Source organism: Pseudopipra pipra, chromosome 24 (genome assembly GCF_036250125.1).
Source record: "Pseudopipra pipra isolate bDixPip1 chromosome 24, bDixPip1.hap1, whole genome shotgun sequence".
NCBI classification, from domain to species: domain Eukaryota; kingdom Metazoa; phylum Chordata; class Aves; order Passeriformes; family Pipridae; genus Pseudopipra; species Pseudopipra pipra.
This window is the reverse complement of record NC_087572.1, coordinates 1203965-1257787: the sequence shown is the minus strand read 5'-3', so window position 1 is coordinate 1257787 and position 53823 is coordinate 1203965. Positions and strand designations below refer to the sequence as shown.

The following is a 53823-nucleotide window of genomic DNA, read 5'->3' as shown; positions in this document are numbered from 1 at the left end:
GCAGAGAGATCCACAGGGAGACACCCATGGCAGGAGATCCATGGGGAGAAATACGTGGAGACAACCACAGGGCGAGACCCATGGGAAGAGTCACGGGGTGATACCCACAGGGAGACCCCTGGGGAGAGACTCAGAAAGAGAGAGACCCACTGGGAGAGAGCCATGGGGTGACCCATGCAGGCACCCACGGGGACACCCACGGGGACATCCCCAGGGAAAGAGCCATGGGAAGAGACCCATGGGGAGACTCGTGGGAGATCTCCACAGCGAGAACCACGGGGGACTGTAAGCACTCCACGGGAGATCTGCTCCTGCCCCAGCCAGAGCCCCTCTCCCATTCCATGGACACCCATTTCCCACCCCTCAGACACCTCTCCCACCCCTCAGACAACCCCTGTCCCTCCCCACGGACTCAACGGGACGGGAGACGGGTGAAAGGCGAGCCCGGCGCCGGCCGTGTCCCCGCGGGGAGGCGGCTGCTGGCCCGGAGTAACCAAAGTCATCTTTATTAATTGCGGCGGTTCGTTACAATAAAAAGGGAGCCACGTGTCACGGTCACTGCACGGTGCTGGCCGGGCCGGGGGGCCGGGGGGGCCCTTCCCAGGCACATCCCTAAATCCGAGGTGCAGGGGGAGCAGGGTGGGGAAGGGCTTTGGGTGGCTGAGTGGGCGCTGCCGTCACGGAGGTGTTTAGCACCGAGGGACCCCAGCGAGGCGTCCTCCTGCTTGGCCCCGGCCCCCCCAGCTGCCTCCGGCCCCACCGCCCTGCCCGAGGGCCTGGCGAGGTTTGGCCCCGGATTTCGGGAGCTGCCTGGAACCCACCGGCCCTGCCTTGGGGGTGGCTGGTGATGCCGCGTGGGGCTGCTGGCGTGGCGAGGGACAGGGGTGGGGTCCTTCCCCCTTCTGCCACCAAAAGGGACAGCGGGGGCCACAGGATGCTTGGAGAAGGACTGGAAATGGGGATAAGGACAGGGATGGGGCAGATGCAGCTTCCTGCCCCACCACACTGCTCTGCCCTGCAGGGGACCACTGGGGCACCCCCCACCCTGTTCCAGGCTCTGTGCACAGCGATGGAGGAGCTGGGAGCAGCCACATCCAGGGGTGTTCCTTGGCCCCAGGGGGCACCAGGTACATGACAGCCCCATCTTGGGTTGTCCCATCCTGCAGGGCACCAGGAGCTCGGGGAGAAGGAGTGACCCGCCAGGGGGATCTCTAGCAGCCCCACACTCAAGGGGTGGCTGCTGGCCATGTCCACGCTCCCGTCCCAGCCAGTGGTGCCAAACCCAGCTGTGGTCCCTGGCACCGCAGGTAGGAAGGGGCTGCGGGCAGGTCTTCCACTGCTGCCGCCTCGCTCACACACCGGGGAAGGGTCTCCCACCTGCAGCGAGGCACAGGGGGTCTGTGTTCCCTGTCCCTGGCTAGTGCCACACTGCAGAGGTGCTCCCAGACTCCAGGATGGCAGGAGGGAAGGACGGACAGATGAGGGGTGGGCTGAGGGGAAGGAGGGCTGAGCGGGAAGGGGAGAAGCGCGTGGCGATGCTCCGTGCGAGGGAAGCGGGGCGGCTCGCCGTGACCGGGGGCCTCTGCTGCGCTGGTCCGTCCCACCAGGCAGGACACAGCGCTGGTCACGTGTAGTTTCTGGTTTATTCCTTGGGTTATATTTATATATGTATATAGGGGAGGGAGCCCTGTGTCCCCGCCGCACCTGAGCCGCGGGCGGGGGAAGCAGCGAGGGGACCCCTTTGTCCCTGCTGAGTCCCAGCGGGGCTGAGAGCAGGGCTGGGGGGCTCTGGCCGAGCAGGGACTGGGGGTCCATCCCTGCCGCACACCGGGGGATTGCACTGAGTACAGAGAGGCGGGGGGGGCCTGCCTGCAGCCCCCTCCCCTCCAGCCCGGCGGGGTCGGGCACTGAGGGTCACCTCTCTTTGGGTTGGGATGAAGGGGGGGTGTGCAGAAGGGCTGGGAAGTGGGAAAGGGACAGAGAGCTGGGACACAGCCCCAGGGAGGGCAGAGGGAGAGAGAGCCCCGGACCCCAGGAGAGGCTGGTAGGGGCATGCGGGCGGGGGGGGGGGCAAGGGACGGGGCAGAACCGGGCTTGCGTTCACCCGCCGTCGGATCACGAAAGGTCTAAGATAGAAAAGAGAGAAGCTGTGAGTGGGGCCAAGAGCTGCCCCAGGGTGTCCCCGCGGCCCCCATCACAGTGAGCTACGGCCACGCCGTGCAGTCCGGGTAGAAAAGCGGAGGCCGCGGTCACAGCCGGGTCTGTGCCTCGGGGATGTAGATCTCGATGCTGTCCGCGCTCTCGGTGGCCGAGCTCTGGCGGAAGGACGCGGCTCTCTTGGCCGCCAGGAGCCGCTTGCGGGCCTCCTGCCGCTGCCGGTCCACCGAGTCCAGGGAGCGCTCCTTCACCGGGTGCACCTTGGAGCGCGGCGGCTTCTTTGGTATCGGGGGAGGCACCTTCTTCTCCTCCTGCACAGACAACAGGGGCTTCAGGCTGGGACCTGCCGGGACTGGGCATCCCAGCCAGTGCCGGTGAACAGGAGTGCCGTGGGTGCCAAAGCCACGGTGAGGGGCTCCACAGACCCTCCCACATGTGCCCAAGCTGAAAGGCAGGACTGCTCATCCCTTCATCCATCCCGTGCCAGGAGCCTGCCCAGCCCCTTGCAGGCAGCTGGGATACCTCAGTGGGAGGACAGCCCTTCTTTTGCCTCAGTTTTTCCCAGGTCTGTTTTTCCACCGTTTGCTAAAAGCAGTTGCCAGAGGCAGTCCAGCAGTGGTTTGGGTGCAGATGTGTTTGGGAAGGAGGAGGGAGGGAGAAGTGACAGGGACAAGTACCAGTGGCACTGCCCTTACCTTGGGCTCCACAATCTTCCACCCATTGGCCTTGAGCTGCTGGAGCTCTGCAAACTTCATGCTGACGTCCTCAATGGAGAGTTGCAGGAGGTCCCAGAAGCCAGCCAGGTCTTGGAAGGTGGGCACAGGGAAAGCATTGGGATCCTGTGGGGACAGAGGGACACAGTGTCATCCGTGTCAACCCATGGGACATCCCATCCCCCAGTGCAGGGTGGGGCTCTATGTCCAGCTCTCCTCCATGGTGGTACAAAATCTATTTTCTACTGGCTGAGGGAATGAGACCCCCGACCCACCACAGCTGACCCCCAGCACCACTGCCCACACTCACCATGTTCTGCTGGCAGAGGCGGTAGAACTGCTGCACCTTCTGGGACATGAGGAGCTGGGCACTGCCCACTGCACTCCGGATCTTCTCCAGGACTGGGGGGGGGAGAGCAGACACTCAGCAATCCTGGGGGGCACAGAGACTCTCCCCTGTGCACTGGGGACCTGCACCCCCAGGGCAGTGGGACAGCACGAGCAGCTCAGACCCCTCCAACACATGCCACGTCTCCTCCCTCCTCCAGACCCCTCTAGCCCCAGAGGGTTTCCCCACGTGTCTTGCCCCCACCCAACCTCTTCAGCCGTGGCAGAGGAGACGTTTTAAGGGAGGACTGTGACTGTGCCCCCCAGCTCTACAGGACCCTACAGCCCCCTGACTCACTCTCCTCGGGCAGGTCATAGTCCTCAGCCTCCCTCTCCATCTGCTGGCACCAGCCCTCCATCTTCTCCACCTCTGCCTGCAGCAGTTTGATGAACCACTCCCCGTCTCGGTGGCAGGGGGAGGCGCGGCCGGAGTCGGGGAGGCTGCGGGAGCCCCGCTCGATCCAGGCGTCCCGCCGGGGCACCTCCACCGTGTCGTACTGCAGCTGGTAATCCTCCCGGTACGCCCACTGCCCCTGCGTGTGCACCGTCTTGTACACGGCGTACTGCCGGCCCGACTCGGGCTCCGAGGAGTGCCGCTGGAACGGCCGCCCGAACTGCAGGGCCTTGTCCTCGGTGGCCACGGCCAGGCCGGTGAAGCCCTCCAGCTCCAGGTCGGCCTGCACGCCCGCTGTCACGCTGTTGGAGCGCTTGAAGCGCGCCCGCCTGTGGAGAGCGAGAGTGGGTGGGGACCCTCACAGTCACAGGAGACCCTCATGGACACAGGGGACCCTCACGGCCACAGGGGACCCTCACAACCACAGGAGACCCTCACGGCCACGGGGAACCCTTCACGGCCACGGGGGACCCTCACAGCCACAGGGGACATCCCCACTGTCCCATTCCCCTCTGGGTACTGTGGTGGGCAGGAGCAGGGTGAGTGATGCCCACACGCAGGATGGGGCTGGGGATGCCGGTCTGGATCCCGGAGTGCTCAAGGCCCCTGGGGACAACCTGGAGCAGCTGCAACCCGCCAGTCCCTCATCTCCCCTGCTCTTAGCCCGTTTCCATGGCTACCAGCACTGGACCGAGGATGGAGAGGAGCCTGCACTGCACGGGCTGCGTGGGCACGATGCCTGAGCTCCGCTCCCGCAGGCCGTGCAGGTCCTGGCACACCTGGCATTCCCACCCCGGCCAAAATGTCAGGGTTAGCTGAAGAATCACCCACAGGTTCATCTGCACCTGGCCCGGGCTCAAAACCCAGGGCTGAGCCCAACGGAGGAGACCCAGCACAGGGTGGGAACAAGGCAGACCCTTCCCTGGGCAGCAGCAAGGACAAAGGGGAAGTCAGATTCTGCCCCAGGTGGGGGCAGCTGGTGTGGGATGGGGACAGTGCTGAGGTCTGGGGGTCTCACCCAGAGGAGAGAGGGAAAAGATGCTGCGGGGCACTGGTGGTACGTGGAGCTCAGGAAGCCCCTGGGGACCCAATGCCCCTGTGCAGTGAGTGTGGCAGGTCTCAGCCCAGTCCAGCCATGCGGTACCTTTTGTCCTCCTCCACCTGCACCCCGATGGAGTGGAACTCCCTCTGGCTCCGGCTCTCTGTGTCCGAGTCGGAGGCGGCCTCAACCTGGCAAGGGGCAGAGGGAGAGCGCTGGAGGGCAGCCCCGGGTGCAGCCCCGAGGCTCAGCATCGCCCACACCAGCTCGGGCAGCCCACGGGGACGAGCGGAGCCCACCTGGACGCCGATGGACGGGCGCCACTTGCGCTGCCTTGCCAAGCTCCGCAGCTCCTCCCGGCCGGGGATGGCCTTGATGATGAGGGTGGAGGGCTTGGGAGCGGCGCGGGGCTGCACCGGGGGCAGGTCCAGGGCCACGGCCGTCACCTTGGAGCTCTCCAGGCTCTCGGCAGAGTTGCAGCGGGCCTTGGCGTCTTTGGACCAGGCGGAGCTGCGGGAAACTTCGCTGGGCAGGTAACTCTCGTGGGTGGACTCGGTGCTGCTCTGCGCCGTGACAGAGATGAGGGGTTTGGCTTTGGTTCCTGGAGGGATGGGAGGTGGAGCTTTTCTGTAACTGAAGGCTGTTGTGGGAGAGGCGCAGGATGAAAAGGCACGTGAAAACACAGACACTTGCTCATTTTCCGCCACGAACAGGGGCCCTGGGGAATGGTGCCCACCTCCTCCCACAGCATAGGGCTCTCAGCCCCACAGGGTTTGCCCCTCAGCCAGCTGAGGCGGGAGCTCAGAGGGGCTGTTTGGCCAGTTTTTGGGATCAGAAACCACCCCAGACCCACACTAGCCACACTGCTGCAGCACCCAGCAAGGGGCAGAGGTGGGGACAGAAATGGAGGGAAGGAGGGGATGGTAAATGGGAGCTGGGGACACTGAGCAGCCCCCTGACTGGGACCGAGCCACAGGCAGGATGCTCATGCCCTGTGTCTTGGGCCGGAGGGGACCAGGGAGGGGAGGGCAGCAGCAGCCCTTGGCAGGTGCCCAGGCAAGCAGGCGGGGAGATGTGGGAGTCCCTCACGCAGCCGACCCCACACCACCCCTGGGACTCACAAGTGCTGGGCTTCAGGATGCTGCTGGTGATGGGCGGCCCCGGCGGGGCCGACATGGAGAAGAGCGAGAGGCAGTCGTCGTCCTGGGAGCATCCCGCCTGGATGGCCCGCAGGTAGCTGTGGCTCCGCATGCGGAAGCAGCCGGGCAGGTCCAGCGCCTCCACGGCCTGCGACTCCACCTCGCCGAAAACCGACTCGCACACGGCCTCAAACTGGTGGTTGAGCTCGTCGTTGATCTGGGGAGAGCGGCGGGTCAGGCTGGGGGTGGCGAGCCGGGGCAGGAGGTGCTCAGAGGGACATCCACCACCCTCCTACCCCATCCTGCCCCGCAGCACCCGTGCCACAGGACCTACCTGGCCCGTGGTGAAGGAGCGCCCGTAGCTCTGTCCCCGCGGGAGCATTCGCGGTGGCGTGCAGCAGCTGGGACAGTTACAGATATATGAATCAGAATAGTGCCTACTTGCAAACCTAATGAGAGACAGTGGGAATAGAAGGGATCGCACCAAAAGCAACACATTCCAGCAGAGCACTTGGAAACGCAGCTGCAGAGATGCTCCCGCCGGCCACCGCTGCCGTCCCTGCTCCTACCTGCCCCAAAAGCTGTCGCCCACTGAGACCGGAGCACATCCCAGTCATCCCCCTTTGAACATGCCTCTTCTCCCCACTCTCTGCACGTGGCTGCAGCAGCAGGTCCCCCCCGAAGCCCAGCACAGCCACGTCCCCCGCAGTGCCCTGACACAGCGCAGACAGGGCTCGGTGTTGCCGCACTGGGGAGTGTGGCCGTGAGCGGGGACGGTGCCGTGAGCAGGGACGATGCCACTCATCCTCCCAGGGAGCCCCAGCCTGTGGCCCCGCTGCTGCCCGCAGTGCTGGGACGGGGCCGGGAGGTGACAGCCCTTACTTGGTCCTGGCCTGGTCGGCGCTGGAGGAGCGGCGGTAGCTGTCTCGCCGCGTGGCCGCCCTGGGCAGCACTTTGGCGCTGATGTCCGAGTCAGCGCTGTCCTCGTCGCCCATGGCCTTGATGTAGCTGCCGCTGCGCATCCGCCGGCACGGGATCTCCCCGTCCTTGCCCGCTGGGTACCCGCTCCACTCGTCCTGCGGCACCTGGAGCAGGAGGCGGGCGTGGGAGGACGCCGTGGCCGGGGTCCCGCAGGCGGGACACAGAGCCAAGCCACGTGCCAGCCCACGCCCATCCCAAATCCAGGATGTGTGCCCAGCTCCCCCGCCCTCCCCACATACCCCAGAGCTGCAGGGACAGACCCTGGGGGCTCTGACCACCTGGTAAGGCCCCTAAATCCAGGAGAGGTGATCCCTCCTAACAGCCACAGCTCCCCGTTCCCAAAACACGGGGCAGTGCAGCAGCTCCCACCTCACGGCCCCTCTGGCAGGAGCGCCTGGGCCAAATCCCACCCATGCCAGTGCAGTGCCCGCCTGACGTAGCAGGCACCAGTCCCGCCACGTGCCGCTGACGCCAGCACCACCAGCACCACGGGGTCCTTACCAGGCTGTGACAGGGGGATGGTGTCCCCCGGGGCCCACGGGGAGGGCAGTGGGGCCGGCACCCTGCCCCGATGCCCCCGCTGCCAGCAGAGACAGGCCCCGGCCACCCCCACCCCCAGCCCGCACGGCATTGCTGCTCCCTGTCTCCTTCCCCCAGGAAAGGGAGAGAAGAGTTAATTAGTTTTTAATTGGAAGGGGGGTGACCTAGAAGGGTGACAAGGCAGGCGGTGGCACCCAGCCAGGCTCATAGGCAAGATAAAAGCCACGAGGAGCGAGCGGGCACAGGGTTGCTGGTGGCCCCGAGCTGACAGAGCTGGTCTGACCCCAAATCCAGCCTGCACAGGGCAGGAGGCAGCAGATGGGCTTCGAGGGGACAGCGGGGACCGGCGCGGGACACTGGGGGATGAGACACAGGCGCCAGGGACGTGGAGCAGAGCTGGAGCATCCCCACAGCACCCTGAGCTGTCCCAGCTCGCCCCAAGGCACCATCAGCCACAGTCCCCTCGCCCTGCCTGGCCCCTCACCTGCAGGTACTGGTATGCTCGGTCTTTGGCCTTTGCTTCCTGAAGCATCAAGGTCTTCTCGGTGCCACCAGCACTGGGATAGGCTTCCCGGGCCTGGCTGACGGTCATGGTGTGCCAGGCACTCCTCTTGAGCGTCTGGCCGTCCAGAGACATGGACATGCCGGCACAGGCCAGGCATTTTCCTTCCCCGCCGCCCTTTAGACTCTTCAAGGTCAAGTCTCTGAAGGCACTTTCGGGAGCGTCCACGCAGTACTGGGTGCCCTGGTCGGCGGCGTGCCGGCCCGACACCATGTAGCTGCTGTCGCTGTCCAGGTTGTCGTCGGAGCTCCACCAGCCCAACATCTTGGACCGGTGCCGGGAGTCCACCTTACGGTCCTTGCTCTTGCTGCGCTTGCCGTGGCGGGACTGGTGGTGGTGGTGGTGGTGGTGATGGTGGTGGTGGTGGTGGTAGCCGTCCCCGCGGCCGTCCATCTTGGCGCCGTTGTAGTCCCGCTTGGCCGGCGCCTCCAGGGAGTGGGACTTGGCGAAGAGCTTCTGGACGGAGTGGACGAGGTGGCGGATGCGGCTGGGGCTCTCGCTGCGGGGCTCGGCGCCGCCGGCCCGCGGGTACTGCAGCGTGTGGAAGCCGTCGTGGTGCAGCGGCAGCTGCTTCTCGAACTGGTCCAGCAGCGTGGGGGGCAGGCGGTTGATCTTGCTGGAGGGGTGGGCGGTCGCCATGCATTCGTCGCAGGAGTCGTAGGGCTGCTGCGCGTGGTGCATCCTCGGGAAGGTGCTGCTGGCGCTGGTGGAGGGCGGCTCGCTCAGGGGCCCGCCCGGGCACTCGCTGGCCGCGCCGGGGCTCCGCGCCGGGCAGTGGGGATGCTCCAGGGAACACGGCTCGCTGGGGCTGAGCGGGTAGGGCGGCCGGCCCTCGGGGCCGTGCGGGATGTAGTCGGCGGGATGCTGGCAGTCCTCTGGGATGCAGCGGCAGCGGTGGCCGGAGGAGGGCTGTGTCTGGCTACGCTCCCCATGGTAGCCCTTCATGGTGTCAGCATCCTCCCCGTAGCCTCGGCATCCTGCAGGGATGCCCCTGCGGGCTCACCTGTGGGGACAGGGACGGGCACAGTGTGAAGCTCCCCTCTGCGCCCCACCACAAGCAAAACATTGGGGCTGGCCCAAAGGAACCAACTGAGGTGACTGGGAAGGTCACAGGGTGGGATTCGGCCCTGGCTGAGCCCCTGTGAAGTGCCAGAATCATGGGGCGAGGCGAGCACGGTGCTGGGGGTCAGCACTCAGGGTTACCCCCAGCTCAGCTGCTCGGAGGGGGCAGAGGGAAGGAGAAGGCACTGCCGGCAGCGATGCAGGCAGCAGGGCCTGCAGACGGTGAGGAAGGACACGCTGCCATCAGCAGATCCTTGTTTTCTTCTCCAACACCAAATATTGTGAAGTGTTTCTCCGTTAGGAAAACGGTTCTGGCTGAGCTTTTCAGCCGCCGCGATTCACAGCCCCGCTAATGAGCTGCCGCGGGGCGCGGGGGGGCCGAGCTCCGATGGCTCCACCCGGCCCGTCCTCCCCGCACGGAGCACCTACAGCAGGTGGAGACCCACAGCCCTGACACCCCTACCTGCCAGTGCCCCCGGACGGGGGGCCAGGAGCAGAGGTGGCTGTGCTGTGTGTGGGGCAGCCCCACACTGAGGCAGGAGGAGGGGTGGCACCGAGCCAGGCTGAGCCCGTGCCAGCCGCCGGAGCCGCCTGCACCCATGGAGGTTTGTGTTCCTTACGGTCCCTCAAAGGCTCTGCCTTTGGTTTGACTGTAAATGAGGAAATTACTTATTCTCCAGAGCATCTCGGCTAATTAACAGGCATCGTTAGTGCTCTTGTTATCATATTTGGGCAGGGTGCTGTGGGCAGCACGTCTCCGAGACTGGCTGCAGGGCAAGGTGACTGTGGGATGTTCCCTGTGGCACGTGGGGTGTGTTGGACCACGGGGACGGGAAACGAGGGACACTGGGAGGGTCAGGGCAGTGAGGGAGGGGGTTGTGTTCCCGGAGGAGCCCCAGAAGACAGAGCAGCTGGGGGTCCCCAGGGAATGTGGGGATGAGCAGTGATGGCACATTGGCCGTGAGGAGCAGACAGGGCCCTACTAAGCCACTGCCACCACCTTCCTTCCCGGCTTTGGGGCTGGATGGCTCCATCCTGCACCACTCCCCACCCTCACCCCCGTGCTCCTGCTCTAACGAGGCTCCCTAATTGCTGTGTCTGAAGGGAAGGATGTGCAGCTGGTACAGAAGATGCCTCTCCCCTCCCGGGAGAGCTGCTGCGAGGAGCGGGAGCAGCAGGGTGGGATGGAGCTGCCTCCCTGCCTGGGGATGGAGCAGCAGGATGGATGGATGGACGGACAGACAGACAGGCTCCCAGCCCAGCTCTGCCTGCGCGGGCTGAGCTATCATCTCCTGCTCGGGGAGGGAACTCTCAGCTGATCCAAATATTGTTGCTGCAGCGGGAAGAAGGAGTCAAAATAGCTGCGGAGCCCGTCACCACGAGCCTGCCGGGCTTTTGTGCTCGGCAGGTGCAGGAATTCAGCAGCGCCGGAACCCGCCGGCGAGGCAGCGCCGCGGCTCCCCCGCAGCTGCCGAGCGATGGCAGCAGATGGGGCCGTGCCATGGCGAGGGATGTACTTCCCAGCTCACCATGGCAGAGCCGTGCCGGCACCTGTGTCCCGCCCAGGGACCAGCCGGTCCCCCCGTGGGCACTCTGGGGGTGGGGAAGGGCTCAGGAGAGATCCTGTGGGGCTCAGCACAGGCAGCACAGCCGGGGATCCCCGTCCCTATGTCCCAGTGGGGATGGTCACACACAGAGGGTGGGAGAAGCTGCCGAGCCTGCTCCTCTGCTCTGTCCCAGGTGGGCACTGTGGGCAGGAGGCTGGCACATGGAGCTGGGGGAGCCGGACAGAGCGTGGCTCATGGGCTGGTGGCTGAGAGCTGGAGCTGTGTCTCACCAAAGGCTGTTCCACTGCTCAGCCCTCGGGATGGAAGGATTTGTGCCACCAAACCACAGACTCAAATCAGGGGGGAAATACCCAGCCCGGCTGAATTTTGTGCCATTTAACACCAGGGTAATTACCACCAGTGGGAACCTACCGCCCACACGATTATGTGCTAGGATAAACTGGAAGAGCATAATTACCATTACAAATAACTCACTCCTTGCCTTTATTGCTTCCAGAGCCTCGAGGAACTCCCACCGGCCACTCCTCATTGCCACCCTCCCTCTGAGATCTCTTCCTGCCCAAGGGTCAGCACAGGGAGAACAGGGGCTTGTAGTCCCCTGTGTTCTGAGCCACCCCAAAATTCAGCCTCCTGCTTAATTTCCCATAGGAGCACTTGGCAGAGGCGGTTCCACTTCCCAGCATCTGCCCCATGAGATCCCTGCCTTGGAGGCAGCTCTGTGCCAAGGCCCAGGGCTTGTGGGGATTCAGGGCAGCCCCAGCAGGAGCTGGAGCTTCCCTTGGACCCTGTGGCACCCAGGCTCCCTCCAGCTCTGGGACCACCAGTGGGGAGGTGACAGGACAGCAAATCCCCACCGCGGTGTCTGGGCCTGGGGAACTGCCCTGGCGCAGGGTAAGACTGGGTTTTCCAAGATCTCCGGGTCCAACCCCGAGAGCTGGGGTTGATGGCCCCGCACTCGGGGGGTCCTGGCCCCCCACCCTTCCCAAGCAGCCCCTGGCAGGGGCAGCAGGTGCAGGTCCTGGCACGGCACTCACCGCCCGGCGCTCAGGGGGATGCTGTCCTCATGGCCCCGGCTGGAGCGGCTCCTCCACGCTGGCTCTCCCGGGGGCAGCAGGCTCTGGGGGAGGAACACGAGGGGGGTGAAGCCCAGGGAGGAAGAGCCAGGATATCCCTCCCCAAAACCTCCCCTGACCCACCTCCCTGTGTGTTTTTTATCAGCCCAGCCTTCCCTCCTCCCCTGAGGCCGCCCCACACCAGTGCTGCCTGTACCAGCAGTGACAGGGACAGCTCTGCACGGCCACGGCCACGTGTTTCACCCAGTTTAGCCCAAAAACCATCCCCGGCCCCATCCTGTTATGCAATTCCCTGCCAGCGGGTGCCCGAGCCGGCCCAGCGGCCACCTCGCCATCGACTTTGATTTGCTCCAGATCCGGCCTCACACTCCACAAAACCTCCTCCCGCCACCCCTTTGCCTTCCAGCGTCAGCAAAGGGAGTTTTTTTCCCAGCCTCCAGCCCAGGAGAGGCGTGAGCTCGGCCCGTTCCGCTCAGCAAATTAACGCCAGGTTCTGCCAGCGTGGGTCCTGCTGGGGACCGGTGTGGCTTTGGGATGAAAGCAGGAGAGAACAAACACGCAGCGTGAGCGCCCGGCACCACGAGCTGGAGCCTGGGAAAAAAAAAATAAAATAAAGTGCTTTTCCCACTCAGGGGCTGAACAAATTTGATCTACGGTAGTCGGAAGAAAATAAATATATGGAATACTGCCAGGTCGCTTTCCACCACGCTTTTAATCTATTTGCTCTTTCCCAATTCATTGTAAGTGAGCAGGATTGTGGAAAGCAAACATTTTATTTTATTACTAATTGCTCTGTTATTTTATGAGGCTGAATTAGTGAAATTTGCTCAGCCTGGAGGAAAAGAAAAGAGGGGCTTAGTAAGAGATCAGCTAATTTAGCACAGAAAGGGGAAAGGAAAGGGGAAGGGGAAAGGAAAGGGGAAAGGAAAGGGGAAGGGAAAGGGGAAAGGGAAAAAGAGAAAGGGGAAGAAGAAAGTGGAAAGGGGAAGAGGAAAAGTGAAAGAGGAAAGGAGTGTGAGCAAGATGCAAATATCAGAGTGAATGTGCTCAATGCAATCAGGAAATCAAACCCAGTCACTGTTAATAAAAGAAAACAGAGTGGCTGCAGGGAGGCACTGCCCAAAGAGGGCTGTGAAGGGCAGGATCCAACTGGGCACTGCTGGAAAAAAGGGATGAGGCAAGATTTTTAAAAAGTCATGAGGGACAAAGAGCAGCTGAAGAATTGCAAATGTGAGCGGAGGAAGAAATGTTTATGAGGCCACTGAGAAGGGCCAGCAGCGCTGTGCTGCCCTACACAGCTGCCCTACACCCCGACAGAGCTGGGGGCTCTGGCACCCCGAGCCAGGGGCATCTCCCCTGGCTCAGCCCTGCCCTGGCACATCCCTCCTCACTGAGCACAGGTGCTTCCCAGCACCAAACCCAACCCCACGGTGTCCCAGGGCTCCCACTGGCAGGCTGAGGACAGGCTGTTCAACGGGCTGGGCACGTTATTAAGCACATGATTAATTTTGGCACCAGCCCCAGCTGCCTGACAGCTCCTTCTCAGGGCTGGGAGAGCGAGCGTGAGAGGTGCTGCCTCTGCTGATGCAGCGGTTGGTGGGATGAGAAATCCTGCAATGCAGCACTGCTTCTTAATGAGCCATTTGTCTTTGAGTCTTCTTCACTCATTACCATGCCGGGAGAGGGATGGGAGTCGCCCCAAGTCCCCATCTGAGCAATTACTCGTGGAGCAGAGCGAGGAAATACGGCCACGGCGCTCCCAGCTGCCAGGGATCCCGGCCTGGAGCCAGCACTGGGACTCCCCAGCACAACACCAGTGCCTCTGGCTGCTGCCACCACGGGGGGAGCAGGACCCCCTGCCCAGCACACACGGTCCAGAGTGACCCCCCGGGACACCCTGGTCCCCAGAGCTGATTCCCTGGGACAGGAGCCACGCTGCTCCAACAGGCTGTGTGAGGGAGCTGGAGCATCCTGGGAGCTGGCAAGGCAAAGCCAGCAGAAGTTGGCTGAGAAGGAAAGAGGTGGCACAGGGAATGGGCCATGGCAGCATCCCCACGTGGGTGCAGGCAGGGGTGAGATGCCCTATGGCACAGGCACCTCCAGCCCCCTTGGCCCCACAGTGATGCTCATCCTGCCCACGGGAGCCAGGGCATGGCACACAGGGAGCCAGAGGTGGGACCCCACGGCCAGAGCAGCAGAGCAGCTGACTGAGTCAGGAAACCACACTGGAGGGACCCCCAGGCCAGCTGGGGCCCTGGGGACCCCCGCCCATGCCAACTGGCACAGGGTTCGTGGGCGCTGCGCCGCACGGATGAGCACCATCACCGGTGATGCCCACAGACAGCTTCCCTCCCATGGACACCCTCGACAGCTGCCTGCACTGCCTGGGGCCAGCAGCAGCCAGCACAGTGCTCTGGTGCCCTCCAGGGCTGGGTGGAAAGGGGGGACGTACAGGTGACACCGGGGAGCCCAGCAGGATGGAGAGAAACAGCCTGATGTTCACCTGCAGCAAAGGGGAGGGACAAACAGGGACATCCCTCTGTGCCACATTCGCCCTGGGGGCTCTGCCCAGGCCCTCACTGGGCACCTCACTCCTGCATCCCCAAAGAGTCAGGCCTGCCTGAGTGTCCTGGTTTCAGCGACACTGAGTCAGAGGAACTTTTCAGGCTGTGGGTGCCGTGGCAGCCCCCGAGGCAGTGCAGGATGAACCCCATTTCCCCATCACCCCCTTTTTCCCCTCCCATCCACATGGAGCCACAGGATGGGCCACATTGCCAGGGCTTAAAAAGCCACTTACCTCCCTGGTGGTGCCGTGCAATGCCTTAAGCCAGGGATCACTCCAAAGCCTCTTTGGAGAGCTGGGGGCAGCACGGCCTTAGCACTGAGTGTGGCAGTGGTGACAATCTCTGGCTGTCCCCTGCCCATCCCTGCCAAGCTCCCAAGGTGGGCTGGCCCTTCCATCCCCAGTCTGCTCCCCCCAGGCCGTGCCAGGGCTCTCACCTGCCACCAGCATTGCTCCTCATCCCACTTTCCCCAGCACATGGCACCTTCCACTCCAACCTCAAATAACACCCATCCCAACCAGTTCCCTTTGCAACACCATCCTGCCCCACGGCTCTTCCCACGGCGAGGCCGCAGGGGCCGGGGTTTCCAGGAACAGCAAGGAAGCAGAGCCCTTGGTCCCTGTGGCAGCCAGGGTGCTCTGGGCCATCGTGTCCCGTTCCCAGGCTGAATCCCCCGGGGCCAGGGCTGGGATGAGCACAGCGAGCCCGAGGCATGGCACAGCCCAGCTCACCAGTGGAGGACCCAAAACTGCCGCCGTAATGGATGGGCTTAATTTGCAAAGCTGATGAAAACCTAAATATTTAAATACATAATTCTGCACAAATGCTCTTAGCGCGGGGACGGAGCGAGGGGGGGGCACAGCTGGCGGGTGAGGACGTGGCAGGGATGGGGACACTCTGGCAGGACCACGTGGATCACCTGGACATTGGCATCCCCATCACACACAGCGTGGGGACCATGCACAGCCCCGACCCTGCAGGGTGCAGCACCCACAGAGTGAGTGCCATGGGGTGCCCTGTGACGGGTGCTCTGCCACTGGCATCCTTCTCCACCACCAGAATTGTCCCACAGGGAGCTGTGGGGAAAAGGGAGCGTGGTCCAGAGCTGGGAGCTGTGAAGGGCAGCAGGATGGGCCCCCGTGGAGATTACACCACCGATATTCCTGCTACAACAGCTTAGAGATAAAAGAGATTTGCAGGATTTATCAGCAATACAAATGGAATATTTAATTTTAGCTGCCGGGGAGGAGTGGGGGCTCGACCTGGGGGTGTGTGGAGGTGGGCCCAGGGCTGTCCTGCCTTTGGGGAGGCATTTCCAGCCCTTGGGAGAAAACCGATTCCAGGGCTGTCCCTGGGGGCTGGGGGGGCCAGGCCACGCCGTGGCAGTGGGATTGGGGTGCCCAACCTGCCCCTAATCCCATCAGCCCCTCTCCTGCCTGGCATGGCCTGTGCCAGCACATGGGAGCTCCTGTGGGATCATCCTTGGATGAGCCACGTGTGTGGCCCCAGTGCCAGGGATGCTTGGGGGGGCTCAGGAGGGGCCCTGGCCCCGCACACCACCCATGGGCCATCCCTGAGCTGACGTGTGGCTTCCTCACCGTGCTCTCCTCTGCCCTGATGAGTGAGTCCTCAGCAAGGCTGTTCCTGGGCAAGGATGTGCCTGGCTGAGGCCATTTGCCAGCCAGGGCATGGACTGTGCAGGGAATGGGGCTGGAGGCAGCAGGGGCCAGCCAGCCCCGAGCCCAGCACGGGGGTCCCCACGGTGCCACGGAGCCAGGTGCCCGTCCTGCCTCCCCTCTCCGTGGCCACGCTGGCACAGGTGCCGTTGCGGGGCGGGCTGGGGGAGGATGGCAGAAGATGAATGAGGGAGTCGGGAGGCTAATGGCATTGTCTGGAAAGTAGGTCGTGTGCTGAGCAAAAAGATATTTATATCAGAGCTCGTTCCCCCGCAGAAGCTCCCGAACCGGGTGCAGGCAGCACCACGAGCCCGTGGCCACAGCCCCGGCACCCCATGACACCCCACACCCCCACGGCACCCCCTGCCCAGCCCCACACCCAGCTCTGCCACCCTGGGCACTCGCTGGCCCCAGAGCTGCCCCACTCAAGGGCTAGCAATGCCAGAGGTAAAGTTACCCCAGCGGAATGGGAGCCACAGCAGCTCTTTGCCTTTCGCTGACCTGGCTGCAGGCACCGGCCAGCACTGGGTTATTTTTATTTTAATGCAACCCTTGCCAAGGTGTGATATTGCCCTGGACGCTCCCGAGATGGGCACAGGGTGCCCACGGCAGGTCGTGCTCAGCCCAGCCCAGTGCTGGCTGTGGCACCACGGCCCCTCTCCCTGCAACCAGCCCTGGCCAAGTTCCTCACATCCTGCGTCACTCCTGTCCTGAGCTCCAGCCACATGTCAGCCTTGTTGCAAAGCTCAGCCACCTCCTTTCCTGCTGGGAGGAGACCTGTGCTCCAGGTCCCCTCCCTCACACCTCCAACCTTCCCAGAAAAGCCAAGAAATCATCCCAGTCAGCCCAGCTGGAGCCAGTGTCTGCCAAGAGGTTTTGCCCCCTCTGGCCGTGCTGCCCCAGTGGCTGCAGACACCATCCAGCCAGTGGCCCTGGGGCCACCCAGCCCTGCTCTCCTGTCCCCATCCCCGTCCCCATCCCCATCCCACACCTGGCAGCCTCTGATCCGGCACGGGAGCAGGTTCATTTCCCGTCATAGCTGTGTCGGCTGAATTTACAGCCTCGCTCCGAGTTATTAATAATAATGGCCTCACTCTTAAGTAGGGCTTTTCATCTGCCTCGCAGCCCTTTCCAGAGGACGTCTGCAGCATTATCACCATCTTATTCTCGTTTCAGTGGGCACAAGAGTGAGATGGAGAAGGGGCAGCCGTGCCAGGCAGCTGAGCGGGGGGTGTGTGGAGTGCTTGGTCCCACGGGGAGCATGGCCACGACCCCCCCAGGGAGGCTGGAATGCCGAGGCCCTGGAATGCCGAGGCCCGGCGGATGTGGCTCCTGCCGGCTGTGCCGTGGTGATTTACCCCGGCAGCGAGCCCAGGCCCTGCCGCACGGATAAATCCACTCCAGGCAGCAATAAACCAGCGTCACGGCTTCGGTAATCCCAGCGCTCCCACCGCTGGGAGACATCCAGGGGCGACGCGCCTGTGCCGATAAATCCCAGTTCCGTGTCAGCAGGGAGGTCCCTGGGGAGGGGGGGGGGAAATTCCCAGCAGAGCCGTGGCCGGAGGGGTGGGTGCCGCTAGAAACCCGAGGGAGACCCAGGCACAGCACAGCAGCCTGGGGATGGATCCAGCACACGGGATTGCAGCAGCCACGTGGGACTGGGGACATCCCCGAAACGCCCCCCACGTGTCCCCCCGTGGTGCCCACCCGCCCCGGGCACCTCCGGTGTCTCCCTGCCGTGTGCCGCAGCGGGGCTCGATGGGCAGATTTATTCCCCTGTAAAAGAGCTTTGATCCCAAGTTATTTTTTGTTTACTAGCAACAAGGTATTGTAAATACATCTTTGCCGATAATTATAGAGTCTGGGCGCACACCTTAATCTCCATAAAATATCAGATGCTACAATTTGCCTGATTTAATGAGATCGGAGGCTGATAAGCCGCTGAGGTAAGCTGTAAACCTGGGGGGGAGGAGGGAAATGATTGCAAATGTGCTAAACCACCCTCGCCCTCCTCCTCCTCCTCCTCCTCCTCCTCCTGCTGCCACGTGCCCAGCCCGGGAGCGTGTGCCCAGAGCCGTAGCCCCCTGCCCAGCTCCCGGGGTGGGCCCGGGCTGTGCCGCAGCAGCTTCACGCAGGGATGGGCATTTAGGGCAAACGGAGCTTTTTATACAATTTACCTCATTAAAACTCCAAGAGCTGAGCGCGGCACCGGGCCGTGGCCGGGGGGCTGTGCCTCGGCACACTCTGCACCCCGTGGGCCCCGTGCCGTGCCGGGGGGGGTCAGCACAGCCCCGGTGCCAGGCCGTGGCACAGGCAGGTCCATGTGCTGGCTGTGGGCACAGCCATGTGCCAGTGGAGGTGCGAGAACGGGGTCCCGGGGGGTGTGGGGGCACGGCTGGGCTGCCCGGGCAGGTGTGCACACCAAAGGATGCACACGTATCCACGCGTGTCCACGCGTGTCCGTGCACGCACAGCCCTGCCTGGCATCACCCACCGTGCCAAGGATAAGCTGGGGTGGGGGGCTCGTGCTGGAGGGGGCACGAAGGGGGCTACACACCCAAAGCCACCCACCTGTGTGCACACAGCAATGCTCTCGCCGTGTCCCTCCCCGCACACAGGGCTCTGTGGGGTCCCAGGTGCCCGGGGTGGGGGTCCCCCTCCTGCAGGGATGGGGGGCCCTGCCTGGAAAGCAGGAGGCTCCTCCCGGTAACGAGAGCACTGTTTCCACAGCAACCTTAAAGGCCCACAGCTGATGCCTCACTGACGGACCTGGCTGGTGCCATTCCTGGGGGACACGGAGCCCATCCCCCTGCCCATCACCCCGACCTTGGGCCACAGCACCCTGTCCCCCCACCCACCAGCCCTCAATCCATCTCCCCCAGCTGGTGCCTGGGCTCACCCACAGCCCTCTTCCTGCACTGAGATTCCCAAAAAACAGCAGACCCTTTGCACCAAGAGTGACAGGACCCCCCCAAACCACCCCTGTTCCCACCTGGACAGTGCAAGGAGCTGGCAGTGACCTACAAATGTCAGGCTGACGGGTTAATTAATTTCTCTCTTCCTCGAGCCGCTATCAGATGGAATCAGACGTCACCTGAGACTGTTAATTGGGCTAATTATTCCAGTTTCAGATTTTAAATAATTAGTTACTGTTGACTCCAGTCTGACTTCCGCAATTTTCTAAAAAGGTCAGATGGTTCCCGGCTCCCAAAACCCAAGAGATGGGGTGGAGGAGCTGTGGCAGGGGCCAAGTGCACTGTGCCTGCTGGGGACACTGGGGACAGCACAGTCCCCACCAGTGCCGTGGTGGGAACATGCCTCATGCTCACACGGAGCTGGAAGGAGAGGGACATCCTCTGCCTCCTTGGCAATGGAGGGAAACCAGGAGAGAGAAGGGCAGAGGGAAGTGCAGGGTGAAGGGGGGGGGAAGGAGCCCCTTCCTCCCTCCCTACCCCAACATGGTGACACCTGTCTCAGGCTGAGCTCCCTGGACAGAGCCACAGCAACCCCCAGCAGCACCCGGGTCCCCCGGGGTACCTCATCCCTCCTGGTTTGACTCCCGGGGGGAAATCTCAGCCTGGTGTTTCCAGCACCTGTGATTTTCCCACAGGGTTTCCCAGATGTTCGGCACCGAGACACAGTCCTGGACACGGGGCAGGAGCGTGGGCACATGGGCAGCACCCGCCCTGCAAAGCCTGATGGTGGCCAAAGGGAGACCTGGTGCCCGTGGGCTCCCCACACAGACCACCCACCACCCGCCCGGGGCATCACAGAGGGGACACACCGGGCAGAGGGACAAGCAGAACCAGTTCATCCCCAGGCTCATCCCCCCAGGAACGCCACACTTCCTCCCAGCCTCATCCCCGCTATTAATAGCCTTCACTAGCCTCCTCGGGAGCCATTTGCATATTTGATTGCAACTCCGGGGCGGGGCAGGGCCCTTCAATCAGCCGCTCCCGCAGTCTCATTTGCATGGGTTGACATTTTGTTCTGGGAGCAGTGACACCGGCACCGCGGCTGGGGACACGGCTCCGGGGGGCCGAGGTGGGCACAATGTCCCCAAGCCAGCAGTGACGCCCGGAGCACTTCACATCAGCCACCCTGTGCCCGCCCAGGAGCACCAAGCGGGGCCGACAGCCCCTCTTTGGCTGTCCCAAACCCGGCAGGGCCGGATGGAGCCTCGGGGGCCGGTGTCCCCCGGCGCTTTGGTGGCCCGTGTCCCCAGGTGCCCCGCTCTGCCCTGCCCCTCTCTCCAACCCGACTCCCGTCCAACCCGCCCGTCGGGACGATCAGCAGCGCCCGGCGGCGGGCAGGGTGTGCCCAGCCCGACAGGCAGGGCGTGGGGTGTCGGGCACGCCTGGGGGGTGGCAGGGCGTGGGGGACAGGGCGTGGGGTGACGGGCACAGCCGAGGGTGGCTGCCCGTCCGCCAGCCCTGTCTGGAGCTGCCGCACATCAAAGGCCGAGGGCAGGGCGGGACGTGCCCGAGGAGCGGGGACACCCCGAGCCCCAGCGCGCCCGAGGGCACCCCGGGGGGACGGGGGTCGGGACACGCCGCGATGCCCCTTGGGCCGTTCGGTCTCAGCGCGGGGCCGGGGGGGACATCGGCGGGGGATCAGCACCGCGGACAGCGCCCGCCGCCAGCGCCACCATGGCCAGCGCCGGCACGGCCGCCGAGGCCACCGCCATGGCCACCATTGTCACTACGGCCACCACCAGTACCATGGCTACCACTACCAGGGCCACCACTGTCACTGCGGCCACCACTGCCGCCACCGTGGCCACCACTATAAACTGCCACCACGACTGTCACAGCCACCACTGCCACCATGGCCACCGTGGCTACCACTGCCCCACACAGCCTGGAAACATGTCCCTCAGATGGCCACCCTGCGGCCCCAGCACCGGCCCCACTGGCAGCCCCAGGCCAAGGATGCCCCAGACCCAGCAGGAGGAGCAGGGCGGCTCCAGGGCCCCGGGCAGGCACAGTCAGGAGCTGAGTCCCAGGACACCATCGCTTCCCCCCAGCTCTTGGCATCACTTGGCAGGAAAAAACAACCCAGGGCGAGGCGTGGGTTGGACCCTGAGGATGACAGGGATGGGGAGAGGGCTCTGCTGCTTCCCTCCCTCCTGCCTCAGTTTCCCCTCCAAGAAAACACACGGGAGAACACAGGCCTGTGTCATGGAGAGGCAGGGTGGTGGGGGAAACCACGGGGAGGTACAGAGGGACCCAACTGCCACTGTGACTGTGCCAAGGAGCAAACTGAAGACAGGCAGGGCTCAAAGCACAGATGTCGGCACCGGCTGTGCCGCTCCTCGGCAGCGGGGCCGTCTGGCAGGCGGAGCCGGGGCTCCCCGGCTCCCTCCATGGGCCGGCACGGACACCGCGGGGGGGCCCCGTCCCTCACACACGCAGAGGTGCAGCACTGCCCTGCTCCCCACCCCCCCAGATGTGCAGCCCCCACCCTCAGCACACGCCCCCCAGTGCACACAGCCTCCAGTTCACCTCCCAGCTCCTGCACACAGCTCCCGGTCCCCAACCCCAGTACGCCCCCACCCAACGCACACAGCCCCCGGCCCAGCAGACACAGCCCCCCAGGCCAGCTCCGCAGGGAACGGGAGCAGAGACCTCGGGGCTGGGAGCTCCCCGTCCCGGCTGGGTGAGCTCCCCGGCTGTCGAGGCTTGCCTGGGCGAGGGCTGCCCGGGAGCCACGAGCTGCACTCCCTGCACACCAGGGAGGGGGACTCGGCCAGGAAAGGGTTAGAGCTGAGGGCTGCCCGGGGGCTCCCGCTCTGCCCGGGCTGGGGGGCTCTCCGAACCGGCACCTCTGGGCACAAAGGGGGGCTCTCCGAGACTGGGGCTCTGCAAGGCACGGCCCCCCCCGCACGGGGCCGGGCCCGCTCCCCTCCCACCCACCGCCCCACTCACCCGGCCGCCGCTGCTAAGCCATGAAGTTGCCGGCCTGGGCTGGGCGGGAGCCGGGGGACGGAGGCGGCACAGCGGCTGGATTCCCTCTGCTCCTGCGAAATCCCTGCGGGCTGCCCATGCCGCGGCCAGGCCGCTCGGCGAGGCCGGAGGCGTTCCCCGGGGTCACGGCCACCCACGGCCGCGGCGGCGGCGGCGGCGGCGGCCACGCTCCCGGTGCCGACACCGGCACCTTCCAGCCGGCGAGAGGCGGTGGCGGAGCCGTCGCCCCCGCGCGCTGGGGACACACCCACGCGCGCTCCCCGGCGCGCTCGGCCACCCCCGCGCACCGACAGCACCCCCGGGAAGGGGCTGCCCACGCCGGCAGCGCCGCACGCCCACGCACCGCCCCGCACGCACCGCCCCGCTGCATCACCCGTGCCGGCGGACGGGCACGCAGCCCCGCGCGGCCGGACGGACACACAGACACGCGCGGCCAGGCGGACACACAGACAAGCAGCCCCACACCTGGATGGCACACGGACACGCAGCCCTGCACAGCCAGACGGTCACACAGCCCAGCACACCCGGACGGACATGCAACCCCACGTGACTGGATGGACACACGGACACAGAGTTCTGCACACCCAGATGGTCACATGGCCCCATGTGCCTGGATGGACACATGGACACAGACTACTGAACACCCAGACGGACACGCAGCCCCACATGCCTGGATGGACACACGGACACACAGCCCTGCACACCCAGGTGGACACGCAGCTGAGGGATGGACGGACACACGGCCCCGCATGCCTGGATGGACACACGGCCACTCGGCACCGCTGCACCCCCGTGCACCCACACGGCCACACAGCCACGTGCTCCCGGCTGCTCCGGCACCGTGGCTGTGCTGTGCACCCACCCTGCTGCTCCCACCCACGGCGTCCCACTCACCCCCACCCACACACTCCTCTGCACCCACGGGCACCCACGTGCAGCCCTCGCCCCCATCAGCTCCCCACACACTCACACCCACAGGCACCCACTGCGGTTCCCCCGCCCTGGGACTGTCCCCAACGTCCCCTGACCTAGAGAAGGCCAAGGGAGCCCAAGGCAAACGTGTGTTGTGGCACAAAACATGAAACACGGAGACCATCCCTCAGCTCAGCTGCACCGGTGGCACTGATGGCACCACCCTGGGGTGCATCAACCACCACAGGGTCTCACCTCGACCCCCCAGCTGGGGACACCAACCACAGCAGGGACAGCCACCTCCAAGACACACAGCATCTCCCCAGTAACAACCAGGTCACTATTCCCAAAACAAGTGTCCCAGGACCCCCAGTGCCATCATAGCCCCTCCAGCCCCTTGGGGAGACAAGGGGTGCCTGGGGCCGAGGCCACGGTGCCAGAGATGGGACACTGGCAGGTCCCATCACGCCAGGGGTACCTTCAGTTTTTGTAGTCCTCTTGCTCCGACATGGCACCCACACACGCCCACAGACAGGCTGTTCTCCCCCTCTGCTCTGCCCACCAAAAACTTCAGCTAATTCCCAGCCCAAATGGCTCCCGGTCCTGCAGCAGGAGAGGCCGGGCAGGCAGCGAGGCCCCATCACTGCTCACTGCCCGGAGCTGCCAGTTTAAGGCCAACTAGACTCCCGGTGAAACGCTGAGCTCTGGCAACCACGCCGCAAACATCTGCTCTTCCAACGGCATCGTGATTCACAGGCTATTAATTGGGGCTTGGCAGCGCTGGGAACTGTTTGCATCCCCTGGCTTCGCTCAGAGCCACAACTCGCTGCCGCCGAGGTCTGGGTGCCGGGGACGGAGCCAAACCCGGCAGTGCACCGGCCGCAGTGGAGCCGCACCGGGACCGGCCGTGGGCACAGTGCCCAGCTCCCACACCAGCCACACAGACACCCGGCAGCGATGCAGGGCCAGCCCCAGGAACACAGCAGCAGCAGTGCCTGGTGCTTGGCAGGAGCTGCCGGAGCAGCCCCGGCGCCCACCGGACCCGGGTGCTTTGGCACAGTGGGTTGGTGGGCGCTGGTGGTGCCCTGCAAGTCCCTGTGTCCAAACACCACTGTGTTTCCATAGGGTCTCCCAGCTGCCTCCACAGGTGGCACGAGGGAGTCACTCCTCGAGGCATCAGCTTTGAGGGGAGATGTGGAGCAGACCCTGCTCAGGAAGCAGCAGACAAAGACTGAGAGGAGCCTCCAACAACAGCCAAGAGGAATCTGAATTCAGAAGCTGATTAGAAACCATGTCATGGCTCCTTCCCGCTCCAGCATTTGGGGAGGAGTGAGCTGGGGCCGACATGAAAAATCTAATTAGGATTTTGGGCAGGTTGCAGAGGTGCTGACACGGGCACTGTGGGGGCACAGCCGCTCATGGGAGGGGGACACGGGGTGCTGCAGAACCCCCAGCCACGTGGAAACGGGGAAAGTACAAATTAATTCTCCTTAATCTGATGGACACTCGCTCCACTGCCACGTGCCATGGCAGCGGGCAGAGAGCAGCCCGGCCTCCCCACAGCTCAGCTCGTGGGCAGTGCTGGCCCAGCCCTCTCTGTCCCCCTGTGGGTGACGCCCTGGGGATGAGCTGCTGGGTAGGGCAGGGGGAGCAGAAGGGGCTCAATCCTGCTCGGTTTGGACAAGGTGAGTGTGGAGCACTGAGCTCAGCCTGCCCCCTCCACTGCTCTCGGGGTGCCCCCCTGTGCTGCTGCTCGTAGAGGGGCTGGGCATCACAGGGCCATTGAGACGGCCATGGCGTGGAGGCCACTTTGTCAGCACAGGCTTTACACCCAGTTCTCAGGGATGGCAAAGCCCCGAGGCCGCCCTGAAGGGCCCTGCACGGGGTCCACAGCGCTGGGCACGGCTCTGCACATCCCCCTCCCCTCGCCTTCCCCCAGCACCTGCCGTGCCCTGTGCCACCCACACCACAGGGACGTCCTGCCCTCTGCGAGGAGGGGAGCTGTGCCCTCCACTCGGCCCCCCACCGGGGTGTCCCCCAGGGCACGTCTGGCCGTGCCCCCCGCCCGCCCCACGAGCCCCTCGCTGCTGGCACGTCTCGCCTGCTATTCTTGGCTCTCCAGCGCTGCGCTCTCCCGGCAGTGCCACCGTATATTACTATTATTGCTGGCTGCCAACGTCTTGGAGCAGGCAGCCAGGCCTGTGATGGGGCTTCCACACCCCTGGTGACCTGTGATTCGGTCTCTGCTGGGCTCTGGTCTTCAACAGGCTATTTTGGGAAATCCAATTTGATGGGCAGAAGGAGCACAAGCCACACTGTTCAGCCCCTGCGCTGGATCCAGGCTCCTCACGTCACCACTCAGATCCAGATTTTAGCTTTGCCTGTGATGGCAATAAGGGCCAAGAGTCACCTTTGGCTCCAGATCCAAATTTCGGCTGGGTAGGATCCAGGATTTTGGATCAGCTTGTTGGAGAGATGCGAGCGGCTGCAAAACCTGGATCTGGAGCTCCAGCCCCCACAGCAGCACCACCTGGGCACGAGGCCTGATCCTGCCCCCGTGAGTGGGCAGAGCTGTGGGGAGGCACACACCAGCACAGCCACCAGCCACCTGCACGGGCTCTGTGTCCCACAGGTCCTGGCATGGCTCTGCCTTCAAGCTGGTGATGGGGAGGCTGAAGGAAGGGCCCCCACCAGGGACCCCCAGCCTGGGCTGCCCAACACCCTCTGTTCCTCCCATGCCTTGCCCAGGCTGCTGAGAGCCAGGCCCAGAAAGAGGGCTTGGAGGGCCGGGGGTTTCTCCTCCAGCCCACATGGCACAAGCCTTGGCACTCAAGGAGGGAGATTTGGACACCGAGAGCTCAGCACCAACTCGCCCAGGCTGGATGGGGACACCACAGTTGTGTCACCCTGTTCCCTGCAGCAGGAATGCCCAGAGCTGGTCCTGGTGCCCCGGCTCGGTGGCACAACAGTGCCCAAGGCAGCCCCAAACATGGCTCATGCCTGTGCCCCCTGTCACCACTGCTCTCACCACCCCCACAGCCAAGAGGGGCCCCTCTGGCTCAGATGCTCCACGGTCACTTTGATGGCTATTTTTGCATTCCCAGCCCTGCCGGCGCTGCAATAACGCTTCAAAAGGGCTGACATGCTCCTTCCAGACGTGCCCATCTCCCCGTGGCCTTCCCCGTGCTCCATCCCCCTGCAGAGGGGGCCCTGGAGGGCCGGGAGCCATGGATGCACACGTGGGGACAGAGGGAGCACGGGGGTGAGGAACTGAGAGAGACAAAGACCGACATCCATTTCCTGGAGGAGAATCTGCGCTGCCGGCTGGATCCTGCCCCGATTTACGCCGAGGGAGGCCGCCTGCTCCCACGGGGACAGCCAGCACCCACCAGCCCGGCTCCGTCCCCTCCTGTCGGGGGTCCCGCCGTGGGCAGCACAGCCCTGCACGCCTCGAGGGAGGTGACGTGCGGGGCTGGATGTCACGGGATGGAGAGAGACCAGCGGTCCCAGAGCCAACTTGCTCTGCAGGTTTGGCGCAGGATGGAGGGACCAGACCGGCTCCTCCAACAAAACCCAGCCGTCCGGGGGAAGGAAGGCGTCGGGAGGAGGGAGAGCCCAGAGCCTGGCCCCCGGAGCTCTCCTTGCCTGCCAGGCGGGGTTGGACCGTGGCGGTGATGGCACCGCTCGGCTCGTGCCCCGCGCCAGCTCCCAGCACCCGGCCGGGCATGGCCCTCGCACCCAGCGCCACCCCCGGCAGGATGGGAGGGGGAGCCCCCCGGGCTGGGGAGGGGTCCTGGGCCTGCCCCGAGCCCTCCGCTGCGGGAGAGCGCAGGATGGCTGCTGTCGCCTTCCAGGGAGAAGCTGGAGGGGCTGCGGGCTGCGGCCCCCTCCCCAAAGCCTCGGGCAGCAGGAGATGGGGATACCCGCACCCCTTCTCCCGCACCCACCGGGGGATCCTGGCCGAGCTCAGCACCGCGGTACCGGCAAAACCTTCCCTGCCATCTGCCGCCTCCATCCCCCCCGGCTCCATCCCGGGCCATCCCCCCGGTTCTCCCCGGACACCCTCTCGGCGGGGCTGGATGGGTCCCCAGGCGACACGTCCCGTCCCTACGGGGCCGGTCCCTCACGGCCCCGGTGCCCCGCAGGCGAGAGCCCCCCTCCCGCGCCGGGCACCGCATCCCCCCGGGACCGGGGCCGCCCCGCCGCTCTTACCCCGCTCCCGCCGCCTACATCCTCCGGCGGCTCCCGGGCGGCTCCCCGACGGCCCGGCTCGGCCGCCCCCGGCCCGGCTGGTCCCGGCCCGGCTCGGTTGGGCTCGGCTGGTCCCGGCTCGGCCCGGGCCGGCGCCCCGCGGGCGGCAGCATGCGAGTGGCGGCGGCCCCGCAGTGCAGCGCGGGCGGGCGCGGAGCGGCGGGAGCGGAGCGGGGCCGCCGCGGCAGCGCCAAGACACGGCGGTGGATTTTCCCCGGGAGCCAGAGCGGGCGGCGGCGGCGCAAAATGGCTCCGGTGCGGCTCTGCCGCCGCCTCCCGGCGCCCCCGGGACCCCTCGGGGGTGGGGGGGAACGGGGGGAGCCGCGCGTGGGGCCGGGGAGCTGCCGGCGGAGGGGTGTGCGGGGTGGGCTCTGCCCCGCCGAGCCGGGCTGGCACTGGCACAGGGGGGATCCAGCCGTGGGCATCCCCTGGGGCACCCCGGGACGGCGGGAGCACCCGGGGACTGTCACCCACCCCTGCCCGTGGCCACGAAACCTGCCTGGGAGGGGATGGGGTGCTGGGACAGCCCTGGGGTGTCAGGATATCCCTGGGGTGCTGCGATAGCCTCGAGGTGCCAGGATAGCCCCAGGGTTCCAGGATAGCCCTGAGGCGCCAGGATAACCCTGGGGTACAAGGACAATTTCGGGGTGCCAGCAGAGCCCCAGGGTGCTGGGCCAGCCCTGGGCAGGGTAGAACCCCGGGGGCCCAGCCTTCCCCCAGCAGACCGGGGGCCGCCTGCCCGCCGAGCCCCTGGCACCACACCCTGTAATTTGATAATAATTATAATAATAATAATTACGGCGTGCGTGGGCTGGAAGTGCAGGAACAATAACCTGGGTAACGCCTTGCTGCGTGGTGGCAGGAGCAGCGCGGTGGCACATGCCCTGTCCTGGTGCCGTGCTGGCCCTGGAACCCCCTGGCACCCCATGTGGGAGCCCCTGCCCGGCGTGTGGGAGGACACAGCCCGGGCATGTGCCCTGCATGGATTTTTAGGCAGTTGTGTCCATGCCCCAGCACTGTGCTCTTTGGCCAGGCTGGCCATGTCCCCAGGCCTTCCCCCTGAACAGGACACCCTGCCAGAGCCAGAGCTTGGGCAGCCCCCATTCCTGGCACGCAGAGAGCCCCCCAGAAGTCCTGCTGCCCCCCCAGTCGCAGACACCCCCAGGCCCTGCAGCACCCTGCACTGCTGACACGGCTGCTCCTGCTGCACACGGGGAGCAGAGCTCTGCCCCCTCCCTCAGCAGTTATATAAAAGGATTAAAATTTAATATGAACTTCAAAAGGGGAAGAACAGGGTGGTCGAAGGCGGCTGGCCCGGGGCCGGGTGCAGAGCAGAGGCACCCTGGGACGTGTCCCAGCTCTGCTGAGAAGCAGCACTGCAGCACATGGAGACCTGCTCCATCCAGCCCTGATCATGGGGCCAGAGCAAAGTGCCCGGGCACCACGGGCACCACAGACACCCCGTGGGCCCACGCTGGGTTAACTGGGCTGGGGTCTGCCTGGGTCGTGACAATGCATGATCCTCGTGGGGGTCTGGCCTTGCCCCACATCTTCACCTCCCACTGGCAACTAGGTGGCCCTTAATGACCCACCACCCAAAGGCACAGCATCACCCACCCGTCCCACTGCCCGCTGCCACCCTGCCTGTCCCGTGCCAGCAGTGCCCAGGCAGCCCATCTCCTCCTGCCCAGTGCCTCACGCTTCCTTCCCTGCACCGGTGGGTGGGAGCGTGCTGGAGAGGAGCCCTGTGCTGGGGGAGCGAGACCCCCCGGTTCGGGGCAGCCGATGCACCCCGGCCCCCCACCACGCCCAGACCCCGCGTGGCTGCGCAGCACCGCGCTCCCGTCGGTGCAGCAGCGGGAGCGGGGCCGTGCTGGCAGCAGAACGAGCCAGGGCTGGGAAAACACCATCTCCCGCCCCCGCAGCCGCCCACGGCCCCGCAGCCGCTCCTCCGCCTCCGCAGCGCCGGGGCTCGCAGGGAGGGGGCGGCGGGCGCGGGGCTGGGGCTAAGATGCGCCCACCAGGGTCGCCCACCCGCGGGCAGGGCAGGGGATGGGGCAGGGGGGCGCGGGGCTCAGCCCCCGGTGCAAGAGCCGCCCTGGCACAGCGTCCTGCCGCAGGAGCGGGGCTCGGGTGGGGGGCCGGGGGCTGCCCCGCACCCAGCCCTCCCCGGGCCCCAGGAGCTGCTCGATGCATGGAACGGGCACCCGCAGCAGAGAGACCAGGGAAGCCTTTGGCTTATTCGTTTTTAATCCTAGTCGAGAGCAGGAGGGACACGGGCACGAGGCTCGGGAACGCTGCAGGATGGGACCGGCTGCGGGACCCCAAACAGCCCTGCCCAGGAAGCTCCCGGACAGCCCAGCTCATGTCACAGGGCTCTTTGGTCATGCTTGTCCCTGCGGGATGGAGATCCCCGGGAAAGGACAGCAACCCCTGGGCATCCCTCCCAGTCCTGTCTCCTCACATCCCACCATGGCACAGCCCCCCTCGCTGGGCGAGCCCCTCTCCCAGAGCCAGAGCCCCCCCTCCCAGTGCCTGTGGCGCAGAGGCAGGATCTGTGCATGAGCAGAAACTGTGGGCACGTGGAGATGTGCAGAGAACAGAGCAGGGTGGGAGGAGGAAGAGGGTGCCTGAAGTCAGAGCTCCCCCCACGCTGCTCCCCATCCCTGGCCTGGTCCCAGGGATCCCATCCCACCGGGACTGTGGCACCAGGGCAGCCAGGGGCAGGTCCCCGGTGCCCACCTCGCTACGAGGAGGTGAAGGAGGACACACGGGTGCCAGGCACAGGCCCGGGGGGGCCCGGCGGGGGCAGCGGGAGGCACCGGCCGATCTTGCGCAGGGTCCGGCCCAGGTCGGCGCGGAAGCGCCGGATGGAGAAGCAGTAGACGAGGGGGTCCAGGCAGCTGTTGAGGCTGAGCAGGGCCACGCTCAGCGCGTGCAGCACATCCAGGGTGTCGGGGGGCCCGCAGGGCGGCGCGGGGGGCCGGCTGCCCACCCAGGGGGCCAGCGTCAGGTGGTAGGGGGCCACGCAGACCACGAAGACCAGCAGCATGCCCAGCACCATGGCGCGCGCCTGCTGCCGGTGGGAGCCCGGCGAGGCGGCGGCGGCGGGCGCCGAGAGCGCCCGGGCGATGGAGGCGTAGGTGCCCAGCACCACCAGGAAGGCGGCGCCGAAGAAGCCCACCATGGCGTAGGCGTAGGCGCGGTGCCGCCCGTGCTGCTCGAAGCAGGCGGTGGCCCCGGCGCGGGCGGGGAAGGTCTGGCGGGCGGCCAGGGTGGGCACGGCGCAGCCCAGCCCCAGCAGCCAGGCCAGGGCGCAGGCCAGCGCGGCGCCGCGGGGCCCCGTGAGCGGCAGCGCCCGCCGCGCCGCCCGCACCGCGCAGAACCGGTTGAAGCTGATGAGCGCCATGAAGGTGACGGCGCTGTAGGTCGCCAGGTAATAGGCGGCCCCCGCCAGGCGACAGGCGGCCTCCGACAGCAGCCAGTCCCCCCCGGACAGGTAGTAGTGGATCCAGAGGGGCAGCGTGAGGTTGAAGAGGATGTCGGCCAGCGTGAGGTTGATGAGGTAGATGCGGATGGCCTTCCTCACCTTGCCGCTCTGCAGGAAGACCAGCAAGGCCACCAGGTTGCCCGGCAGCCCCACGCACAGCACCAGGCAGTAGACGACGGGCACCAGCACGAACAGCACCGGGTCACTGGGCAGGCACTCGCCGGTGTGTCCTGTTGGCAGCAGCCCCGGTGCCGAGCTGTTCATCCTGGGCTCCTGCAAAGGCAGGGAACAATCAGTGGCACAGCCCTCGGGGACAGGGAAGGGGTGTTGACACCTCTGTGGCTGGCACCCGCAGTACTGCACACTGGGATGCCACTGTGTGCTGGAGGGGCTCAGACCTCACAGGAGATGAGGAGACCCCAGCTATGTCCCCCCACGCCACGAGGGAGCCCAGAGGTTGCCATCAGCCGCCCAGCCAGGGCTCCCCAGGGAGCGGCAGGCGCAGCTGCACCGTGTCTGAGGGACAGAGCCGCGGCCAGAGGCACCCGGGGGTGCTGTGCTGGCTCCAGCCGGCAGCTGCGGGGCTTAACACCTCCCACACAGCACGTGCCTGTAGGGCCACCCACCCCAGCCCTCTCCCAGCACCCCAAACCCCCCCAGGAAGTCACCCACTGGCTCAGGGTGCACCAGAGTGGAGAGACCCAGGCACGGACAGGAGGTAGGAGCACGGGGCCGGCAGCCCCCCAGCCCTGCATGGGTAGGTTTGCCTCCGGTTCTAGCCACGGGAAACCACGTTGTGCCGCAGTGGCTGTATCCAGGGCTCAGCTATTTCACCTCCCATCACCGCCTGCCCACACCTCGCCGACAGCACTGAGTCACCAGCCGGTGTTTTCCAGCATGGCAGGGCCGGATTCGGCACACGCAGCACCCGGCACCGGGCCGAGGCACGGAGGGCGTGAGCTGCCGAGCCTGGGGGGGGATTTGGGGCTTCGGTTGGACCCCTGAGGGCCCCGGGATCCCTCAGTTGTCCCCTTTTCCTTCTCCTTCCCCCACCGTTAGCACCGGGGATGCTCCATGTCACCCACCCCACGATGGTTACTCACCCCACCAGGCTGGAGAGGCTGCGTCCCCTCCGGCTGCTCCTCACTGTCTGATCCAGCCAGGCTGGGGAAGTCTTTAAGCACTGGGGGAGGCAGGGGCTGCCTGACCTCCCCCCCACCACTCCAAGCCCCCCTGTGGAACAGCAGCTGGAGTGGGAGAGCACCTGTGTGTGTATGTAATGGGGGATTCCCTGCTGGAGCCACGCTAAGACCCCCCGCGCCGGCTGCCGGGGCTGGGGGCATGTGGGGGTGGCCAGGACTGCTGACCCCCTGCGTGCCCCCAGCCACAGCCAATACCATTTCCCAGGGCCCTGCTCCCACCCACGCCCGGATGAAGGCAGTGGAGGGTCAAGTTTCTGCACCCGGCAGCTGGGGGAAGAGGGGATGCCCTGAAGGGATCAAAGCAGGAATCTGCCTCCTCCCAGCTCTTGGTGCTTTTGTTGGCTTCAAAGCTGGATTTAGGGGGAGCAGCGTCCCAGGCCCCCCAAGCTCTGTGAGCACCCAATTCACTGCTTTGTGTGGCCCTGCAATTTGTGGGTGTTCCTTTGGGACACCAAAGGTGGTTCAGGTCCTGCTGGGGGTGCAGGGGTGTTGTACCCCCTGTGCTCATCCCAGTCTCCCCCCCCAGCCATCCCAGCCCATGTGCCAGGAGATGTGCTGGGTTCAGATGCGATCTTGGGGTTCATGCCCATCTGCGATGGCAGAGTCATCTTGTAGGAGCAAGATCCCCAAAACCATGTGGCTGCCCAGGCACACTGGGGGTTGTGGTGCTGCTGTCACACCCTGGATGTGCAGCAAGTGGCCTGGCACATTGCTGGGTGGCTCCAGGCAGCTGGGGGGGTCCCACCCCCACACAGGCTCTCCCCGCTGTCCCTCTGTCTCCACACCAGCTGCCACCAGCTCCCACATGTCCCCAGGCCTTCTCTGCAGGCACTGCTCCTGGGGACTGAGGCCTCCAGCCCCAGGAGGTCCCTTCAGCCACCACAGCTCATCACGGGGGGGGGGGGGAGGCAGAAATAAACAGGAAGGCAAAACATGAAAAACAAGAGGGTTTATTCCAAAATACGAAAGCCCCCAGGAGAGCAGAGCCAGCCCCTGCTCGGCGTGGCCAAACGCCGGGAAGAGCCAGACACCTTGTGCAAGTTTAGCAACGGAGCTGCCGGAGCGGCGGCGGCGCCACGGCAGTGTCACAGTGGTGCCACGGCCACCAGCCCACAGCACCAGCCCACAGCGTGGGGACAACCAGCACCAGGGTCCCTGGCAGAGGCAGGAGAGGACACACTGGGCCTCAGCAGCAAGTTACCTTGCAGGAAGCGATGCCATCCCTGAACATATCACACAGGCATCGCTTCCCGCCGTCCGAGCAGTCCGTCCTTCCCGCCTCCGGTCACTCGAACTTGGGCCGGGGGGCGGCCGGGTACCCGCGGATGTTGAGCAGCAGGAGGAGGCCGAGGCAGAGGGTGGCCGGGGCACACATGGCCAGCGGCTCCCGCAGCGCCAGCAGTGTGTAGATGGCACCTGGGTGAGGAGCAGAGCGTGGGAATGGGGGTCCCCGGCCGAGGATCCCCCGAGACCCCGTGCGGGGTGGCGGGTGCCCGCTGGCTCTCACCGATCATGACGACACTGAGGACGAAGTTGCTGATCTCCTGCAGCAGTTGGGGCCCGAGTGCCAGCAGCAGCCCGGCCGTCGCCTCCACCCAGCCCACGGCCGCCAGGTACCCGCCCGGCTCCGGCACGAACCCCAACTCCTTCAGGGGAAACACCTTGGCAAAGCGCACGAACTCTGACGCCTGGGAAGGGTGGGAGGGGAGCGGGGCAGCCCTGAGCCTGGGGCTGGGGGGTACAGCCCCTCCAGGGGGTTTGCTTTGCTCTGCTCTGCCCTGCACCCCAAGGGGATGAACCCTGCACCCCAAGGGGATGAACCCTGCACCCTGAACGAGTCAGCCCTGCACCACAAGTGACTCAACCCCGCACCCTGAGGGGATCAGTCCCACGCTCCACGGGGCTCAGCCCTGCACCCCAACCTGCTCATTCTCGCCCAAGGCTCAGCTCCACACCCCAGTTTACTCACTCCCCCCAAGGGCTCGGTCCTGCACCCCAAGGGGCTCAACCCTCCACCCCAACCTGCTCATTCCCCCCGGGGCCGGCCCTGCGCCCCCCTCGCCCCCTCGCTCACCATGTGCCGGTGCAGGTCGGCCGAGAGCCGGTCCGAGAGCTTCAGGACGCCGGTCAGGAGGAAGAAGAGCCCGAGCAGGACGCGGAGGGCGGTGAAGGCCGCCGCCATGGCGGGACGGGCGGGCCCGGGGGCGGAGCGGGGCGGAGCGGCCCGGCCCCGGGGATGGACCGGCCCCGGGGATGGACCGGCCCCGGGGAAGGACCGGCTCCGGCCCCGGCCCCGGCCCCGCACAGACACGGCCCCCCCAGCCCCGGGGTGCTGCCGGGGAAGGAGATGCTCAGATCTGCAGCTTCACCCCCCGCCAGCAGCACCATTTTCCCACCAAAACAGAACGGGGGAGGGACAAAAAAAAATGGGAAAGAGAAGAAAAAAACCCCACCCGAAATCCTACAGCTTGGTGGGCTCCACGTGGTGATCCACGGCAGCACCCGCCGGCCGGGGATGCGAGGGGACAGGCAGGGCAGGGACAGTGCTGCCTGTGGCTCTGGGGGTCACACAGGGCACGGACAGCGCTGCCCGTGGCTCTGGGGGTCACACAGGGCACGGACAGCGCTGCCCGTGGCTCCGGGGCCAGGCAGCAGCCGGGTGAGGAGGCAGCAGCACCAGCGAGGCCGGTTTGGGGTGACGGGGGCGGCCCCCGCGCTCCCCGGTCCTGCGTCACCGCCTGCGCCAGCACCGAGCTCCCGGGAAAGGCAGCCCGGCCTTGGCGAGGGGCCCGGGGGAGCCGCGGGCACTGACGTGTGTGCAAGTCAAGTGGAAATATTTTTTTAATGCCAGTAAGTCATGAGAGCGGGAAGCGTTTTCCAGGCCCCAGGAAGCAGCGAGGGGGGACAGGGAGCACGGCCGGGCTGGACCCGCAGCGACCCCGCTCAGCCAGCGCCGGGCAGGGGCTGCCACAGGCACCGCTTCGACAGCGAGCAGGGGCAGCGACTATTTTTACTGCTGGCAGCACACGATTCCCCAGCTCGGCTGGGAGAGCCGCGGCCAAGGAGCTGCGTGCCATGGTTTGGAGCTCTCCCTGCTCCAGCTGGCACGTGTGGAATGACAGACAGTGACAGGCCAGGGCAGGCTCCAGCCCGTGGTGGCTTGGAAAGCTCCTTGGGAGAAAAGGAATTTAAAAAAAAAAACACAACAAAATCAAGACCAAACCCTGAACAAAGGATTGCAGCAGCTCAGCAGACCCACAGGGCTGGGGCATCAGGGCATCTGTCACTGCTCCCAGGATATTGTTCAAGTGTACCTGCTCTCAGCCTCTGATTTTGTATTAATTACAGGAGCTACTTAATTTGGTAGAAGCAGGTGATTGGCTTCACAAGCCGAAGGACAATAACCCAAGGGGTAGTAACAGCCACCACCAGCACCGGGGAAAAGCCAGCCCCTGTCCCTACAGGACAGTCTGTGGTTTGCTCATAAAGGGAGTTGAGGTGAAGTTCGCACATGGAATGCTGGAACAGTCTCACACAGGAAGCAGCCAGTGCTGCAACAGTGGAAATGAGGACAAGTTACTGGAAAATAACAGAATTTGAAGGAAAAAAAGGCTGCACAAGCTGCAGTAGCTGTGGAAACAAAGACACCAAAGCCCAGCCCCTGCAGCACAGCTACTGAGGAGCCACAAACCTCACCGAGGCCTTTTCAGGACCCAGACAATCCTAAAGTCACAGTGGAACACCTCGGTTTGCCCTTCCCCAGCACCTGTTTGCCTGAGAACAGCAGCAGCTCCTAAAGCACTCCCAGGCACCCAGACACCTCAAGTGTCTCACACCACTCTGCCGCATGAAATTCAATTTATTTTGCTCTAAACTGGCAAAGCAGGTCCCAGCCAAGCGTCCACGACTCCTCATGCCACTGCAGGAGGAGACCCAGCTACAATGAGCACAACTACCACTGGTGTATTTTAGCACATTAACAGATTTAAACAAAGGATGATATTTAATGAGTGACAGCATGAACCTCGTATGTGCACAGTACAGCTGTCAAAGCATCAGGTGAAGCAACACGAACCAGGGCAATTTGTGCTGCAAGAGCTAAACCCAGCACTTAAATCTTAACTTTGGCATCTCAGCCTTAATTACTAGAGTCATCACCAAGAAAGCTATTAAAAACCAATCAGGCACAGGTTAACATTTGGAATTCTATCACACAGAACTACACAAGACTCAAAGTGGGGATGAGGAATGGGTGAAACATCCAGAAATTCGTGTTTCTCAGACCCAGCCACACCACACTGGACAGACAGCTTACTCACTGAATACACTGGAATAAAACAGAAGCCATTTATAAAAATAGTAAAATGTTTTATTTTTAAGATTTGTATCTTCCTGGCTCCTCTTCACTGCAATCAGACTTCTCCTTCTGCAAGTACAAAGCATATTATCAGAAAGACTGAAAACACCAGCAGAAATTACATGTCATGACACGGAATCAGCATCACAACAGGCCACGTGCCTGCCAAACATTATCTAGAATTTTCTCACATCAGATCTGAGATTAAAGGAATAGAATTCACGTTTCTAAGATCTGAAAGGGCTTTGTGTGTTTTCCTATGCCAGGGCCAAGAGCAGCAGTGACAAACCACACAGGATTCTACAGGAGTGCACCCACTGAATCCCACTGGCTTCACCTCTTACAGGTTCAGTTGTGCATCTGAGCTGTTACTTACCTGTGACTTCTGAGGGAAGGTACTCAGCATGTTGCTCCTCACACAGCATTTTAAATATCTGAAGTTCCCCCTTGTAGTTTAGTGGCAAATTTGAGGGAAAATGTCATAAATTCCAGCTCTGCAAGTCGGTTTATTTCCCTGAATTGCTATTTGCTTGTGCTCCTGTACATGCTGATTTATACTCCAGGTTATTTTTAAAGTTCAGTGTTAAAGTATTTCAGCCAAGTAGCTTTTTACACAAGGTTTAGTTGGGTTAACATCTGAGAAGCAGCTGCTCTGTTCTCCTTTTTCCATGCTGACAATCACCCACCCCATTCTCTGTAGCCTGAGTGCAGGAATGGTCATTTCTTGTTTGAGCACCTGCAGCTCTCAAGAGGACAGAGTTTATTTGCTGCTGCAGGGCTGAAAGGCCTCAGACAATGGTGATATTTTGGCACTACAGAAGCAAGATTCCGAAACTTTATATAAAATTGAGATTAATCACAATTTTCAGGCAGGAACTACATAACCCACCACAGGGTGATGGGATATCAAACTCTCACAGCAGTGTAAGGACAACAACCACTTACTTGTCCACCTGTTCCCTTGGTCCCTCCACACACCACTGGGCACCGTGCTGGATGTGCTCATGCTCGGCTCCTCGACTGGAAAAACATTCCCAAGTTATTATACCCACAGTGATTTTGAAATCTTTTGTACAAACCCACGTCTAGAGAGGTATTTTTAACCGCTGCTGTCAAGATATGAAACCCAGATGGAGTCAGGGTGCTCAAGCCCACGGCATGACAGCAGGCACTAAGTTCTACCTTACACATTTAATTTATTCACTCTTTCCAACTTCTCAGTATTCCCCAATTCAAAGGTACTCAGTGACTGAACATCAAGTGTCCAGAAACCTTTATTATTTTATCCATGCAGAACAAAAGTGGTACTTACTTCCCATGGATGAGCACTCCGGTGTCACTCAGCTTTCATCTTCACCTAAAGGATAACAACTGAAGTTACTGGAGTCATACACAGCAAATCTGGACCATTTCAAAACTAACTTAAAAATAAGGGTTTAAGATACATGGACTGATTAGTTATGAGGGGTAATTTATCAGTTATTCCAAACCATTAAGTGGAAGAATAAGGGGCAGAAATAGGCTGGCCTTAACACTCATCAAGAGCTGAAGGAATATGCAGGTAGTTGCCTGAAGAACTGCACCTTGTGTGAGCACAAACCATAACCCCCCATCTGAGCACAGTGAGGTTTGATTGCAGCCAGAGGTATATTATCCCTTATGTGAAGGCATTAATTTTGTCAGCTACTTCAACTATTTGACCCTATTTGTGTCCTGCAGCAATGCCCTCTATTCCCCTTCATGAGGGAGTGCAGTGGCCCTGGACTGTAGGAGCCCTTGGGTTCAACAGTCCTACAAGTGCTTCAGAAGCCAAAGGCAGACACTAAGATTGGCACTGTCACTGCTTTTATCCTCAGCAAGGTTCTTCCCTTCTCGAGACCCCCCTTTGCTACAGCTGAGGGCAGCCTGCAATGGTGAGAGCTGGGGATGTGGTCCAAGGCTCTGTACAGCTCCAGCTGGGAAGCAGATCACACCTCGGGCACGGCGTGATCTGACCAGGCAGGGACAAGTTCAGGATTAGTGTCCAACCCACCACCTGGGTTTTCTCATGGCCCTCAGGAGCAGGAGAGTTATGCACATATTGTTTTCTCTGCCATAGCAACAAACCCCATGCATAAGGGATACTATATCTTTGTGCATCCTTTAAACACTGCAGATGCCCTACTGGCCACGCTCCTCCCAGCCCTCCCCAGTTAGCTCTTCAGTACTGGTGTTCAGAAGCAACATGTATAGAGATGGGGTATTCACAGACCACTGCGGGATTGCACAGCCAAGTCCTAACGTGTCAATCATTACCTAGCAGCAATGACACAGCGGGGAGAAGGCCAATCCTCCCGTTTTTTCCTTTGCCAGGCAGCAGCTATTTAACAGCCCCACTAGCTGGTATGGAGAGAGAAAAAAATCTGAAGCTAATTAGCTGATTCCAAAGTTGCTAGTAGTGGAAGAAGCCAAGTGATTCCCCAGAGCACTATACTTGGATGCATCCTTCCCAACATGCTCAGCCTCACTGAACATAATGGAACAGAACACTGGCCTTCCTGATCATGTCACTGCAGCTGGCAATGATTAACAGAGACATGCAACCCCATTACTGCTCGAGTCCTAAACTACTCACAGGCCTCAGTGTTTAGCTATGGGGAGAACTGCAAGCAAATCAACACTTTGTATGCTTAATGTTACAGTAAAGCCCCATCCACGCTGTGCTGTGCTCTCCTGCCAGCACCAGGTCTGCTCGGAGGGCCTAGCAGTACAATGTATTCTGACACCACACTTCTGAGCTTCAGGTAAGCTTTTGAGAAAAAGTGTTTTTCACACACAGATAAAACCAAGATGAAACACAATGCAAGCACTTGAATGGCATTCCTTGTACCCACTTGTTACAGACTGACTTAGAGCAGACATGACTATTTAAAGTTTGCTACCACACCAAGTTTCATTACTGCAGCCAGAGCTGGTCTGAGCCCACGGTTCAGTCACAAATTGCTCGCTCCAAGAGTGTCAAAAACGTGCTAAGTTCAAGTACATAGAACGAGGCAGATGTGCCAGTAACCCCTCCATGACATTCCTGAAAGTCAAGTATCCAGAACTGGATAACTAGAAAAACTGAAGTCAGATCTGAGCACTGGTTTAAGATCACTAATTCAGTTTTGCTACAGGACAGCACGCTGGCTGCCAGCAGGTTTTCTACTGGATCCCAGTTCCAAGTAAGGGTGAGCAATCATGGAGTGGATCCCAGTCACAGGTAAAGGTAAGCCATCACAGAAAGTTAGACTGACTTTGTGACAAGGTGTCACTGTGTGACCAGCTGGTGTTGGCTACACTCACTGGGGTGTAACCAAAGACCTGTTGTCATGATCTCAAGGTGCAGCTGCTACTTCAAGTGTCCAGTGGAACATGGAAAGGTGGCTACAGCAGAGGGCAAGGCTGTCCAGCAGATCCCTGTTCACCAGCAAGAGTCCTGCCTGGAAGGTAACACAGAAGGGTCCAAAAGTGACAATAATACCAGAAACAAGTATGCAAAGCAAAACTTTGCAGAACAAGTGGGAAAACACATTACAACACCTGTGAAATAAACTGAGTATCAGACAAGAGCCAGACTACATGCAGGAACAAGGGACCTTGAAATTCAGGTTCAAGAATAATGCAAAAGAGCTGGAGATCAGCATGTCTGGATGTCTGGCAAGGTAAGCATGTTAATCCTGGAACACTGCAGTCAGTAGTTGTAGTAATGAAGAGTTTAGAATTACATCCCCAAGACTGATGAAAAATGAAATTGAGCATTACACTACTGGGATGACTCTACCAGGCAGAAGTAACAGAATCTCATCGCTGTCAATTAAAGCACAGGAATGTATCAGGCTTGTCAATCAAAGGCTAAAATAAAGACAACTGCAAAGTCCAATATAAGCTTTATGAAACTATTCATGGGATATTAATTCAAGCACTCATTTATGTTCTCAAAAATACTGCAGATCAGTGTCAGAGCTGCCTGTACCAGGAGTTTGAGGTGACTCACACAGCACACACGAGGCAAGAGCAGCGGTTATTAACGCATTCCTACCGAGCCAAGACTCTACACAGGGATGAGCTGCAGATGGGCCACTTGGTCACTACAGAAGGTTTAAACAAGTTCTTTTCTAGGCACTGAGAGCACCTAGTCGACTAGTCGAGTGAGTCCAAGATCACAGTCCCTCTTCCCCACAGTGCTCAGCTAAGAGTATCTTCGTTACATCGGAACTAAGAAAAATCCACCCAAGCCGAGTCGTATGCACAGAGGAATCGGGTCTGGAAATCCTCAGCTAAGAACCACAGCAAGTTGCTCGTTGTCTCTGAACGAGACAAAGCTTCAAAACCGAAAACCACACAGCTTTGATGCAAGCTCAACATACAGGTATGGAGTGCTGCACTGTAATTCCACAGTCAGAAGTGTGATGTCAGAATACCCACAGTATAAGATTACATAGAAAGTCACCAAGTTATATTATATTGCTTGTTACCTACCTGGACGCAGTCGGCAATGAGAATCTCGGAGCAAGCAGGAATACTACATCCGGGTCCTAATGTCCATTGCCATTTGTGGTACTACGTTCCTCACAGTTATGAACTGCAGAAATGCTGGCTAAGTGCAGTTATGTAGCAGGCCACTAGTTTTTAAAGTGTAAATTGCAGTCTCAAAACTCCAGCAAAGAACTTGCTGCCACAGTAAATGGTTGCCAAGGAGAAGCCAAGAATTTGTCTACCACAAAAATACCACAAAATCTCAAAAGCAGTTTCAGTTTCTCATCAGCTGTATAAATGATTCGTGTAATGTGTCTACACCAGAAAGTTAAGATTATTCTGTATTCATTTCTGAGAAAGTGCAAAGACATATGTATAACGATACCAGTTTCTACTTGCTGCAGTTTTTAGAGCTCTAAATGTCAAAATGGGCTCAATTTTGATAAAACAAACTAAATTGCAACAGCCAATGTCCTCCAAGTCCAGTACAAAAATGTGTTATGTGATCCAGACCATCCAAAAACAGGTCTGTCCAGCAAACCACTTTTCTGAATGGTTTTAAAGATTCCATTATATAAATCTGAGTTTATGAAAAAAGTCCAAAACCTCATAGGAACAGATCAAAGGAACATCACTTTCTCGCCTCCCACATTTAGTAACTTTACCAGATTTGAAAGTTGACATGTTTGCCAGCTTTTAAGACACCACTTTTAAAAGGTCTTTAAATGAAGTTGGCTAATTCATCATATGCCTGTTTAGTACATGCAACTCAAAGCAGAACTTGTTTTAGAAATTCTGCTTATGCAGCTACAACAAAGTCAGATTTAACCAAACTTTCAGATGTTTTGAAAACCGCCAAATCTTTCAAAATATTTACTAATCATGGTTTTGCAACTCAGCTATTTTAATACCTAACAACAGTAGCTTACGTACAAAACAGGGGTACCCAAAGACAAGCTCTGTAAGGTACAAGGACAGCAGCATCCTTCACTCTTCCAAGTTACAGAACTACAAAAGAACATACTTTAGGATATGCACCGGCATCTCTTTTAATAAAGAATGACATGTAATCTGAAAAATAAACTGAAAAAATTAATTTAATGTTCAAGTTCAGAATTCCCCACCTCGGACACCTTCAGCTTCTGTGGGTGTCCCACGAACACCCTCCAGCAAACACATTGTTTCAAACTGCTTCAATAGCTCAAATTGCATCCATACTGCTCCTCTGTGAACTATCCAATACAAGGACTCCCAAGTAATTGGTCTGCAGTTTAGGAACTGGCAATTTGGAATTTCCTGAAGAGCAATTCATTGTTGTAGCATGTTATCAACCCCCAAACTTTTCTGGGTGACTAAGAAGTGTTCACCAAACAAGCTCAGTCAGTCTTTAGTGAGCTTCATGTTCCCAGTCAGCGTTACCTGTATCAGTATTTCCCAACTTGCTACTTGTCATTTAAGGGGTAACAGTACTTCAAGAGGGATCAGCCATCTTCACTCTAAAATACTGCAATCTGACACTAAAGTTTTAACCACAGAGAAAATTTAGCATAGAATTTAGAATTAGCCAATGCTTAGCACAAGGAATGGAAAGATATTGGCAAGATTAAAGCTACTCACAGAACACTGGTGGCTGGGGATGGTGTGAAGGTACAGCCAAGCTAAGTTTACAGACTCTGTGCCAAGCAGGTTGATGTGTCCTGCATTAACACTCAGGTATTTGACACTGGGAAGTCACGTTCCCAGCTCACCTGGTACAGTGTAATAATAAGCAAAGCAACTACCTTACCAATGAGTCCAGAATGCTCTGAAATTCTTCTGGGGCTTAATACAATGAACAGCGAGCTAACGAATTCATCAGATCTTCTACAAAGAGAACCTTAAAGGGAGTTTATTTGCACTGTGTAGTATTAACTCTTGAACTCCAGATTCAGATACTACTTTTGAAGCATTATCTCCAAACATCAATAATAAAAGAGCGATAACCATCATGCAAGCAAGCTGATTGCTGTGTTTTACATACAGGATTTTAGGATTTGCCCACCAGCTACACGATTTAGGAATAGTTCCTGCAGTCCCCATAATACAAATGATTGTACTCTGAACTAGGCAAATTAGTCCACTGTTAGCATGAGGACATAAGCAAGTTAACCTTAATCACTCGAGTAACACTTCTGGTCTTTTTGCCAAGCAATTTCAGGCAGGTTTACAACACTGAGCAAAGGCCAGATCCTGTGATCTCAAGACAGCTTAAGAGCATATAAATATCACATTAACAATCCTTTAGTTAGGAAGTCAGCCAATGCAAGGCATTCTATGAATTTATTTTAAAATAACCATTGCTAGTCTTCTGCTTTAAGTTTTTAAAAGATTCCAAGCAGTGACTACCAGGGTGGCAAGTGCTACCATCCCACCACCCGTCAGCCGTAGCTAAAACATGGAATTTGTTACTATGCTGCTTGCAGTGGAGCTTTAAATATTGTATCTTACAGCACTTGCAAGGTTTCCATTTGCTTCCTTATTTGCAGCACAATGACTGCTCAAAAAAATCTGCATCTACTGCAAAGTTCGGCTACAATTTAACCCAATCTTTAGCTAGAGAGGCATTGTGGGAAGAGATCTCACTCTTCGCTGCAGTTCCACACCCTGGTCTAGTCCAACCTCGACTCAAGGCTCTCGGGTTACTGCAGCAGGTGTGGGATTCAGCCTCAATTGTTTAACCACGACTGGCAAGAAGAGTTACTACATTTAGTTTTCTATTTATTTGAAGCACAGTAAAAAAAAGGTTGGTACACTTTGGGAATTCAGTGGCACAAGGTACACTGCCATCAAGTTAGGGACGTTATACATCAAAAAAACAGCTAAATTTGATTTTGAAACACTGCATTACATAATTAAATTGTACTCGCCCAAACAGACCACTTACAAATATTAGGTCAGTAAGTTTCTAACATCCATAAAAACGTAGCTTTCTTACTAAAATGCAAGAATTAAGAAGTTGGTGTCTAAACAAGACAGACAAAAAACAAACTGGAATGAAACTACAGGTCACATCTAAAATCGGGGCTTTTTGTTTGGGGCTTCATATTCTTCTCTCCCTCTACCATATCCTGCTGGTGTTCCAGGCCCCATTCCTCTGGGACCCTGGCCACCCACGGGCCCCGCACCTCCCTGCCCAAAGCGTTCGGGACGCTATTGGAACAGAATTAACAGTTCATTATAGGTAGTTGATGTCCATGTGTGTTAAGTATATATTTTTAGAAGGTTCCGTAGTCAAGGTTCGTCGATACAATCACCATTGAGTCGATCCACAGGTACCGGGAACATAGAAAGGAAAAAAGGGTAATTTAAAAATTAGTTTATTGTAATACATGCCTTGAGGTATGTTCCCACTTGATGCATTCTCATACATCTGTTACAAAGAACAGATCCTCCCTGCAGTGCTAGAAATGTAAGCATTAGTGCAGATGTGAATTAACAACTTTTCCAAATGAGCTCTAGCAAAATTTTTCAACCAAGTTAATGCAAATAGCTTGCAAACTTCTCACCTTTAGTGCAGTAAAAGCTCAGATTACATCACTGTTTCCAAATAAGCCTAATCAGAGAAGGCAGCTCCGGTTGGCTGAAGCAGGAGCTGACATTCATCAAATGTAACAGAATGCCTACTCACCAGGACTGGCATGTGCTGTCTAGAGACCATGAGCTTTTCAAGATGGGGTTAAGACTACGGTCTGCTGACTAAACTGCAGAGGCCTTAGGCAGTACCAGAACTCATTGTGAGCACTACTGCATTGCAAGAAGGGAAAAAAAAAAAAAGTGAAAAAAGCTACTGACCAGTGCTTTTCCTAAACCATCACAACTGCTCGAGCAGAGACTGGCACTTGTTCAAACCCCACATACTCCAGAGCTGCTGCTGCATCAGATGCAAAAAGTGTTCCAAGCGCTCAGTGTGTCCAGTTAGAGCTATGCACAGAGGGGGTGTGCATCCAGGCAGTACCTCCCTTCCCACCCCGCCTTCACCACAAGCTCTTGGGAAAGTCACAACTTCACAGCACTGAAAGGTTTCACACCAAGGTGTAACAGCTGCAATAAAGCAGACACTTCAGGTATATTTTTACTAGTTCCTCTAGTTGCATGTACTTTGTTCAGTTACTGTATTAGTAGGTGTGATCAGCATTCAACCTACAGAACTTACACATTATGAGGTCAAAGAGAGCTTTAAACTTTCATTTCAACCAGGTTTCCCACTACTGAGTCACAGAACAATGGTAGGTGGTTTGTTACAAAAAGTATCTGCAACTGACAATCCACACTTCGAATTCCTGACTTCTGAAAGTCAGTGTCAATCCTTACGAGAAAGGAATTTCAAACATTATTTAGGTTATTTCTGCCTAATTCATGGCAGCTTCAAGCTCATCTCCAATTCTGTTTAAAGGTATCAGCACAGGAACTGTGACAGCACTCTGTGGCAGAGATCCCCAGCCTAAGAAACTCCAGGCAGTTAATCCACCTCACTGTCACCCCTTTTGACCAGATCACGTTTCAGGTATTACACAAGTTCAACATGCACCTGTACCATGGTTTTGAGGAGAAAAATGTACACAGCATCCACCACACACTGCCTGACTGCTCACAGGAAGCTTAGGAACTGCTTAAATATCAGTAGATTATCGAGATACCTTAAGGCCAACGGCACTGTCTACTGAATCAATGATGCTCTGAGAAGTTACAATTCCAAAGATATGGTTCCCCAAAAAAGTAAAATGGAAGCTACTGTGGTAGCTCAGCATGTTAAGCCCAAGGCCTAAACCCACCCAAAAATCATTTAGTTCAGCTTGTGCTGCAGGTGTCACCCCTTCAGGAGGGTGAGAGCACACTGGTATTGCCACCTAAGCCAACAGATTCCCATCCTGCCCATTAAGCATTTCTTTAATCTACATCCATGGTGCTTCAGGGTGGGAACACCAAGCAGCCTCCAAGCCCAGGCACACATGTAGTGTGCTAAAAATAGTACAGTTTGGAAACATACCTCAGAACAGGAGATATGATGTAGCTTTAACAGGCTCTATCTTTGTGTCATACCCAACATGGGAGAACACACCGGGCTATCATTCCTTTGGGACACAGGAACCACAAATGGCTACAGTCCAGGATGGCTGGAATATGCCTGAAGCTAAACCCCAGCATTTCTGCTCTTCTACAGCAACATCAGCACAGACTAAGGGATATGCTGTTTACCACTGATCACTTAAGTCAATCTGCTGCTGAAGGAGACCTGAGAGCAGATTCTGGACTCAACAGCATACCCAGACCAACATGCATCCAGCCTACCTAGGCTTGGAAGGGCCAAAGAAACAGTGTTACACGTTGGGAAGGAGAACAAAAATATCTCTTGTCCATCAGTACAGAACATCAAATTACTGAAAAGCTACTGCATTATGTACTTTAACGAAATTTGTCAGATTCTCTAGAGTTTACAAAAAAATCCTTCCAAGCCTAACAGTGACGCAGAATTTCCAAAGTCCAATGAAGTCTGAGTTAATTGCAAATATGCTTAACAGCACATTTGAATTCACTTCCAATCAACTTCCAAGTGTGTAAGCTACCATAAAGGTTAACAACTACTCTAGTGCTACACACTGCCACAGTCTGTGTTAAACATCTGACCAGAGTCAGCAGTTAACAGTGACATTTCCACATCCATCCGAACACTGGAGAGAACTCATTCCCAACCACAATTCCCTTGTGCTAAGCTAAAGCCACCAGAGGATACGTTACCATGTCACTTCCCATCATAGAACCACTCATGGCTGCTTGGCCAACTCCTGGATTAGCTTCATAACCTATGCCGCCACCACCTCCCAGAGGTGGGAATTTCTGGGCTGCTGAAGCATAAGGATCTAAGAAAGAGAAATATATAATCATATTCTGACAATTTCTGGGTTAACCACATGAACTAATTACTGAAGAGATTCTTTACCTCCCATGTTCATTGTGGCAGCACCACCCATTCTCATGTCTCGCTCCCTCTGCATAGAAGAAACAACTTTTAGCAAGGCTAATAAAGCACCAAAATCCAGACTTTTCAGGAGATAAAGCACATGTACAGCCAGCTACTGCCACTGCCCCTACACAAACATGGTGCAGTAGCAAACCCAAAGGAAGCAAAACACAGCAACCTTGAAAATACATCAGCAGAATTCCTCAGCATGGTAAGACACCCAAAACCCGCCACGATTTCACTTACTGGATCCATGTAACCCATTCTACTATAATTCTCTTCCCTCTGCCTTCTCATCTGCTCTTCCATCTCCCGCTGACGGATCATCATCTCCTCTTCCCGCCGGCGACGCTCCTCCTCCTGCCTGCTCACCCCAAAGCACACTGTTAAACCCCAGCAGTGGAACAACACCCCTAACATTTCCCAACATCATTTGTATCAGCAATTTCAAAGGCACTGAACGATTACACTGAAGCACAAAACCAAACTCTCTAATGCCCAAATATCCGAGGAGACACTTATACTGCAGTTCAATTCACACAAACTGAAGCAGCGAGGGTGTTCTTGGAAAACAGAAACTGTCATACGTAAGTAATGGAAAAAAACCCCCAAACCGACCCATAAATGTAACTGAAATCCCATGAAAGCTGAACCAACCTCAGCTGAATTTCCTTGCGCTTCTGCATTTCCTGATTATGGAGCTCCTCCATCCGCCTCAGCTCCTCCTGGCGCCTCATGAGGTCTGCGGGAACGAAGCCTGTGAGCAGCTTTTTCACAACATCACACCAGACTCTAATCAGATTTGAATTAGATCCACCTCAGCTGCACTGTGGCAGACAGGTACCTTCCAATGTCACTCTTCTTAACAATACCCCACTGAAATAAAAAAACCTACCAGTTGCTCTTTTTTTTAACTCTGAAATTCTCAAGTTCACAGTAGGAAGCATAAATTTACTCACTAACCCACTAAACAGATATGCATCTAAACCCAGCATTAAAAGCAAAAATACAGAATTCAGAATCAATTACCTTGACGAAGGAGGTTTGCCTGGTGCTCGTGATAAGCATCTTCCATCTCACTTTCAAGTTTGTCCTTGGCATCTTTCATGTTTTTTGCCACTTGCTCTCTCTGCTGTTTTTCCATTTCATCTAAAGATTTCCATCTCTGGGAATATTCAAATTCAAAACTGCCAGGCTGAGCAAAACGGGGAGGAGTCTCTCTTTCCCTGCAGAAAGGAAAATGCTCGGAGTGGGCAAACCTGGAAACTCAAGGTCAGTACAAGATCACGAGCAGAATAACTGAATTATCAGGGAGCATCAAGGGAGCCCTGAAAATACCTGACAATTATGGGACAGAGAACTCGCTGTGATGGGAGTGCAGCACTTTACACACTTAAACAGCAGCATTTCCCACGAATAATTATCACAGCAGACACAGAGAATCCTGCACTATCACATCCAGGCAAATCTTTAGAGTGCTATCACTTGTTTATCTCTTTCTTAACTGTCTTTAGACTCTCCACTGCTGGCAATTCCAGGTGCAAAATCCTCAAACAAGACAGGCCTTTGCCCCAACAGGCACAGCCACTCAGAGCAGCAGCACAGAGAAGTGGATTTTTCCAGTGCCAAAGCACTGTGTGTCAAAGGCAAATAACAGCCTTCACTTTCACTTAAATAGTTCTCAAAATCCCTGAGGGCCAACAGTTTATTCTGTCATATAAAGACACAGGAGTCTAACATTCAGTAATTAATGACACAAAATCATGAAAGTTCAAAGCTTCCCATACATTAACAATATATAAGTACTTCAACATTTTAGGAACGCTGCATTAATCCACATTCTTTTCAAAGCTGCCTCTAAACCACTTACAGTTTTTGATCAAAGCAAGAATTTTGAGAACTTTCTCTGCCAAACAAGACTGACTGGATCTCCCTCCCTGCTCTCCCTTCTGTGATCTGGGAAAATACAACAATCCTACAACAAACAGGTTTAATATACAGATTCTAACCTAAAACTGCTACTTTGGAAAAGACTCCTCTAGACTCTTTAACATTCCTTGATGCCAATGGTCAGCACATAAGGCAAAGCCACAGGCAGCAAGTTTCTATTAATCATGGAATGAGTTAAAATTTTACTTCATTTCTCATTTCAAAGCATGAAAACCAATTTCCAAGTTCCCCATGGGATCATCAACACAAGACACGCCTTGAGGGAGATGACAGTTCTCAACAATAGGATAAAACAGTTCAAGTCTGGTTTTCAAGAGTTTCTCCACACACCAAAACCATCTGTTACTGGGCTTCTATTTCTTCATGACACAATGTAGAAAACTGCTTGTGTAACGAGCATACTAAATGAATCAGTATGTTACTTTATACAAAAATGCGAACAAAAAAAAGAGAACTGGCAATACATCTCAAAATTCAAAGCCTGTTTCTCAAAAATTACTCCATCCCCCTCAGAGCCTGGGACAATACTACATAAAACATCACCTATATCCTGTTTATAACAAAAGACAGTGCCTACTTTTGATACATCGGATTCTTCTGAGCAAGCTTTTCTGGGAGACCATCTTCATCATCCAATTGTTCCAATGGTTCCACAATAACTGGCCTGGGAGTGCTGAACAGAAAACACTCATTTTACTTCTCTGTAGGAACTTCCACTCTGAAAAACTAGAAGCCTACAATCTCTACTCAACTTAAAACGATAATCCTGGGGAAGTACTTACGTTGTCAACAAAAACACCCCCTCAGTACACCGTTCAAAGGCTTTCCTGGCAGCTGGCTTTGATGCGAACTCAACAATGCCTTTTCCTGTTGATCTACCTCGATCATCTACAATCACAACAGCTCTTTCCACCGGACCGAACTGGGAAAAAGCTTCCTCCAGCAACTCGTTGGACACGTAGGGCGAGAGGTTCCGCACCGACAGGGCAGCGGCGTGTGTGGCAAAGCGAACGCGGAGCTGCCGGCCCCGCATCGGGGTATCGTCCAACTCCGCCTTCGCGATTTCTGCAAGAGCCCGAGATTCCTGGGGGAAGTTTAAAACCCGGGTTTAGAGGACTAAGTTCTACATCGCTAATTCGCGAGAATTAAACGGACGGACACACAGCATGAGCGCCTACCAATTTAATGAATCCAAAGCCTTTTCCCTTGTTGATAAAAACCTCTCCTGGCTCCCCATATTTGGCGAACAGTCTTTTAAAGTCTTCGTCTGTGATATCAGCGGGCAAATTCCCAACAAACAACCTGCAGCGCTGTGTGTAAGTCTTCTCCCCAGGCCGCCTCAGGAGGGAGAGGTTCGCTTTAAACCCCTACAAAGAAGCAGAGCGTTCGAGCCATCACTACGCGCTGCACCACCTAGCTGCGGGGAGCGCCGGGGACCCCGGAGAACCGCGAGGGGACACGAACCACAGCCCTGGGACCGCCCGGGAGAATCGTGAGGGAACACAAACCATAGCCCTGGGACCGCCCGGGAGAACTGCGAGCGGACACAAACCACAGCTCCGGGACCTCCCGGGCACCCAGGGGACACAAACCACAGCTCCGGGACCTCCCGGGCACCCAGGGGACACAAACCACAGCGCCGGGACCTCCCGGGCACCCAGGGGACACAAACCACAGCGCCGGGACACAAACCAGAGCCCCGGGCCCGCCCGGGACCCGCCACCGCCCCCCGCCTGCTCCTCCCCTCAAGATGGCGGCGCGGGCGCGCGGAGCCGCCGCCATCTTGTGCCTGAGGGAGGCGCGTGTGGGGGGGCCGCGACTCACCTCGTCCGAGAGCTTTTCGCTCCTCTCCGCCGAGCCCTGCTGCGCCCCGAGGCTCTGCTGGCCCTGGTGCTGCTGCCCGCGGCCCCGCGGCTCCCCACCAGGCCCGCCGCGGTGCCCTGGTCCGCCCTTGTGAGGCCCCTGCTGCGGGCCGCCCGGCCCCTTGGGGCCGCCGCCGGGAGACTGTCCTTGTCCTTTCTTAGGGCCGCCGGCCGGCGTGGGGCTCGGGCTGGGCTTGGACTGCGGCTGCGGGCCGGAGGGAGTCGAGGAGGGCGCCGACACCGGCGGCTGCTGCTGCTGCTGCTGTCCTGCGGGCAGTGCAGAGGATGGAGGCGCTCCCGCCTGGCTGCCGGTGGGTCCTGCCGTGGTGGAGGCGGCTGAAGAGGACGAAGAAGGCGGAGCAGAGGTGGACGTGGGCGGCTTCGGCGGTTCGGGCTTCGGGCCACCGCCCGGCGGGCCGCCCGGGCCTTGCGGGCCGCCCGCCATGGGGCCGCGGTTCTGCCCCATGCCCATGCCGGGCGGCGGCGAGCGGAAATCGTGGTTGGGGCCGCCGCGGCCGCCGCCACCGCCGCGCCGGTGGAAGCCGCCGCCACCGCCGCCACGGCTACGGAAGCGATCCCGCGACATGATGGAGCGGAGGGAGGAGGAAAAGAGCAGAGAGCGCGCCCCGGCCGCTGCCGCTCAGCACCCGCTACGCAAAATGGCGGCGAGCTGAACGGCCTCGCCGCCGCCTTTGTCCGTCCTTAATATAGTGTCCCCGCCCCCGGAAACCTCCCCCTGCTCCCCAGGAGCCAACCGCCGACCCCGGCGGCGATGACCGACAGGCGGATTCGCCAATAGCGTGTCGCTGCTCCACTAACTCTTTGATCTCATTGGTAACGAACCTGCCCTGTGCCCATTGGCGCGTTTGACCGCCGACGTTGGCACGGGCCGGGCCGTTAACCTCCCGCGCGCTGATTGGGCGGTTTGAGCAGAGAGAGGCGGAGTCACGGTGCAAAGCGCGGGCTGTGATTGGCTGGCTCGGCTGTCAGTCAGGCGGGGCCCGCGGCCCGGCACCGCCCCCCGGGCCCTCAGGGCTCTTTCAGCCACGGCTGAAAAAAGGCTGGAAAAGCGTCAAAAAACCGCGTTTTCAGTTATAGTTCGCTGCTTCGGCGCGGCCAGAGCCTTCGCTCCGCTTTGAGAGCCAATCTGAGATAAAAAATATCCGATTTATGCATTCAAGGGTGGTAATGAAACCCCAGCACAAATGAAGAGGGCTACACTCACACTGTTTTGTGTGAAAAGGCGGGCAAGGGAGCACCAAAATTGAACCAAAATTGAGCTGTGAAAAGCAATCCACGGCTTCTGGACACCCTGGGAATGCAGGGCATGTCTTGGTGCTGATAAAAAGTGAGTGCCAATTCCCTCAAAACCTACACGGCGCACTCAGTTGAAAAATAAAGCAGCTGTACAATTCCATAGTCGTTACAGTCCAAATATTCCATGCTCTAACATAGAAAACCGGCCAAAAGTCCATTCCATCTCTTTAGTGTCCCTGGTTTCAGTGGTGCCATGCTGGATACCCAAGAAGACCCCAACACGATGTTTTTATGGCGTTTTCACTCCATGGAACTCTTGACCTCTGAGGTCAAGAGTTTCACATTCACTTTCGGCTGTGGAGAACCAAAACCAAACCCCACCTGTGAAACCCAAACCAAAGTCATACGTTATTTGCCACAGACACCATAACTGGTGCAATGCTGTGATATAACATTGTTGGTCTCATAAAAGTCAAAGGCTGGCTTTGTTCTTCGTAGGATCGTGGAACCATGGAATGGTTTGGGATGGAAGGGAACGCTTCCAGGGATGCGGCAGCCAACCTGTGCCAGGGGCTGTCACAGGGAAGGATTTCTTCCCAGTATCCATCTAACTCTGGCAATTTGAAGCCATTCCCCCTTGTCCTGTTGCTCCAGGCCCTTGGAAATAGTCTCTCTCCGTCTCTCCTGGAGCCCTTTCAGGTCCTGGAAGGCCACAATCAGGTCACCCCGAAGCTTCTCTTCTCCAGGCTGAGCAATCCCAATTCTCTCAGCCTTTCCTCACAGGACAGGAAGAAAATTAATTTCCCCCGGCTTTACATTGTTTAAATAAAAATGAGCCATAGATCGATTCCGTCCCCGAGTCGGTGTTGTACTGGCTGCAGGACTTTGGCCACTTCCAAGTGCTGCAGAATGGAAGCCCCAAGCCATTGTAAAATGGATTCTCGGCCATGTGGAACCACTGCCAGCAGTGAGTGTTTCCACCACGAGGTGTCTCAGAGGTTAAAACACTGGAAGAACAAATTTGGGACTGGCTCTTATCACACACAAACAACGCGGCGTCACCTCGCTGTCACACCTGGTTCTGTCTGCTCAGGAAACAAAAAATATTGAGTGGAAAAGGGTTGGGTTTGCCTTTGTTGTGTCCTAAGAGAACTGGATTTTATGGAGCTACTAATTTTTAGCATCACACAAAAGAAATAAAGAGTATATATCTGCTCCTAATCCTGCAAAAATCTGTACAACAAAAATCAGTACAACAAAAAAAAGGGAGGGGCAGGCAGTGATCTCTGCTCTCTGGTGACCAGCGATAGGACCTGAGGGAACAGCTGGAGCTGTGTCAGGGGAGGTTTAGGATCTCAGGGAAAGGTTCTTCCCCCAGAGGGTGGTTGGGCACTGAACAGGCTCCTCAGGGCAGTGGGCACAGTCCCAAAGCTGCCAGAGCTCCAGGAGCGTTTGGACAACGCTCTGAAAAATCCGTAGAACAGAAATCTGTAGAACTTATCTGAAGTTCACAAAGTGGCTTTGAATTTCCACGGATCGAACAGAGGTCAGGATAAGATCCTGTGTTTTGCAGCTGCAGTATGTGTATTTATTGTGGGCTTCAAATCAAAGAAACATTGATATCTGAGGAGGACTTGAAATAAAAACGACCTCTGGTGACAATCACCTATTTTGTAAATATTCGCACCTGGCAACTTGCTGGTTTCATACAAAAACAAACAAAGCTTGGGATGTTCTCCCCAGTATGTTCCACTGTAAATAAACATATCTGAGAGAGGAAATTCTCTCTGACAACTGGGATAATACTTGAAGTATTTCTCCATCCTTCACACTGATCTGGTTATTGGGATGTTCAGTGCAAACACACATTAGTTTAATAGGGGCTGCTGGGAGAAGCAAAACAGCAAGGAGAACTCAAGACCCTTCTCTTCCCCAAAATATTAATCTATTTTAACAATAACACCAGTGTCGCTACTTCTGAAGGTTTTTCACACTGTACAACTGATCTACAAATTGAATTAAGCTCTGGTAAGAAGCAGTCCATGACTAATGAGAAAAAGACCTGTAGCAGCTTTAGAGGAATATGACAGAAGGAATCAGGCTGACACTAAGGTGCCTGAAGTTCTGGATGTCTGAGCTGCCACAAACACAGGGCAATCCTCAGGTAATCCCTGCATGGAGCTCAGCAGGTTGTTGATTTAAATTTTTTTTTCCCTAAATTGTTTC

General features: G+C 58.6%; 4 protein-coding genes across 9 annotated transcripts; all 4 read right to left on the bottom strand.

Moving 5' to 3' along the window:
* Nucleotides 1-432: 432 nt before the first annotated feature.
* DLGAP3 (DLG associated protein 3) lies at nt 433-27180 on the bottom strand. Of its 3 annotated transcripts, none has more exons than XM_064635160.1 (12): nt 26946-27180; nt 11577-11659; nt 7835-8915; nt 6712-6914; nt 6164-6278; nt 5812-6046; nt 4990-5330; nt 4796-4881; nt 3556-3980; nt 3181-3272; nt 2853-2996; nt 433-2468 (listed from the first exon to the last, which is right to left on the bottom strand). In XM_064635160.1, the coding sequence occupies exons 3-12, from the start codon at nt 8855-8857 to the stop codon at nt 2250-2252; spliced, it is 2883 nt and encodes a 960-aa protein (XP_064491230.1). In that variant the 5' UTR covers nt 8858-8915; nt 11577-11659; nt 26946-27180; the 3' UTR covers nt 433-2249. The 3 variants fall into 3 exon arrangements, with proteins under 3 accessions (XP_064491230.1, XP_064491232.1, XP_064491231.1); XM_064635162.1 differs by having other exon boundaries at nt 6164-6230; XM_064635161.1 differs by lacking the exon at nt 26946-27180 and adding an exon at nt 21783-22041.
* A 2045-nt stretch (nt 27181-29225) lies between these two features.
* On the bottom strand, nt 29226-30738 carry LOC135402090 (platelet-activating factor receptor-like). Its single transcript, XM_064634863.1, has one exon. The coding sequence runs from the start codon at nt 30736-30738 to the stop codon at nt 29731-29733; it is 1008 nt and encodes a 335-aa protein (XP_064490933.1). The 3' UTR covers nt 29226-29730.
* A 1872-nt stretch (nt 30739-32610) lies between these two features.
* On the bottom strand, nt 32611-34286 carry TMEM35B (transmembrane protein 35B). The gene is made up of 3 exons (XM_064635190.1): nt 33751-34286; nt 33184-33364; nt 32611-33092 (listed from the first exon to the last, which is right to left on the bottom strand). The coding sequence occupies exons 1-3, from the start codon at nt 33856-33858 to the stop codon at nt 32962-32964; spliced, it is 420 nt and encodes a 139-aa protein (XP_064491260.1). The 5' UTR covers nt 33859-34286; the 3' UTR covers nt 32611-32961.
* A 1737-nt stretch (nt 34287-36023) lies between these two features.
* SFPQ (splicing factor proline and glutamine rich) lies at nt 36024-51044 on the bottom strand. 4 transcript variants are annotated; one of them, XM_064635166.1, is made up of 12 exons: nt 50303-51044; nt 49657-49845; nt 49261-49562; nt 49056-49151; nt 47558-47754; nt 47186-47270; nt 46775-46892; nt 46508-46556; nt 46306-46427; nt 37346-37390; nt 36979-37053; nt 36024-36102 (listed from the first exon to the last, which is right to left on the bottom strand). In XM_064635166.1, exons 1-10 carry the CDS (start codon nt 50924-50926, stop codon nt 37370-37372), a joined length of 1803 nt encoding a protein of 600 aa, XP_064491236.1. In that variant the 5' UTR covers nt 50927-51044; the 3' UTR covers nt 36024-36102; nt 36979-37053; nt 37346-37369. The 4 variants fall into 4 exon arrangements, with proteins under 4 accessions (XP_064491236.1, XP_064491234.1, XP_064491237.1 ...); XM_064635164.1 differs by having other exon boundaries at nt 37346-43719; nt 50303-51042; XM_064635167.1 differs by lacking the exons at nt 36024-36102; nt 36979-37053; nt 37346-37390 and adding an exon at nt 43871-44313.
* Nucleotides 51045-53823: the final 2779 nt, after the last annotated feature.

Excerpts from the sequence above, each read along its gene's own strand:
- TMEM35B (XM_064635190.1), bottom strand. The coding sequence starts at position 33,858 with ATGGCGGCGGCCTTCACCGCCCTCCGCGTCCTGCTCGGGCTCTTCTTC. Across the intron at positions 33,365-33,750 it reads CCGACCTGCACCGGCACATG|GCGTCAGAGTTCGTGCGCTT; the intron begins GTGAGCGAGGGG and ends CACCCTTCCCAG. Across the intron at positions 33,093-33,183 it reads CCTCAGTGTCGTCATGATCG|GTGCCATCTACACACTGCTG; the intron begins GTGAGAGCCAGC and ends CTCCTCACCCAG.
- DLGAP3 (XM_064635160.1), bottom strand. The coding sequence starts at position 8,857 with ATGAAGGGCTACCATGGGGAGCGTAGCCAGACACAGCCCTCCTCCGGC. Across the intron at positions 6,047-6,163 it reads GCTCCTTCACCACGGGCCAG|ATCAACGACGAGCTCAACCA; the intron begins GTAGGTCCTGTG and ends CGCTCTCCCCAG. Across the intron at positions 2,469-2,852 it reads GGAAGATTGTGGAGCCCAAG|GAGGAGAAGAAGGTGCCTCC; the intron begins GTAAGGGCAGTG and ends TTGTCTGTGCAG.
- SFPQ (XM_064635164.1), bottom strand. The coding sequence starts at position 50,926 with ATGTCGCGGGATCGCTTCCGTAGCCGTGGCGGCGGTGGCGGCGGCTTC. Across the intron at positions 46,557-46,774 it reads GAATGGGTTACATGGATCCA|AGGGAGCGAGACATGAGAAT; the intron begins GTAAGTGAAATC and ends TCTTCTATGCAG. Across the intron at positions 43,720-46,305 it reads CTATGATGGGAAGTGACATG|CGTCCCGAACGCTTTGGGCA; the intron begins GTAACGTATCCT and ends CTGTTCCAATAG.
- LOC135402090 (XM_064634863.1), bottom strand. The coding sequence starts at position 30,738 with ATGAACAGCTCGGCACCGGGGCTGCTGCCAACAGGACACACCGGCGAG.